Source organism: Hypomesus nipponensis, chromosome 18, assembly GCF_054491055.1.
Source record: "Hypomesus nipponensis isolate SF chromosome 18, ASM5449105v1, whole genome shotgun sequence".
NCBI classification, from domain to species: Eukaryota; Metazoa; Chordata; class Actinopteri; order Osmeriformes; family Osmeridae; genus Hypomesus; species Hypomesus nipponensis.
The window spans coordinates 4,927,966-5,000,054 of NC_140378.1; the positions used below are offsets into that span (position 1 = coordinate 4,927,966).

The window sequence follows — 72,089 nt, forward strand, 5'->3', positions numbered from 1 at the left end:
AAAACCATAGGGGAGTATTTTTTTATGGATTAGCAACTGCCTGCTGATGTGTATTTTTGATAAGATGTGTTATAACTGCTTGCTGATGTGTATTTTTGATAAGATGTGTTATAACTGCTTGCTGATGTGTATTTTTGTTAAGATGTGTTATAACTGCTTGCTAAAGGTAAGATGTGTTAAGATGTGTTATAACTGCTTGCTAAAGGTAAGATGTGTTATAACTGCTTGCTAAAGGTAAGATGTGTTATAACTGCTTGCTAAAGGTTGAGACGGCGAGATCATCCCCTCACACACTCACTCAGTCTCAGGTTGTTGTATTGCAGCATAGGCTCTCATACTCTCTAGATTTAGTTTGCCCCATTCCAGGAGGAATTTTGTGTTGTTTTTTAGTTTTATACTAAACTTTTTGAAACACAGTAGTCGCCTGTCCTTGTGGCCCGCCTCCAGATCCAAGTGACACACCAGAGCCACGACGACACAGAGGGGAGTCCCCGGGGACTGCCACCAGCAATTTTGACATGAAGAAATGTCATCTAACTGGTGTTAACGTGTGAAGGGTTAAGATTCACAGTTCAGACTACTCTGGTATAGGTGCAGTATTGTTCTACAACAGGGGAATAAGGGTGAACAAGCTCTTGAAGTTACAAGGAAATACTAGTATTGTCCGGGAACAAAGGAATAAGGGATCAATAAACCTTGATGTTATAAACATTGATGTTATAAACCTTGATGTTATAAACCTTGATGTCATACTAGTAAATACTTCCTGCAATGCTGTCGTTGGTTTGGTGTAGTCTGATGCTCACGAAGAGTCACTATAGCAAACGAAGACGTGTGATCTCCGTACATAAACCTATGCATCAGGAGACCCCAAGCATGACTGGGTCATAGACGAGACACTTCAAGGTTGATTCAAACGCTAATCATTGCTATAGACAAACTCGTATGAGCCCAAGATCGTTCAACAACTGTCAATATGCTCTGCTACCATGCCTTCCTGTTAAATAAACATTACATTTCATATGGGTCTACATTTTGCATAAGAACAATAGTTTAAGATAACAAGGTAATTAAGGATTGTGGTGATGCCTGGGACTTGCAACCAAGTAGTTTTTTTAACTCAAAGCTTTCCTCTGGACTTTTTTGGTCTCAGTGGGTTTAGTAAATCAAGTGCTTCCTGCATCATTCCTGTATTATGCTCTGCTAACAAGCCTTCCTGATAACATTACATTTCATATGGGTCTACATTTTGCATGAGAACACTCGATTAAGAAAACAGGATTATTAATGCATTATGGGCAAACTTTTCTATCCAACTACTATGTAAGGATTGTTTTCCCATAAATCATAAAATGTATGCATGTACTGACATTTACACATGTATTAAATGAGAGTCAATTCCAATGGGTTAGTTAGGAATACAGCACCATCTCCTGGTGAAATGAATAGTTTGAACCAAAATCAAGTCTCCCAATAAAAGTTTTATGTTTGTGCACACAGCGAACCTCAAAAAAAAGATTTATTTTTGAAGGTGCAACCCTCTGGCCCCATGTGCCTGCTCTGCTCTCATTGTCTGGCTGAATGCTGGTCCAATACGTCCCTGATGAAACACTGATAAGAAGAAACTTGGCTCTCTTCCCGGTAGATTCGCTTTTTGTCGTTTGTTTTTATGTTCGGTCGGCGACTGCTATCAATCCTGAGGTTATTTGGACAGGAAACCCTTATAGAGGAGAACACAGCTCTAGCCCCTGTTCATGTCTTAATGAGGGTCAATAACAGGTCCCACTCTTCCTTTCACCCCAGCACCACCCATCAGGAAACCACAGAGATTAGGTTACCGGGCAACGGAGCCTGGGTAGCCTAGCAACAGGTTTCTCAGACAGGAAGGTGAGAGGGAGGGTGAGACATGAGGTTGGCACTTGGTGGGGGTGTGTTCTGCCCATTTGAATGTGTTGCCATGCCAGTTTTGTGCTCCTTAATCAGATGTTAAGTAATTTGAAAGATATATAAAAAGTTTGAGAAAATAAATAATCTTTTTTTAAACTGACGGTTCTGTTCTATTCTACTGTCCGCCCAACGTGCAAATCAACCTTCGTCCGAACATTATTAATTCAAATTCCAAAATGTGCTCAGCCAATAGAATCGTCAGAATGTAAGGTTAGACAACCCCCCAAAACCTGCATATTAACATCTTTGTTGTTGAACATGGTTTGTTGTTATTCATTGTGTAGGATCGAAATAGCTGCCCTCTGGTGGAAGGGAGATGAACTGAGATGACTCAACAGGCAGATAAGAGTTTGGGGGTTAGTCAGGGGTCAGGGAGGCTGAGAAGAGGCTGTGTTTACAGACAGACAAGCATGCAGGCAGACCTGGCTATTTACTGCCAAGACTCTCCCTCCTTGTCCAGACTCTCCCTCCTTGTCCCTACCCTTCCCATTCCCCCACTGATCTGGCCCAAACGTTGACACAAACGCGACCAGGTATGTGAATTGATGTCCAATCATAGTAATTTACAACTTGTTTTGGGGCCAATTAGACCTTCCATGTATTCCATGTATTATTTACGTAACAGTGTGACTCTAAGGCATCAGAAACACATGTATGTTTGCTTCCTTGCTTCCTCCACCACATGAGGGCAGTGTTTCTATATTTCTGACATGGCTGAACCAACCACCTCTGGCTGAGAAGTCGATTGACATATCTAGGGCTAGCGTCCACAGCGAAGGGACAGCACTTAATCACCGCTCTGTCAGCATATGTGTGACTTCTCGGTGATGGATCACCCCTTGGCGCCTTATCTTTCCCAGCGCTGGCCGACGTCTCTGCCTGGTTCTGTGTTGAGGTGACCTGGTCCTGTGGCTTGCCAAACCAGCGTAAACACTGGCTGATGGAGGACGGCTGGCATGGGAGGAGGAAATGCCGGCCTGCTCACAGAATGCACCGATGCGTCGAGTCTCAGGCCCCATTTTTGAAACGATTTTTGAAAAGGCTGAACAGTTTTCAAAATGTAAACAAAAAAGTTACAGTGAAGATAAAAACGTAAAGAATAGCGGGGGGGGGGGGGGGGGGTTCTCTGTCTGTTTTCTTGAGACTCGGTTCATACCTCTGCCAGCTCCAGTCCTGTCTCGTCAGTCCAGCATTCCCCCGGATTCTCTGCTACCGGTACCCTCAGCCCTGTCCTTTCTACGATTTACAATAAATCGTTAGTTTACTCCCGTGGTCTGAGTTTTGTATTTGGGTCTAATTGCCAGCCAGCCATCCTGACAGGCAGTTGCAAGATTAGCATCAAGTGGAACTTTTAAAAGCACAAGATGACCGTAGGGTTTCCTATGATTTGATTAACATTCCAGCTCATCATGATGGCTCATTAAGACTGTTAAAATCTATAGAATATCGTGATGGTTTAAGCAACAATTCATTCAACTTATTTTTCCTTCTGAATATTCTTTTTTTTTATCATGGCCAGCCTCATTTAGTTGTTCAGAGTTGAAGAGTTGCTAGTCTTCATGTAAATGGAGGAAAGTGTTGAGCTGCCTCTGGTGCATTTGTTTGTTCATGGCTGGAGGAGAGAGGTCCCGCTACAGACTGACTTTTGACTTTTGAGTATTTAGAGCACACAGCCTTTGTATGGCATTCATGAGGAAATACATTTACGTGCTATCAGAACAGAAAGCGCTGAATAAATGCACTGCATCCAAGCTGGTTAGTTAGTCAGGATACAGTACCCTGAGGAAGGGTCACATGTTTTTGTGAGGTTCAAGATTAAACTTGTCTATCAGTTGTCTGTTGGCTGTATGAAGTGTTGTTTTCCTAGACGTGATGATGTTTTTCCCGAGCAACCACATGGTCAGAGCAGGACAACAGCTCTTGCATGTACTGAGGTGTTTAATAAATAACAGCATCAACAACAAGAACAATACCAACAAGAACAATAACAACACAACAACAACACAAGCTTGAAATCATAATGTATATACACATTTATATATATATATATATTTTATATTTGACTATATAAATATGACATGCAGTCCTCATAACTTAAAACAACCAGGATCTTTCAGACTGAGGTAGGGTGGGTGGGGTCAAGAATTGGGTGTGAATGAGATTGGAGGGGCGGGGGTGAGGGGGTGGATTGAAGCACACAAGTGAAGGCTGTGGTCACTGTGTGTGTGTGTGTGTGTGTGTGTTTGAGAGTGGCTTGAGTGTGTGTGTTTGGGGAAGGAGGAGATGGTATCGTATTGGCAATCAAGCTGCAGTGGCTCGTTGAAGGGAATGTGTGCTGGTTAGGGTGGGTGTGAGACACCACACGGGTTAGGGTGGGTGTGGTGGTTGGGGCGGAGGGGGGCACTACCGCGCTCCAGTCAGTGCCTCCAGTACTTGCGGCTGAGCACGCAGACGCACGCGGCGTTGATACGGATCAGACGCCACGCCGTCCGGTTGCGGAAGGTGGTGAGCGCACGAACGTACGTGTGTGTGTTGGTGCAGTAGGAGTTCCAATGGCGGCTGTCGATGCCACGGCAACCCGACTTGGAGCCTCCCCCTGCCTTGGCCCCCCGTCCCCCGCCCTGGCCCCTCCCCCCCCCGGCGGCGGCGGCGGGCCCGCCGAGTGTGGACGCGGTCCGGCAGGTGGTCTCAAAGAAGAACTGTTTCATGACCTCGTTGCCGATCTTGATGCTGGGCAGGACTATCACCTCTTGGTCTTGGATGTCTGTGGCACGCGTCAGGTTGCCCAGCCACACGTTGATGCTGTCGCAGACGGAGAACTCTCCCCGGCTTTCATTGTACTTTCTCTGTTTCCCCGCCTGCCGCCTCACCCGGGTCCCCCTTGGCCCCCCCGTGCCGGGCCCCGCCTCCTCCCCCTCCCAGACGCTGTGCGAGGGGGCCGTGTCGCTGAAGACCACGCGCGGTGAGGAGCGGTAGCGCCGCTTGCTGAAGAGTTTCGGGTCCACCTCAGGGATGGAGGAGTCTATTGGGGTGTCGAGGTCAGGGTTGCCCAGTGATGAGCTCCTATCCTGGGCCGGCGAGGCAGACGTCTTGTGGGCCTTCCTGCCCCTCTGGTGGCTGCTTTTCCTATCCTGTAGGGCGTGGCGCTCGGAGAGGCGGTCCCCAGCTGCCGTCGGCTGCTGTCCTGATCTGTGATTGGCCGCCCCGGGACCTAGGGCCCCTCCTCCTTCCATGTTCAGTACAGCCTGGACGCCAATCAGGAGGAGCAGGACCAGTGGCGACGACCTCATGGGCACACGTCCTGCCACGCACACACACACACATTTAAAAGTTAGTCCATTTAGTGTCCACAGCACACGATACTCAGCAAAATGGACCCAATCCCGATAGAGCTATGTGTTTACCTGTGGAATGTGTCCAGTTGAAGTGTGAGGCTCGCTGACCTCTAGAGACAGATTCCACTGCAGGCCGAACCTCTCGTGTCTGCCATGTGGACCCCCTGAACCACAGCTCTGAAACAGACACACACACAAGCAATGTGAACTACTTCTCTTTCTCTCATTCACACACACTCACCACTCACACACCCTACGTTTACCGACCTGCACACACACACACACACACACACACTTGGCACTTAAGCGTCTCCTAAGCCAGACAGTTAAGGCCACTTAGTCTGTGCCTGTACAGTGAAGATGGCGCAGGCCTGCACTGTGGAATCTTTCCAGGCCCTGCTTTGTGAAGGCTGTGGAGAGGAATGTCTGGGTGAATGCGAGGGGACAAACCTGGACAAGAATGCAGCTGGGAATAGCTCCTCTGTCTGCCCCCCGATCCAGGACTATATAGACTCTCTAGAACAATCTTTTTGTATGGAGTAGAGCAGAGCAGGGTAAACCAAATAGGTGGACTGTTTTTTTTCCAATGTCAAATGCAGGTGCTTGCATCCCATAAGGGTAGCTACTTTTATTACCATGAAACATTGATATAAGATATATATTTGTTTGTGGGGGTTTAAGATTTTTTGGAAGTGCCCTTCACCTTCCAGCCTTTCTGAAGTCTGTCTCCTAGACTCTCGGTGCTGTCACATCATTTCAAGATCAGATTAGATGGTTTACACATTCTTGCCCTACCTGTCATTCAAACTGCTCCAGACCCTGCCTGATGGACAAACAGTTTACCATCACCCCCCCCCCCCCCCACACACACACACACACACACACCCCCCCCACACACACACACACACACACACACACACTCACTCACTGTGTTTAACTCTCTGCCACCCGTCAAAATGTGTGGTATTTCACACCTCATCATACGTCATACGTATTCTGAACACACACCTTACATAAGTAGCACATACAGCTAAGTTTAAAAGCCGTGTGTCAGCTGTTATAGAGGTTATATAGACGTAAATCTATGTTTTTACCATTTCTTATTGTTTGCAGTTATGAATGTCAAAACCAAACGTGCCTTGTGCTGTACATGCCCACAGGTTGCTGTGTAAAACAGGGGGACGTCTGTTTTTTGTAAATGACAAAGTCAGAGTACCTGTCTGTGCTGGTTCAACAGGGATACAAGTTCCATTCTCCTCAGGTATATACAGTACATTACGATTTACACCCTGACCAGTAGATGGCAGTCTCGCCTGCATCTGGTGTCCAACAGACAACAGTTACGAAAAAGACGAGTAGCCTGGGAACCAGACCAGTCTGCAATCTCATGGTTTACTTGGTCTGGCAGGTAAGTCTGGCCAACCTCCGATGCAAACAGATTTCCTTCCAGCATAAAAAGTGCTGGGCCAATCACAACCGTTATCTGACATGGGGCAGGTTTACAGTAATATGATGGCTGTATGATCGCCATTGAAGCATTATCATAAACAATCAAGGTGATGTTATGTTGCTGTGAGTCAAATTGCACATATACAACCAATCACAGCCTGTGATTGGTTGTATATATGCAATCTGATTTCAGTTGCATCCAGAGGCATTTAACAAGGGCAGTCATGCTGTTCGTCAATGTCGCTTCCTCCTGATCTTTCCCTGCTCCTCAACCTAGGGTCCTCTGACTCTCAAATGTGACCACCACCTTTACGAACAGCGTTTTAGCCAGCCAGGTCACCGAGAGCTAGCTCTTTAAGGGCAAGCGTGGGTGGTCATTCTCCTGAGGGGAAAGTTGAACCAGTTCAACTCGGTTTACACTGAGAAGTTCCAGATCCATTTGGGAATTGGTTTGGCGATGCCTGGCTACAAGAAGAGAGCCCCTTGCTTTAGGGATATTTCCAGGTGTCGAGACACAACACAGCTGGCTAAGACAACTCGTCAGGCTGCTTTTTGCCACAGGAGCACGCAGACTTGGTTAGATTACGGACCTGTTTCAACACTCTAATCATGCCCCTACCACACTATCTGCATGTCAAGATCAAAACCTCAATGTGTTTGTAGTTTGAATTTTTTATAGTTTGTCTTTTCATGTTTAGTTTTTTTTCATGGCTTGAATCTCTTTTCTCCAGAATGTTTCACTCAAGACATATAATTAAAAACAAAACTAATTATGGGCGTTTCAACAAATTATGGGAATTATGGGAGTCAAAATAAAATACAGACTAACATGGGAATGAAACCAGGTGATCTTTTTTTTTTTTTTTTTTTACCATTTTGAAAAGCCCTTGGTAAGCATAAGATTCATTCCATTATTGTTGTTGTCAAAGTGTCTATCTAAACACATCTCAACCCTGACTGCAGTGTCTTACGGATCCAAACATCCTCAGGGTCAGTTTCCAAATAAGTATGCACATGGAACCCACTGATACTCCAGAACACAAACATGAGCTGATCCAAACACAGTTAGTAGATTGAAAAGGGAGGGGGGCGTGCTAGCATGGCCCAGGGTGAGCCCCGAGGGTCATAATGCTGAAAATATGGGTCTTGTTGTAAATGCCCAAGGGGATAACGTGGCGCCATGGGAGCTCCAGGGTCAGCTAGCTTTGGAGAGAATCACCGACTCCCAGCTAGCTTTGGAGAGAATCACCGACTCCCAGCTAGCTTTGGAGAGAATCACCGACTCCCAGCTAGCTTTGAAGAGAATCACTGACTCCCAGCTAGCTTTGAAGAGAATCACCGACTCCCAGCTAGCTTTGGAGAGAATCACTGACTCCCAGCTAGCTTTGGAGAGAATCACTGACTCCCAGCTAGCTTTGGAGAGAATCACTGACTCCCAGCTAGCTTTGGAGAGAATCACAGACTCCCAGGATTAGACTGACTTTTTGGATTGCTAAAAACACTTGTACACGCATAACAACACACCAAGAATTTTAAACATCCGCACACAAACACACACGAGTGAAGTTGTTTTGTGAGGTTTGGCCGTGGTCCCTTCTCTGCGTGTTTTCAACTGATTCCGAGGAAGCATCCTGCCTAGCAGCTCTGGCTTCAAGTGTACACTAGCTGTCCTGGAAATCTGAATATTTCATACATTTACTGGCTGCTGAGAAGTCTTAAACAGGAAGGGCAACATTAAAGGATCAAGGATATCACACAGGGACACACTCTCTGAATGGATGGAACATCGTCTCAAGAGATGTTGCAATACTGCAACATCCAGTGTTTGACACAATGGCATTTTATGGTACAGACAAGCTAGTTTGTCTCACTCACTCTCCCTTTATATACAGTCCACACACACATGCATGTCCCTCACGCACAAACTGCTCCACTTCTCTCACACACTCACTCACTAACTCACACCCTCACTCATTTATGCACTCCCTCACCAACTCACACAACTAATTAACTAACTAACTAACTAACTAACTAACTAACTCATTCACACACACACACACACACACACACACACACACACACACACACACACACACACACACACATACACACACACACACTCATTAACCTACAGACACTCACAAACAAACACACACATACACAAATACATGCACACATTCAGTACAGCAAATGTAGTTTTGGTCTTTTGCACAATGTACAAAAACTGCAATTCAAAGATGTGTTTATTGTTTGAAGCTTTCCTCCCAAAGGTCTTTAAAAATACCCCTAAACGTTTTTGATAAATATCTGCTCTTTAAGTGATTCCAACAGGAATCTATGTTTGCATGTAGTTTCAAAAAAAGTCTGTCAAGAAATGACTGTCAGTAACATGTCTTTGATGTCGAGTTGCCTCACACTATCCACAAACGCTAAATTTCAACAAGCATGATCCACAAATCACTCGTGACATGATGCCACACACCGCAGGCAAAACGTTTTGGTCAAGGATTGTATCCAAAATCAGATGTTGTGAGCAGTCCAAGGTGCTGCCTCAGGTCACCACCTCAGGTGAAATAAGGCTGCCAACAGCCATTGCTGGTAAATACTTGGAGACAGTACCGGTCCTAGCACATTTCGCAGACCTGCAGTTGGTCATGACTGCAGCAACTCAATGTAAAGACACAATCGCGAAAAACGGATTGACTAAACTGACTAGAATTAGGCTAAATGGCTATACATAGAGACAAGCCATACTGTACACTGACAGTTTATTGTACTTGTCAGAATTGAGTGAATTGGTATGACTGATTTTCAATCAAATCAATTGTTGTTAAGGTTACTGTATTTAAATACTGTATCAAGCACCAAATGTCTAGCATGCGGCCTATGTTAAAACATACAGTATCAAGTCATTCTTTACAGTGAACATGTATGTACCAGTAACCATATAAAATGTAGTTGAGTCTAACACTGGCAGTTGGTCAATTCCAAATAATCCTGTCTGTGTGTCTGTCTGCCTATCTCTCTGAAGTGGGATATACATTGGTCATGAATAACGAGGCCTTGTTAAAAGACCTGTCTGAGCAGGCCAGCACGTCTCTCAGCCAAGCACACACACCCTCTCAAGGTGCTGACAGGGTGGGAGCAGATTATGAAGGGGCGCCAAAGAGTGATGGTGTCCTTATCAGCACAGAGAGGGATGTGGGGATGAAGCCCAAGGTAAACAGATTATCCGTGTCCCTCGTCAGCTCAGCAAGCGAGCGATCCCTCCTCTTTGATCTGGAGGATATAATGATATTCCAGGGATGCACATACAACAGCAAACTGGTTCTCGTGTTTGCGGTCTCGCTCTCTTACTCTCGCTGGCTGGCTGGCTCTCGATCACTCGCTTTCTCCTGCTCAGATACACAACGGACAAGCACGCTCTGGTGCGGATGCCCTATACGCTTATTTATTTGGCACTCAGCTCGTCATGTAGTCCCAATAAATCAGCTCCAGAGGCAGAAGATCTTGCTCAAACGGAGTGCTTTTGGAAAGTAAAATGATTTAGCGATTCACTGCAGAAGTCTTCCAAATGGTACAGCTGTGCTTATTTGTAGGGTCACCTATGCATTATCCTTTTCAAATGAAGCCCCGCTTCTTCATGTAACCTGTTTGTTTGGTTTCCACCATAGCCAGCCTCCCTGAACACTGTCAACAGAGGAAACGTGACAGAAGCAGCAGAGGGTTGTTTTACTGGAGGAGTAAGCATCTTTGTTCATCTGACCTTCAGACATGAGGCATAGCTTTTACTGGTATCATCCATCCATCAGGACAATAACCCCGAACACACTTCAAAAAGCACCCAGGAACGGTTCAAGAAAAAATCCTGGTGTCTGATGTGGGGCTGACATCTGTAATATTAACAGTAGAATGTAGAATTGTGGAGACCAAGAACTAACATCATTTTCAGTGAAAACAGCTTTGGGGGAATAAGTGCGGCAGTGCCAATAAAATATTTGCTACAAGATAACACAATCTGTTCTTTTTATATTACCTCAGCAAAATGTTCTCATGTAAATGATGTTACGCCACCCTGATCGAGGGAGAAAAGAAGCGCACCGCTTGGGATATACGAGCCTAGCAGATCGAAGTCTACAGCAAGTAGCTGGAGGTTTTCCGTTCTTTACCCATAAACTGTAACGTGAGAAGCAGAGATGGAAGACGTTCTTGTTGGCATGGGCTTTTGCCATCCTCCTCCTATTTGAAAATCATTCGCTGGGAAAGAGAACATGCACCTGTTGTACATCAGGGACACCAGAGAAAGAGAAACACAGACACGAAGAGTCAGACCGAGGCACTCGGAGCATGTAAAAGCACTTGACTTTTACTGACGATGATAAACGACGCCACGGTGGGACAAAAGCACCTTGTTACTAATGAACCGAGTCTAGTTGAAGCATGTCAATGTTGCTCGTTCAGTTGATGTTCAGGACCACATTTTAGCAAGTTTATTTAGAATGTTAATTTGATGAATAATTCGATTTTAAATCACAAAACCGTGCTATCTTTGGCAGCCGTTCTTTTGAGCAAACAATGTCAGAGCCATTTATTGTATTTGAGCAGGAACAGAGCAGGGAAAGGATGTGCACACAATTGGATGTACAGGTACAAACACACACGCAGACACACACACACACACACACACATACACTCACTTCTGCTCAAACCTGCAGGTATTAGACTCTGGTTGCCATTGGCAGTGTGTCTCACACAACTAGTTCTATGAATGTATACAGTAGGTGACAGATCGCTATTTTTGGACTAATTCCAGCTCACTTGTTAACAGCTCCCATCGCCAGTTTCCAGGGAATATTATTGGAACGGGGAGGTTGAGGTGGGGTGAAGTGAAGGGACTGAGGCCTGGAGAAAACCTACTGATATACTTTGCTGGGTTGTTTATCTCATCCACTTTTTCAATCTTACTCTCCTTTTTTACATCCACGTCTCCCTTTCGGTCTCTTTCTGTTCCTCATAGTGAGTGTCAGTTTGTCTGTAATCATCACTGCTCCAGTAGAACTTCTAACCCTCTCTCTCCCCCTCTTTGTCTCTCTGGCTCTTCCTCTCCCCTTCCTCTGAGAGTCCCCAGACTTCACTTTGACCACCGAAGCTGATTCATGGGTCTCCTGCTGGATGAAGGTACCATTCTTGATAGACACAGTCCACTGAGAGGGTGTGTGTGTGTGTCTAACATGGATAGCGCATTGCGGGCCAAGTCTGTGTGTGTTTGAGCGTCCAGGCCAGGTGCAGAGATGCGACCCCCAGGGGGTGACCCCTCCCTGACAGAGTCCGTCATTTCTTGCTCGGAGGTGTAAACACACGAGACCCCCATCTTCACAGACCACATTCTGATTTGCAGTGACTTGGCAGCGGTCAATGCGTGCGTGTGTGCCCGTGTGTGTGCCTGTGTGTGTGTCCATGTCTGTGTCCGTGTGTGTGTCTGTGTGTGTCCGTGTGTGTGTCTGTGTGTGTGTCCATGTCTGTGTCCGTGTGTGTGTCTGTGTGTGTCCATGTCTGTGTCCGTGTGTGTGTCTGTCTGTGTCTGTGTGTGTGTCTGTGTGTGTGTCCATGTCTGTGTCTGTGTCTGTGTGTGTGTGTCTGTGTGTGTTTCCATGTCTGTGTCTGTGTCTGTGTGTGTGTGTCTGTGTGTGTTTCCATGTCCGTGTCTGTGTCTGTGTCTGTGTCTGTGTGTGTGTCTGTGTGTGTGTCCATGTCTGTGTCTGTGTCTGTGTGTGTGTCTGTGTGTGTGTCCATGTCCGTGTCTGTGTGTGTGTCTGTGCGTGTCCGTGTGTGTGTCTGTGTGTGTGTCCATGTCTGTGTCTGTGTGTGTCCGTGTGTGTGTGCATGAAAAAGCGACAGCAGGAGACCAGGTGTAAGAGTTGGGGATTGTTCTTCTTGCCAATATCGATGCAATGGTCTGGAAACGATCCTCCACAGTGGCTTCACAGCTTCTAACTTCAAAAAGAAAACATTCTCCCTGATCAACGCTTCAGCTAAATAGTTCATATTGAAGTAATGACCTGGGAGGAGATGGGGGCTGAGTGCAGCAACGTGGCGAGTCTTAATTAAATACACACACACACACTTCCTACCACATGAATTATCCTTCAAGGACATGAAAGCATCTTGCAGCCACTCAACAATGGTTTAGGCATTGTATTACATTTAATAAATGAAAATTATCCTGAATATGTTGACAACATGGGGACTTAGAATCTTGATCTGGTCTATGGGCATTTTCCATGTTATCTTCAAAGAAAACATGACAACCACAGAAAACCCTCAGTGTTCCAGAGACTTTCTAAAATGTTCTGCTGCATCTTAGCAAAAATGCTTGCTTTACTGACTACAAAGCAATGGTTGAGGAAATCCGTTGTGTTGCAATGAGGATGAACAAGCATTCACCATATTAGATCTACTCCTTATGCTGATGAACAGAGTCCAAAGCAAACAATATTTTAGCTGGGAACAAGTTTCAAAGCTAATCACTGTTCAAAGTAAGGATGTCTGGGAAACTGGGAATACAAACAGAAACAGAAACTTCTGTGTTTTCTTCTTGTGGTTTACATTTACATTAACATTACATTTACTTGACGCTCTTATCTAGAGCGATTTACAGTAAGTACATGGACATTCCCCCGAGGCAAGTAGGGTGAAGTGCCTTGCCCAAGGACACAACGTCATTTGGCATGGCCCGGGAATCAAACTGGCAACCTTCAGATTACTAGCCCGATTCCCTAACCGCTCAGCCACCTGACTCCTGGTTTCATACTGTTTTTACCACTTAAATTTTTTCAACATTCATTCAAATCTTTGGCCTAAATGTGGGCATTTAAGATTTCTGTGGAACAGAAAACCCTGATGGAATAGCAGAGGGTTAGAAAGGAGTAAAAGACAAGAGATCTGGAGAAATACAAATACATTTATAAATAAATAAACAAATAAATAAATACAAATATCAATCTACTGGATTTACTACGTTTGGTGTGTTGGTCCTTCCTGTGGAGCAATGGGGCTTGTCACTACCAGATCTGTCCTCCTTGTGTGAGCAGGTTTGTGTGTAATTGACAAGCTTGTTCTTCAAGCATGTTGAAACAACTGTCATCCAAATGTTCAAAAGCCTTCAAAGAAATGTCTATTCATCTCAATCAAGTGTTGTATTTCGGTTTATCACTTTGATGGTAAAAAAAAAGAAGCTCCCAATCCCAGATTGTAAAAGGAGATTAATATGAAAATGGCTCAAAATAACATGTACATGCACTTCATAAGGCCCTTAAACTTGTTAAACTTGGTAACTCGTAAACAAAACCCTAAAAATGTTTTATGTGTGGATTTTCCAGGCCAAAATAGGGTGAAAAGTGATATCCATAAATTGTAACATGATAAATTATTTAAGACGGGTTTATGTAAAGCCCTTTGTTTCCTTTCCTGTATTGTTTCTTTGCAGTTGGACTGTGTGCACTTAACTGTTCTCTGCAGCCCTACCCCTACCCTAGCCCTACCCCAGCCTCAGCCCTACCCTAGCCTCAGCCTCAGCCCTACCCTAGCCTCAGCCCTACCCCAGCCTCAGCCTCAGCCCTACCCCAGCCTCAGCCTCAGCCCTACCCCAGCCTCAGCCCTACCCCAGCCTCAGCCTCAGCCCTACCCCAGCCTCACCCCTACCCTAGCCTCAGCCCTACCCCAGCCTCAGCCTCAGCCCTACCCCAGCCTCAGCCCTACCCCAGCCTCACCCCTACCCCAGCCTCAGCCCTACCCCAGCCTCAGCCCTACCAAAGCCCCAGTCTCAGCCCTACCTCAGTCCCACCACATAAGAGCTACCCCACCCTTGCCCTCCTCTAGTCTGCAGGACAATCTCCCGTGGGAGTCCAGGGCCTTGAATACAGGATGAACACATCTAACATGTTTTCCAGAGACCCAGACTCTTTGTGGCCTTGACATTCAACAATCTTCTCATGACAAGCACTTACGGTTTCTGGCATGGCTTTGGCAATAACTCCCTTCGTCTGGTGAGAATCTACCGTCCCACTGTGGGACAGATAACAGCGGATAGGACAGGGCTGCCGGATGGAATGTTTGGGGGATGAGTAAGGGACGAAGGGAGGCAGAAGGACTCCTAAGAGGAATGGATCGCAGAACGTAGAAATGTAGAGGAGAGGAAGAAGTGAGTGATGACTGAAACGGGAGGCAAAGGAAGACAAGCAGAGGGGAACAGTGACAGAAAAGACCGAGCTGCTGACTCGACTGCTGGCCCGTCTGGAGATGGAGGTAGCGATGAAAGGGAAGTCAAGGGGGATAACCAGAAAGCCACCGTAGCTAGCTTCCATCCCGGTGTGAAGCCTCTCGATGTGTTTACCAGTGTCTCGTCCCTGTGCTCTGCTGTGCAGCTCGCCACAACAAGTAGCCCCACAGCTGCACTAGCTCATGTTGCAAGGGGGAAATCCTCTTGGCACACTGTGTACTCTCACCTCTAATGATATTCCACAAATCCTTCAGGCTTTTTGAACTGGCCCGTCTCAAAGCCAGAAGTACTTGTCAGACTGACATTCTGTACATACGCAAGCAACACATTGAACTTTATGCAAACCGGGAAGGGCACATGCTAGATTTTGTGCTTGATTAATATCTGTAGTACCATTGTCAAATGGGCTGAAATATGATAGGTTATTTACTTACAGTAAAAAATAACTGTACAGTATAGTTCTAAACATGGAGGTAATTATATGAGGATATAAGACAACTATATCAAAAAGGTTCTACGACAACTCCTGATAGAAACGACCAAACAAATTGAACCCAGGTGCTTCATTCAATACTTTAGGCTTTAGTCTAAATATACCTAATAATCTCTACTAATCTCATTTTCTCACTTTAGGGATTTGGGCCTTGATACAATATTGGCTCAAAGTATTGTTCCAAAAAAGTAGAGATGACTACAATCTTAAGATCACTGGAACAGGAAGCGACATGTGAATGATCAGATGATTACTATCTCTGAGTTGCATGATTTTGGTCATAATGCTTCATACAGTTGTGTGCCACACATCAAATGCATGCAGCCTTGGATAAATAACCACTAAGAACTAAGACGGGGACCAACATTGTTTTTCTAGGATGAAAGATGCACCATGAATCATCATATTCAAATCTATATTCTTTAGATATTATCAAAGGAATTTAAGTGAGAAAGAATTGCAAACGTATTACACTGCAATGTCTAAAGCCTTAGATAACCCATAACCATATATTAAACGTATAACCCCTCAACCAGTACCGTACAATGTTACCCTGGGACATAGAATGCAAACTTGTCAACACATTGTCGGCTTCTGTGTGGTCTCTCAACACTACAACAGTTGTGGGGATTTGGAGAGGAGCTTGTATCTTTGGCCAGTATTTTTGGCATAATGATTCAACTCATCTCTGGTTTTTCTCCCTGTCTGTCATCCTCTCTTGCCATCTCTCATTTGTTCTCTCTGGAATGTTTTGTTTTTCTTTCTTTCTTTTTGTCCCCCTTTTTGTGTCATTTTCTAAATCTTTTCTGTTGACCCGCCCCTGTCCCCCTCACCCTTCCTCCTTCTGCCCCCGTTTACGTCATCCCTTTGCCTGCCCTCCCTCGCTCCATTTCATGGATGTCAAACACCTGTCTACTGTGCACGAAGACCTCCCAGACCCTCAGTGTGTTTGCTGGCCATTAACGTAGTTAAGACTGTGGGTGTGTGTGTGTGTGTGTGTGTGTGTGTGTGTGTGTGTGCATGTGCAGCCTGCAGTGTGTGCCAGACCCAAACCATAAAACATTACCACAGACTAGATGTATGAGTATTTACCATCGTTTAGATGCACGGACTTTACACAGAGTGCAGCTGTTGAAAAATGGCTTCTTGCAGGTTTTCTCCTCCGATGACACACCATCCATTCTCACCGGGGTTTTTTCTTCGTTTCTTTTTGGTTCTATGAAGAAGGGGAGGTCTATGGTCTGGCTTTCAAACCTAGTTAACCATCCTGACCTCACAAGCAGTCTTCGCTACTCCACAGATGAGCCTGATCTCTCCTGTATCTCGATATCTCTCAACATTTTTCAACCTTCAGTTCTACAAACTGGCCAATCGGCATTCTCTGTGGTGCGATTAGGTTTGGCCACAATTTACCACTGTAGCCAGCAGACATGTGGTTAACACTGTGTTATCTATTGTTTCGATTTGGGTGTAGATAACATTTTGGCATTGCCTATTTGAAAGCGTGGCCCTATAGTTTTCATGGTACAGTTTAATATAGCACAGTACAGGTGCACCATGTGTCACACTGAGAAGTCAAATGACGTGGGAGATCCTTTGAAGCTTAGAGGAAAGCCATACAGTACAGTTCCTAATCAGGTTCATGGCTGTATTGGAGCAGCTTGGCTCAAAAAGGTATGAGGAATTGCATGAAAGCTTCTTTTTTGTCATTTTACAGGGTGAACTTTGTCAAAACATCCGCCAGGGGTACTCTCAGAGCAGATATTGTGTAAGCCTAGCTTCCCCGCACTGGTTCTTCGGAGTCCCAGTTCAAAGTCAGACCATAAACAAGGAGAACTGATTCCATTGGCTATGATTACTTAATTATGCATAATTTGATAGTTTTTTTACCCCGGCTTGTGTTCCCAATGCTGTTCAATTTATTACTTTTGGTGAAAATCGTGTCTGAAAAACATGTTGTTAGTCTGTTTATTGTTGGAATTCATAATACAGTAAAGAAAGTGTAGCAAACGCCAAATGCCAAAATAACATTCTAAAGTTCTGCTTTTCGCTTCAACAAACTATTTAACGTCAATTGAAATCTGCATCTACTGTATTGTGTTCCATAAAGTAATTACCTTGGCGTGGTGTGCAGAGCAACTTGAGCCTGATAGAACACATTTTATGTGTTTGTTTTGTTGAGCCCTGCCATGATCCAAGTTTTGTAAATATGCTGTCTTTATCACATTAAATAAAACTAGTGCAGGGTATATACTAATATGGTATATATTTCAGGCTCTGGTTGATAGTTATTCTAGTTAAAGCCAGGGTAGGTCATTTTGTTGAGAAACATTTGTTGTCATTTTTTGTCATCGGACCGAATGCAATGATTGGACTGTGTACATAATAGTCTATGATAGCTAATGAACATAATTATCTAGCTAGCCAGCAGCCTGTAACTTCCAATGTTGTCAACTACCACACAGAGATTCAATTTCACGCTCGCAGAGCATGCCTTTGTATATGCGAATGCCCTATCAGAGGAAAGCTGGAATTAATTACTTAGTACTCCATGTAACATCAGACCATGTACATTTAATATATAATATATGTAATGGGAGATTTTCTTGCAATTTCCACCACAATATCTAAATGTAATTAAACTAATGTCTCGTGTAAAAAAAAAAAACTAAAATATCTAATTAATTTACAGATTTTATTCAGAAGCGCAACTATCAACTTGAGAACCATTTGGGTTAGGATGGAATTATCTGTTTATTACAGTTTATTACTTGGTCGATGCTACACTAAATCCAAGCCACCAAGTCAGCCATGTTTTAACCATAATGACTGTTGTCCCGATGTCTACACAAACGCAAATAAATGTGTAGCCGCTGGATGTAGCTGTAAGCAGTGTACACCAATAGCAAAATAATAGCTCAGTTCACATCACGGCCCAGTTTACGGTCTGGAGACTAACATTCACATTCTGACAGTCTACCTCTCCCTGTACGCTGACGTTTGTAGCTACACCCGTCACGCATCGCATCCTTTGTCAAAGTGAGAATCCTCAAATGAAGTGAGTAAAGTCTGTAATGCAGAATGTATTTCCCCTTCATCTCCATTGTATGGCCATGTGGTGAGGTGTGAGGAGGTGTGGTGTGGTGAGGTGTGAGGAGGTGTGGTGAGGTGTGGTGTGGTGTGGTGTGGTGAGGTGTGATGAAGTTTGTTGAGGTGTGGTGAGGTGTGGTGAGGTGTGAGGAGGTGTGAGGAGGTGTGGTGAGTTGAGGTGTGAGGAGGTGTGGTGAGGTGAGGTGTGGTGTGGTGTGGTGAGGTGTGATGAAGTTTGTTGAGGTGTGGTGAGGTGAGGTGTGAGGAGGTGTGGTGAGGTGTGGTGTGGTGTGGTGTGAGGAGGTGTGAGGAGGTGTGGTGAGGTGTGAGGAGGCATGGTGAGGTGTGAGGAGGTGTGGTGAGTTGAGGTGTGAGGAGGCATGGTGAGGTGTGAGGAGGTGTGGTGAGGTGTGAGGAGGCATGGTGAGGTGTGAGGAGGTGTGGTGAGTTGAGGTGTGAGGAGGCATGGTGAGGTGTGAGGAGGTGTGGTGAGTTGAGGTGTGGTGTGAGGAGGTGTGGTGAGGTGTGAGGAGGTGTGGTGAGGTGTGGTGAGGTGAGGTGTGGTGTGAGGAGGTGTGGTGAGGTGTGGTGAGTTGAGGTGTGAGGAGGCATGGTGAGGTGTGAGGAGGTGTGGTGAGGTGTGGTGAGGTGAGGTGTGGTGTGAGGAGGTGTGGTGAGGTGTGGTGAGTTGAGGTGTGAGGAGGCATGGTGAGGTGTGAGGAGGTGTGGTGAGGTGAGGTGTGGTGAGGTGTGGTGAGGTGTGGTGAGTTGAGGTGTGGTGAGGTGTGGTGAGGTGAGGTGTGGTGTGAGGAGGTGAGGTGTGGTGAGGTGTGAGGAGGTGTGGTGAGTTGAGGTGTGGTGTGAGGAGGTGTGGTGAGGTGTGGTGTGGTGAGGTGTGAGGAGGTGTGAGGAGGTGTGGTGAGGTGTGGTGTGGTGTGGTGTGGTGTGGTGAGGTGTGATGAAGTTTGTTGAGGTGTGGTGAGGTGTGGTGAGGTGTGAGGAGGTGTGAGGAGGTGTGGTGAGTTGAGGTGTGAGGAGGTGTGGTGAGGTGAGGTGTGGTGTGGTGTGGTGAGGTGTGATGAAGTTTGTTGAGGTGTGGTGAGGTGAGGTGTGAGGAGGTGTGGTGAGGTGTGAGGAGGTGTGGTGAGGTGTGGTGAGGTGAGGTGTGGTGTGAGGAGGTGTGGTGAGGTGTGGTGAGGTGTGGTGAGTTGAGGTGTGAGGAGGCATGGTGAGGTGTGAGGAGGTGTGAGGAGGTGTGGTGAGGTGTGGTGAGGTGAGGTGTGGTGTGAGGAGGTGTGGTGAGGTGTGGTGAGTTGAGGTGTGAGGAGGCATGGTGAGGTGTGAGGAGGTGTGGTGAGGTGAGGTGTGGTGAGGTGTGGTGAGGTGTGGTGAGTTGAGGTGTGGTGTGAGGAGGTGAGGTGTGGTGAGGTGTGAGGAGGTGTGGTGTGAGGAGGTGTGGTGAGGTGTGAGGAGGTGTGAGGAGGTGTGGTGAGGTGAGGTGTGGTGAGGTGTGGTGAGGTGTGGTGAGTTGAGGTGTGGTGAGGTGTGGTGAGGTGAGGTGTGGTGTGAGGAGGTGAGGTGTGGTGAGGTGTGAGGAGGTGTGGTGAGTTGAGGTGTGGTGAGGTGTGGTGAGTTGAGGTGTGGTGAGGTGTGGTGAGGTGAGGTGTGGTGTGAGGAGGTGAGGTGTGGTGAGGTGTGAGGAGGTGTGGTGTGAGGAGGTGTGGTGAGGTGTGAGGAGGTGAGTTGAGGTGTGGTGAGGTGTGAGGAGGTGTGGTGTGAGGAGGTGTGAGGAGGTGTGGTGAGGTCTGAGGAGCACACTGGGACTGGATGGTGTCAAGAATGACCGGGGGTTCACTTCTGATGTGGTTGAAGGAGATTATGCTACACAAACGTCACAAACATACATTCACACATATTTATATATATATACAACAGGATGGGCAGTATAAACAGTATATCCTCTAGAGCAACACTCTTGTTAAGGACTTATGTTTTCCTTATGTGTCGGTGATTTGACTGTGTGTGGGCGGACACCTGAAATGTAAGTGTTGTTTAATGGTATGGGACATGGTCGCAATTTGTGTTTTTGAGATCACTTTCACTGCGTGTGTGCGGTTGAAAGTCGGGAGCTGCATGTCTGGACAAGCTGCAATCAAGCTGTCAACCGAGACAGGAGGGGAGGACGAGCGAGAGTGAGGCGGCATCAACACACTCACTCTCATGCATGCACGCACACACACGGTGATACACGTAGACAAATCCAACAACATGAAACATCCACTGAGTCAACACATTACTGACACCCCTCTGTTATTGTAGTAGTGAAAGCAGACCACTTAATCAGATGTGGTCATAAATCAGAGGCTGCTGTGTGTTTGTGTGCATAAAAGAGAGAGAGCGAGAGAGATAGAGAGCAAGAGAGAGAGCGAGAGAGAGAGAGAGAGAGAGAGAGAGAGAGAGAGAGAGAGAGAGAGAGAGAGAGAGAGAGAGAGAGTCAGTTACTCCTTGTGGGTCCCATCAGTAACTGAGTGCATGTGAATGAAAAGTGTGCATGCACGAGCTTGCAGGGCAGAAGGGCTTGCATGCAGGTGTGACTCTGAAAGAAGTGCACGAGGATGTGTTTGTGGCAACTCAAATACAGAAACACAAGCGTGTGAGTAAGGGACCAGGAGAGGTGGTTGTATGTGTGACTCATTGAGCAGGAGAAAGGGTGTCATAGCTGGAAGTCACAGAGGCTTTTAGCGTGGGACAAACTGACCCGTGTGCATCCAAAGGAGTCTCCACATTCACACACGGGGACCACAGACACCCAGGCACACGATCCCACCTCTTGGATGGGATGTGACCACCAGCCATGAATCCTCTGCAGTCAGAGAGACAGACTTGCGCAAACATTTCTGTCTTGTGAGATCCAGAACGCGGAACCGGAGCGCAATCGTCTTTTTTCCTGTAAAAGGACTCAAGTGGGAAGGCTTGATACTCAGGGAGCGATGTGAGGACAATGGAATTCTATCCATCTTAAACCGACCAATCCACGTCCACTAAATTAGGAATGTCAAACACCGTGCTGGTTGATTTGCTGGGCATGAATTCCACTGCAAAGTGCTGTTAAGACAGGATTTCTCACAAAACAGATTTTTCTCCTCTCCTCGCACTTATCCATGCGTGTTCTCTTGTATAGTGTGACTATTCTTCCCTGCATCTGCATGCATGCAGTCTGTCTGCATGTATGTGTTAAGGAGATGGTGCAGAAAGTTCATGAACCCAAGCAGCACCAACCCAGCCTTTATTGCAATTGCCTCCACAAAAACAGGCTTGACCCTGAGTATTGACCTATGGTCATAAGACCTACACACACACACACCACACACACACACACACACACACACACACACACACACACACACACACACACACAGCCTGACTCCAGACTCAACAAGGTGAGACACCCAGGTGGAGTTCACACTGATCCACATCAAACATGAGGCTTTGACCCCAATGACAGCTAGCGAGCCAGTGCCCCACAGGGAACCCAAACCCTCTGACCCAGTCTCAGGTTGCGCCCCACTCCCTATCAAAGCTTTAGAGTCAGCTTATAGGAAAAATGTTTGTAGAGCAGTCAAAATATAAAATGTCATGGTCTAGACGCCAAAATACAAACATTCCTTACAGCTTTCAAATACATGTTTACAAAAATACTTTATACAGCGACATATTATTGGTCAAGTTCCATCAAAGCTCCATCGAGCCCCATTCACCCCAAATACAGAACTCCCAGCAATGATGTAGGAAAGTAATTACTCTTGAAAGTATTATTTCATTTACTAATAATTACTCTGACTTCGATATACAACAATTTAAAGATCTGTGGGAAATGGTCACAGTATGTTAGGAACAGCTGTCAGAATGGTGTATAGACCTGCCAAGTTTAGTCAGAACTAGGCCTAAACCAACAAGTTTTAGCCCTACCCCAGGCCTAAATTAACAAGTTATATCATAGCCCAGGCCTAATCCAACCACTTCTAGCCCTGGCCTAGGCTTACAGTAAGATAAGAAGTTGTAGTCCTGCCTAGGTCTAAGAAGTATGTGTTTCCAAATTCTTTGGTGAGCATAAATAGGTATGTTGTTGCCCTAAAACAAAAAAATGTGGATAAACAACTGGAAGGAAGGCATTGACAGACACAAGTTTATGCATCATTTCAAAGAATAAACCTCAAGAAAAGATGCTGAATACACACAAACACATTGGGCTACACACAAATGAACACTTACACAGACATGCACGTATGCACGTACACACCACCACGACAGCATGTGTGTACACAGAAAAACACACAAACACAATCAGGCAAAGCATAGGGAAAGCTGTAGTTCAGCTTCAAAGGGAAACATGAGAAGGGTCATGAATAATCACAGACATCTTTGTCTGTGAGGAAAACAGCACTGTCCATCTGCCCACCACACACACACACACACACACACACACGCAAACATAACAGAAAGGGTGGTGCGTGTGCAGGTGTTTATTATCAACGTGGTTAATTAGTGCCTGCGTAAGGCTTGCGTTGATTTTGGGCTTGTGTTCACGGTGCCTGTGCGTTTCGGAGTGTTATTTAATTGAGAATGATTGTTCAGGAGAAGATGTTCATGGTAATAGGATGTGATGCCCAAACGACAAATAGAATGAACAATGACCTGAAACTCTAAACTAAAATAGGTCTCTTTCTGTTAATAAATGAGTGGTTTTCCTCCCCAGAGAGACTCACTGGCTTGCTCCTCTCATTGTTTGGTATCTGTTTGTTTATACAGCACAGATGTGTGTATGGTCTAGACAACGCACAGATGTGTGATTTCTTTTCATGCCTTTGCGTTTGAGTGCTGCGCTGCTTCACGTGTGCGTGACAGAGTATCCCATACATCCTCATGGTCCCTCCATGCTCCGCTGCACTTCATCCAATTTTGAATTTGAGAAATCTCTCTGTCTCACGAAAGTCTGGCCACACAAACGGATAGAACGACGAGAGCCTATAGAAGCCAGCGCGCGAGGCTTTTTCCAGTTCCGTTTGAGTGTCCGATGTTGACGTCAGTGACTATTTGTGTACAGTATGTGTGCCTGTGTGCACGCGTGTTTTTGTCTTTGTACATAAACGTCGCTAGCAGGGACATTCCTCTCCTGTCAGAAGCTTGTTAGGAATTCCCTGGTAGGAGTGGCAGGCATGAGGTCTGTCTTTAGCACACCCCTGCAAGACACGCACACACGCACTCACGCATTGTGTGTCGTGTAGACATGACACACACGCAAACACGCGCTTGCGTGCATTCACACTCGCACGCGTGCAAACACACGCACTCGTGCAAACACGCGCACCCTCATCGCAAGCCCCACCCTCCTGGCGTGACGGCAAACCCAGCGACACACTCCATGTTGTAGGTCGGAGCCCATCAATGTTCTCAGGCTGAGGGTTGTGTAACATGAGCAGTGAGAGAGAGGTGGAGAGATAGGGAGAGAGAGAGAGAGAGAGAGAGAGAGAGAGAGAGAGAGAGAGAGAGAGAGAGAGAGAGGTGGAGAGAGAGAGAGGTGGAGAGAGGGAACCACAGAGGGAGGGTTTGACTTGAGAGAGAGAGATAACGAGGAGAAGTGGAGAGACGGAGAAGAAGGTATCGGGGATAGGGACCCCGAGGAGAAACTCGCCGTTGTTAGTACAGATAGAGAGAGAGGAAGGGAAAGAGCGGTGCCGGGAGGGAGGGAGAGAGAGACAGAGAATGAGGGAGAAAGAAGGAGATGGTGGGTTGGAGAGAGAGAGAGAGAGAGAGAGACAGAAGGACAGAATGAGAGAGAGATGGATAGGGAACACTGTAACCTGATGTCTGAACAGTGAACTCATTCCCATTGATGTATGGACCTCCCCACCCCCCACCCCCCCCCCGCCTACCCCCAATCCCCCTTTTTTTTTTCCTCTGCCCTCCCTTGTCTCCCCTCCCCCCTTTTTTACCCTCCACCTTCTCTATAAGAAAAGATTTTTTAAATGACCAACCATTGCTTTCTAGACGGGTATACCACTTCAGCTTTTCTTCAGTAAATTCCACAAACCTATTTCTAAACTGTCTCTGTCAGAGTTCATAATGGCATGTGGCATACCGTGCTATACTTGGAGACCCATATGTATACAGCAGGTCCCATAGGGCAGAGACCATCATTAGTGTTTACGAAAGGGATGTTTGGTACATAGACTTCAGATGCTTCCTGTCACTCAGTCACAGGTAACCGGACTGATAAAGCACACAGATATTCCATTTCTCTGTCGTATGCTTACACACAACGGAGAACAGTTGACACACACACGCACAACACTCCACAGGCAGACACTTTATGTCTGATTCTCTTGTTCTCCCTGACACACATGCAAAACACACTCTGTGCAACAAGACAGCAACAGTGCTTTACTCACCTCCAGACACACAGCCTCTGTAAACGCCCCGTGAGGGAAAAGGTCCCCGAGAAAAGAGTTCAAATATTTCCACTCTCCACTCCACACGCAGAAGTTATCCCCAACTCCCAAATCCTGCTCTGGTTTGGAAAGCTTTGGAAGCTAGGGTCCCATCTACTTTCTGTTCGTCTGCCTCTCACACTCGTTGTAAAATGGATTGTTCTGAAAGTTAGTCAGAGGAGTCCCAAAGCTGCTCCCACCCGACTGCAAGGTATACCGCAGGTCCTAGTGCCTATCCTCTCCCCGCCCTCTTCTCCTTTGACACCCTCGTTCTCCTTATATATACCTCTGTCATTACTCATTCGAAATCCCTCTCTCTTGGTTCCTCCCCACCCTCTCTCTAACCGGAAACAGGCAGTGGAGGTGGTCCTCTTTAGGACATCCTCTCTAAGATGTGACTACGCTTGTGCACACGCATCCCAAAGATGAATCGCCTGGGTGTGTGTTTTATAATGATGTATTCATTTGACCCATTTGGCTGGTCAACTCAGCCCTCAGTCCTGTCTTAGTGAAAGGCCCTTGGTCTTTTCTGGGAAGAATAACTATTAGTCACAATGGATTCTAACAAGCCTGAGTCAGAGCTAGTCTGGTTTACCTGTTCTCACAACAAAACAGAGGACTATCTAGCGGACTACTATTGGTACGTGAGCACACAACATCCTTTCAACCGACATCCATTCAGCCAATGTCCATTCAGCCGACATCTGTACAACCAACATCCGTTTGACAAACATCCGTTCGACCAACTTCCATTTCGCCAGTGTCCTTTCAGCCAACATCTGTTCAACTGACATCTGTTGCAAAGATGTTGGCTTGACAATCTAGATCAATACTTTTGACATCTTGACCAAAGAACATTTTCTCCGGTGACACACGTGTTCAGAGGAATGGAAGTCATTTATTTCTCATTAGAGAAAGAGAAAGTTCAAAATAGAGAGATAGCGAGCAAGAGAGAGCTACAAACAGTTGGAGAGAAAGAGACTGCGCTTAAAAATGAGGTGTCGAGAAAGAGAGAGGGATGAAAACAGAGATAGGGAGGAAGAGACTGAACTGAAAACAGAGAGAGTGACGAAAACAGATGTAGAGAGGAAGAGAGAGAGAGAGACGAAAACAGAGAGAAAGAGGGTGGAGAAGGCAGTGTGACGTTTGATATCCCTTCACTGCACAGAGGCACCGGCCACACCCTGCATTCAGCACGGCCTCTTCTGTATCCCCACACTCTCTCTCTCTCTGTGACATCCCTCTCTCCCTTTCTTCCTCAACCCTCTTCTACCCAGTCTCCCTCTCTCCTCCTCCATGGTGTGTTCTCTTCCTCCCCCCCCCCCTCCCCCTCTCTTTTCCCCCTCCTGTCTTCCGTTGCCCGCCAGGGCCCCACTTGGTCTTCTTTCTCTGTTTATGTCTCGCTCCCTTGTCCCCTCTGACATCCATTTTCTTTCCCCCTCCTGGCCTTCTCTCCCCGCTTCTCTCCCCCTCTTTCCTGACTCCTTTACCTGAACCGTATCACTGTCACAGCCGCTGGCGCTATGCTGCCAGACAAACCAACCCTTCGTCAATGAGAGAATGGAGGGATTGTATGTCGGTGTCACCCCCCCCCCCCCCCCCCTTCTCAGACTCTGGAAGAAAAAAAAAGTTGAAAAAAGGTGGAATGACTCTACTTTGTGTCAGTGGGAGATATTGATGTGATGTAAATGGTCCCTGAAAGACATAACATGGGAGACAGTCCATCTCCCAAAGCTTGAATGAGTGGAAGCAGCCTTTGTGATCCTGTTGACCCAGTCTACTGAACCAGCCAACCAACTGTGTGGGATTGTCTCTCAGTCCAAGTGTGCCATTGGGTTTTCTGACTCTGTGTGTGTGTATGACTGTGCGTGTGGGTGTGTTCGTGGAGGGAATGAGCGTGTGTGTCGAGAAAAAACGAAGATGGAAAGCGTGTCCCTGTGTTAGGATGGCTGCTGTCAGAGTGGTGGCCCTTGTTATCGGGGCTTAGCGTGAAATGGGAAACTCCAGCTGGTAAACTCTGACCCTGCACCCTATCTGGGTCACCCAGGGGTGAGAAAGGGGGAGGTGAGGTCAGGAGTGCATCCAAATCCTCATGTTTCAGGGATCGTGTGTATGTGTCTGTGTGGCTTTGAACCAGTGGGACCCCTTTCCACAACTCAAACCAAAGACCCCAAAAGTGTAACTGAAAGTTTGCTGCCCCTGTAAAAGAAACACACGTAGAAAAAGGCACGTTGTACATTCTCCTTACATCAAGTCCCCCGTGGTTTTATGAGACTCTGCTTTTGCACTTTTGTCCCACCAGAACACATTCCAGGCACACAGCCTTTCAATAGTTCTCTGTGTGTTTCCACACGTACGTTATCTAAATAGTTTAGATTAGTCACAATCTGTCATCTTCTTTTTACAGACCTCACTAAAAACAGACAGCGCCTATATAAAAGCTGAGAACCTTGTCCTCAGACAGGACATGGCGGAGCCGTCCAACTACAGCGCCATCCACTGAACACAAACACAAGTCCTCCACTAAAGTGTTCCTCTCGTGTTTTCTGGAGCTGAGATGATATACCCGAGAACGATTCCATATGCGCAACATATTGGTTCCTCTCATGTGTAAGAACCCAGATCAGGGGGTTCATGTATGTATTTAAATGGAAGGACAGTCACATTGACATCCATCTTAGACCATTCTCCAAGCGCAGGCTGCAGTTACAAACAAAATGATTCTCAAACCATCTAAATGAACACATACAATTGTACTATCTCATACGTCTTGAAGATACAACTCACGTCAAAACCATAAACATTTGACTAGAAAGTCATAACAAACTGACTGAGAGGTTCGGTTCACAGGGGTAGGAGAATGCACGACAGTATAATTGACGTACAAGTGCATGTTGCAATTATTTACAGTCAGACCAATTGTTTATGTGCTGTAGAATGACTCATCATTGAAGCCACCGTTCTTGATAAGAAGGAAACTAAACAGTTCCTGCTAAACCAGCTTCCAATTAACTGTGTCAAATGCATTTAAAACATAGACATAAAAAATGGCAGCGCAGTGTTACCATGTGTCTGTGTGATGGCCTGGGTTACAGCCGGGTCGATGAATATTAAATGTACAACATATGTCAGATCTTAGCTGAGAGGTAAACAATAGAAATGTGTCTGTAACTTTCTACACCTAATGACTTTTGAACACAAATGTCGAGCACGTCCACATTAGAAGTTATCTTTCCTCGAACCCTCCAGAACCTCTAGTTGAACGACAGTTGGAGGAGCACCCATATGACTTGCATGAAACATAGAGATTTTATTCAGAAGTGTTTAACAGTATTCGTAATGAGCTTGTGTATACCATCATAAAGATTGGGTCAGTTACCAAATATGTCAATAAACCAAACGTCCCTCTTCCGACTGTACTCTGTGGTCTCTGAGCAGATTTCAATCACAGTGTCCCATCTGCAATACCCTGATGTCCCTACTAAAGTCTGTCAGCTCCAAACCTTGGCAGCATGCTACAACTACTCAACTCGACACACCCTCACATCCTTTCATGTCAACAGTCAACCACTAATCTATGTTCACACTCCAAGTATCGCATTCATGTTTACTTTCATACTCCACGCGCCGATATCTATTCATGCTCCATGCATTTCAGCAATGTCTCAGTAAAGTGGTAGGGTAGGATTCTTCCCTAGAGACTAGTGAAAGCCAACAGTTATGGAGGTTCATTACCATACGAACAGGCTGTGTACCTGTTGACTCGTTCATTTCCATATAGGTTTCACTCCTGAAAGCAGCTTTGGACCACAAGAATCCACGATCAGACTGCTGCCTGATTTCCTTCATTCCTTCTTTTGTTCCTTCTCTTTCTTTCTTTCTTTCTTTCTTTCTTTCTTTCTTTCTTTCTTTCTTTCTTTCCTTCCTTCCTTCCTTCCTTCCTTCCTTCCTTTCTTCCTCACTTCCTTACTTTCTTCCCTCATTCAGTCATAAATCCTTCCTTCCTTTTTGCCTCTGTGTTGTTCCTGCATTGGTGAGCGGTCAGAAAATACAAATTCTGAATGCCAGAATTTCATAATGTCAAGAAACCAGATAATTGTCAGTCAATTGTGAAAGACACACACATATGAAAACACACGGTTGTTGACGACATGCTTCACTGCATTGGCTCTTTGCGTGCCCTGACAGACTTGTTGCGCTTGATCGGGAATACAAAATGATTTTGATCAAAGATGGAGAACCGTCACAGACAGTTAACTGATTTTGCTGAGTGTGTACTCACAGTGTGTGTGTCCTGTTTGGGTTGCGTGTGGTTCCTGCATCTATCTTACATTGTGGTTTGCTTCAAATATGTCAGTCCCACCCTGATCCACCATATCTTCTTGTATTGCCTATGTCTGTCATGCCAGAGTACTGCCTAGAACAAGAAAGATCTGGCCCTAACACATGCTGTCTGTGAGGGGAAAAACCTGTTGTGTCCTAAAATGCACGTATACCTACAGCAACGACTTGAAAGTCACAGTGTGTTGTGGACAGCTTGAAATCCTAAAGAAACACAATGAAATGAAATGTCTTAATACCCTACCAGGATCAACGGATCCCAGACTCCCTATCCATAATGGGAGGATTCTCCCATTATGGATAGCCTTTCTCATCTCATTCATCTTTCTCACTGTCAGTGACTGAAAGCCACTACTCACTTAGCATTCGTTTGTGCGCACCTTTCCATAGCCTTTACCGTCCTGGTTCTCCTCATGGCACTAATGCCTGTTTGAATGGCTGGATCTCACCTGCTCCAGCTCTTTTGTGGGCTTTGTGCATGTGTGTGTGTGTGTGTGTGTGCGCACTACTTTGTGACGTTGTGAAAGTCTGTGTGTATTTGTTTGCTTCTGTGTGTCTGTGCCTCTCTGTGTGTTTGTGTACGTTTTGTGTGTCTGTGACCTTCTGTGTGTGTGTGTGTGTGTGTGTGTGTGTGTGTCATGCTGAATGGCTGCTCCCGGGCACGATGAGGAGCAGGAGGCCTTGTTCCTCCTACACACTCATCGCAGCCTGGCTGACGCATCCCAGAAGCCTCTTCACTCATTAAGTCTTCTGTCCTCTCCTCCCACACTTCCCCGGGATGCAGAATCCTCCATTGTCCCCCACCAAGGACATGCTGAGAGGACACAGGCTAGCAAACAGGCGACATCGCACACACACACACACACACACACACACACACAGCCATGCACATACACACCTGTGACATACGCAAATATGTGTATGGTATGGACATGCTAAAGTACACATGCACACCTGGTTACAGAAACATCCGTTTGTCACTGGGGTTGCGCGTGCATTTGTGTGTGTCTGTGTGTGAATGTATGTGCACCTAATGTGTGCTCATTCGTTTCCAACCCACTCTTCTATCATCAAAGTACACAAATTAGCACCCTGCTGTTTAAAAGGGTGGGTTCCCACAGTTTTAGGGTGAGATTATGTGTTAATATCCCATCTTGACCAGATTTTCAAGCCGTGTCCAAGCCTAGTTTAAGGAGCAATCTCCTTAGAACTTCTTAATAAGATTTGACTCCTGTGGACCACCATGTTCTTATTAGGAGGGAAACTTGACAATACAGACACATACAAGCAGACACGCACACACACACACCATCACGAGGCAGTTAAAAATGCCTGTATTGGTTTTCATAGTCAACAAGACCAGGGCTCTGTCACTGAACAACGTCAGGTCTGCTAATGACTGCCAAACAGACTGCAGAATATGGTCGCCTGTCTAAAAGTGTTGGAAGCAAAAAGGATTAGAAGCAAAAAGAGAAACTTGACTGTTGTATATTGAGCTTCAAACTGAACAAAGGGCAAGCGATCCATGACTGCAGCTGGTAGCGATTACATTTTCAAGCGTATTATCTATGAATACGTTTGGACTTTGAGTGATTTGGCTTTAGGTGAAGCAGCAGGTGACCACCTCCAATATAAGATTTCAGGATTCAAGGAGTATTCCATAAACATATTTGTATGATTTTATTCTTAAACTGTAGCCTGGAAACCAGATCAATCTTCAAGCTCTTGTTTTATTTGCTCTGGCAGAGGAGTCTGGCCACCCTCCTGCTCAAAAAGACTTCCTGCATGATAAGTGCCGAGCCAATCACAACCATGGAGTAGGCTTAGACTGTGTAGAGGAGAGACGTTTAGGCTTGGTTATTTTTGTAAACAACCAAGATGGTCGTTTGATTGATCTCGTGACCCTCCAATTACATCCAGAGTTTTTTTTGGTCAACGCCCATCGACAAAGTCCCTTGGAAATCGAAACTGGTTCTAGACTAAAGCAGACAACCACAGATGGACAGTGAAGTTTCTCCCTCATTGGTTCAAAGTTCAAATAGTTCTTGGAAACGGGGCTTTTCCAAGTGTACCGACAATCGAGAATGCAAACGCGGTCAAAACATTTCCATTTGTCACTCATTTTTAAATTTGAACGTTATTAATTGTGAAACAAGAACTTGATCTGCAATTAGCTATCTGCACTGCTTAAGGTCGTTGTTCTAAGTGCTCATCGCCCATCCATGGCCAGTGATGTGACCTTCTCTTCCGCACACAGAAGCCTTTGTATGTCTTGTAATGAAACACTGGCCTCAAGGCCCCTGGCTCCGGAGCCCCCTACCCAATTACATGCAGATATCCTCTTGCTCCCCAGTGTGCATAGCTGTGGTCGGGTCTCTTACCAATGTGCCTACATTTCCCATACGACGCTAACCATCTCAACCATGCGATTAAAATGCCCTTGTGAATCGACCGTGCAACCTAGGAATGTGGGGTGGAAGGCGCAAATCTATTGTAAACACGAAGGCTCTTCTGATGAATAACCCCTGCGTCATTAGATCCCCTGTTAGCCACGCTTGCTCTTCTGGGGCAGGATGGTTGAGGCTCTGGGACATGAGGGACATCTGAAGACGACGCTTATCAAAATCCAGTTGATGACGTAGGAAACTGAAATTCCACGACGAGAGTTACCCCAACGCGCTCCAGAACAAGCCCACACTCATAAACAGAGCCAGACATTATGATCTGGCAATAAACGATTCATGGAAATAAATGTTTCTCTTTGCAAAACTTCACAACGGAAAAGGCATTACGCTTCAATTGCTTTGGTTATCCGGCAAATAAATGAAGGCTACATTGAAAATGATCTGTCTTTTTTTTACAACACGATACAACATGAAAGGCCTCTTGGACCTCTTATGTATCATAAATCATCAGTGTTTCGCTCAAGAGGCCGTCATGGAAGCTCTAATGTAGACGGACCCAAACAGGGCCCGTGCTGAATTCATGTGTTCTTGAACTGGGGCCCGTGCTGAATTCATGTGTTCTGGAACTGGGAACACTTCCGCTCCATGTCCACCGTAAACAGCTGTTCTGTCACTGAAAGGTGTCACGGGGCATTTCCTCCCAACGCACACTTCCTCCGGAGAGGATGGGCCGTGACATCAACCCTTGTACAAAGAGACAGTGGAGGGGTGGGGGTGGGAGCAGAAAGTTGGGGGGTGGGGGACACACCTGGGATGGAGGTGGGCTCAAACAAAGCTGCAGCTGGCTTGGCTTTCCTCCATGGACAAGCCCTCAGGGAGAGAGAGAGAGAGAGAGAGAGAGAGAGAGAGAGAGAGAGAGAGAGAGAGAGAGAGAGAGAGAGAGAGAGAGAGAGAGAGAGAGAGAGAGAGAGAGAGAGAGAGAGAGAGAGAGAGAGAGAGAGAGAGAGAGAGAGAGAGAGAGAGAGAGAGAGAGAGAGAGAGAGAGAGAGAGAGAGAGAGAGAGAGAGGGAGAGAGAGAGAGAGAGAGAGAGAGAGAGAGAGAGAGAGAGAGAGAGAGGGAGGGAGAGAGAGAGAGCAGTGGGTTACACAGGGTCAATCCACACATGCACGCGCACACATTGACATTCTAGCTTCTTTTCACTTGTGTCTCTCTCTCTTGCTCACACACACACAGGCACACACACACACACACGCTGTCTGGCTGAAGGGGGGGGGAATGGCTTTTCCTCGTCTGTCTCTTTGGCTTCATGTTCACACTGCGATGCTTCATCTCCAGTGTAAAGTACCATGGTGGTTCTCTCGGAGCATCTGATATCCTCCAATAGCCTTCCTGGCTGCCTAGCAACAAGCAATACACTGATTGCAGTTTGCCATCCTGCTACAAATTGCCATATGTAGAATGATCACCACCCTGGAAGAAATTGGACTCAGACTTGAATCAGACTTGTACAGCATGTTTGACGTCGATTGTTTTCCCCAGCCCAGAAGCCCCAGGCAGGGAGTCGTGTGTGGGTGTATGCACGTGCGTGTGCACACGGCTCAGGTGACCCCAGCGCCTCCGCGGCTCACACGTTCCCTGGCCAGGAATGAGCTGACTGACCGGAGGCAGTGGGTGTGACTCACTCGCCCACACACAGCTCATCACTTCCACCCAGTTGTGGCCACCGCTCCTATCCTGCCACGCCCACTTTTCCACAACTGTTGTTGAGGGGAAACCTGGAGGCCACTGTAACCAGGGGTAACCAGCACCCCACAGGACACAAGCAAAAGCGTTGGTCTGAACTTCTTGTTTTTGGATTTGGATTTGAGTTGTACTTGTTTCTAGTATAAATGGCTTATCTAGTGACACTTTTTTTTTTTTAAACAACACTTGATCTTAAGAAATCAAGAGAAATGTTGTTTTAAGCGGAAGCAAGTAAAAACTAATACGTTTGCAGTTTTGCAATGCAGGGCCAAACAGCAGCCCAGAGGAATGGGACTGGCATCCACATTAATAGTGTTTCAATCTTTTCACATGGAATTTTGGAATTTTCCAGCGCTCCCCACAGATATATTTACTGCAGTTGTAATCCGCACATACATCTAAAACAGTGAAGATCGTTTCATTCATGCATTTTTGTGGTCTGAAAGTCAAACTACACAGGAGCCTGAGGAACAGGCGTGCCAACTCACACCAGCCGGCTGTCCCAAATGATTAGTACATTCTCGTTATCATGAAAAGAACACCTTGATATGTAATTAGCAATACATAACAACCATCATATACATTTCCATGTATCATAGAAAAATACGATTGCAGAAATAGATTGTTTCGACAGCCAACATTTAGTCCAGTGAAACAAACCTGAAGAAAACCTCCCTTTCCAGCAAGCAAGGTACAGTCGGCCTGTTGAATGAAGACGTGTTCCCCTTCTATTCCAAAGTGGTTGGTGCTCCGCACCTTCACTGTCACTCCAGACAGTGCGCGTGTTCACTTACCATTCAACATCCCATATTTCTACCAGCATAAACAAAGGACTGTCTGTAATCAAACAACTTTGTGGATCCATCGTGTCAGCTGTACGTTTCTTGCTGTTCATTCATCAAACTCATCTATACACACCTTAACCGTTTTACCAGCAAACCAATTTGGCATTCTTCCAAACCTTGACTTTACTTGATTAAGACGACATGTAAAACCTATTATTCACACTCATTTTGGATCACTGCAATCAAAATGCTGAATTCCCAACGTTTACCATTTCTCTCGGATCTCCATTTTGACGTCAGGATTTTGTGATGCCATTGGCCTTTTCTACTTTGGAAAAATAGTTGGGTTGTGAGCTATGTCTCATAACTCATGGTAATGTTTCATAACTCATGGTAATGTCTCATAACTCATGGTAATGTCTCATAACTCATGGTAATGTCTCATAACTCATGGTAATGTATATAACTCATGGTAATGTATATAACTCATGGTAATGTATATAACTCATGGTAATGTATATAACTCATGGTAATGTCTCATAACTCATGGTAATGTCTCATAACTCATGGTAATGTATATAACTCATGGTAATGTATATAACTCATGGTAATGTATATAACTCATGGTAATGTCTCATAACTCATGGTAATGTCTCATAACTCATGGTAATGTATATAACTCATGGTAATGTATATAACTCATGGTAATGTATATAACTCATGGTAATGTATATAACTCATGGTAATGTCTCATAACTCATGGTAATGTCTCATAACTCATGGTAATGTATATAACTCATGGTAATGTATATAACTCATGGTAATGTATATAACTCATGGTAATGTATATAACTCATGGTAATGTCAGGCTAACCTGCCTCAGTTCCTCTGACCTTTGCTTCTTTACCTATTGAGAAGGGTTATTGCGTGTTCAGTCTCCTCTGCTGTCCTTAAGTGTCCTACAGAGTTTTCGACATTTTGGAAATGGAAAAGAGTGATGTTATTGTTTGGCTAGAGGGGGCGATAAATGATCACTATGGACACACACTCATTAATGTACATGAAAAGATACAAGTACACACACACACACACACACACACACACACACACAAAGAGACACCAGCATACCCTCACTCCGATGTGCGAGCACACACACACAAACACACACACACACACAGACACATGCTGCTTATTCTCACAGAGTGCAGGCCTGATGGATAGTCAATAGGACTCACTCTCTGGATTACCAAGGCCTCTCCCAATGAGACCAGAGCCCAGGCCTCCATTAGTCTCTGAGATCTTTTTAGTCACTGTTTAGACCACAACCATAACAGCCATTTCATTGGAATAGTTGAGGTAACTATATTCTAGTGCTAAAGCACATTCTAACCTGTTAGTAGATGTTCCTGGTAACTATATTCTAGTGCTAAAGCACATTCTAAACTGTTAGTAGATGTTCCTGGTGTAAACAGTGGTGTAAACAGTGTTTGGATGGAGAATGATTTCGCTGGAAACAGCAGCTTACAACTAAACTGCTTGCGTCGATTCAATGTTTTTATTGCTATAGGTTTGTAAACAGAAGTGCTGCAAAGTGCACTTGAATGCCCCCCAAGTAACCTGGGGTTGAAAAAAAAAAGACATCTTTGTCAGGCTTTGCTTGACACGGTACATGACTCTCAACACTGCGACTCTCTGAGCTCTTCATCAACAAAGCGATATCATTGGGAACCATCGGTGTCTCTGGCTTTGAATGTATTCCCTGTCGTATCTGATTCGAGTCTGTACATTCACGATTGGTTTCAGTTGAGTCATTCCCCGACGAGCAGAATCTCAGACGGGCTCCTTGATGTAGACACGCACACGCACACGCACGCACACGCACGCACGCTTCGTCTCTGGCAGACACCGTTGCCAGGTTTGAGGTTCCTGAGCTTAATGGTTAAGGACGGTGATAAAAGCCTCTGAACCGGAGGCCCATCTGTTGGCTACCTGAACACAGCCTCTCCACGCTCCCTGACAGCAGCATCTGCTAAAGACATCCAGACTGCTGACCGAGGGGGCAGAGAACAAGAGGGAGAGGAAGAGGGAGGGATAGGCCAACGAGAGCGAGAAATGAGAGTCGAGAAAGGAAAAGGGGAGGGGGGAGGGGGGGTGGCTTGCTGAGATTTTGCTTGGGGCTTTGTCATGGACCCGCACTGAGATATAGGGGAATCTCTTTCTCTCAGCAAGCCATAAACCATGAATAGGAATGTGTGTCTGCATGTATGTGTGTGTGTGTGTCTGTGAGTGTGTGTGTGTGTGTGTGTGTAGGCAAGGCTCCAGGGCAGATGTCTTTTGTTTGGCCTCTGTGAAGCGTCATGGAAAAGGTTCAGGGAGGTTCCCACTATGATTCCTTTCACTGACGGCAGACAATCTGAGCTGGCTGGTTCCTTGCTGTCCTCTGGGGGCAGAAGTCATGGAAGGAGGAGGTTGCTGAGGACATTGTGCAGCATGCATTCGGTGAACGCACCTTGTGCTGTACACGGTGGAAGATGAAACTGAATGTCGCAAATTTACACGTGGGTTGAATAAGAAGCCAATTCACACCCTTTTGCAAACTATCTTTTATAATGGAGATGGATCAGGTCAGAAGTTTGCATGTGACGCATCAGGCAGTACAGCATTTCCCAGACTGTGCTGACAATGAACACAACCCTTTGGCAGCATCATGTTTGTGTCATGGGTTGAGTTAATCAATGGCAGACAATTTCCTTCTATTGTATGGAAACGGTTACCACAGCGACAAAAGGAAAAGTGATTCTTGGAAAACGTATTCAACATAATGGTGTGGTTTTCCCCGAAACTCGTCTTTTTTGGGGAATTGGTCACAATTATGTCATCGGGCACATGTCCAACTGTTATAGATAATAGACATGTGAATGGATAGTATCTTTCTAACATGTTCTGAAGTTACATCCCTAAGCTTTGTAAAATGTTCTCGAATCCTTAACGTCAAAACAGTGATGTACCAATACAAAAAGTCAAGAACTGCCATCAATATCAATGGAGTCTCACCAAAGAGTCAAAGACCACACATCATCATCCTGCGTCACAATTGGTCCCAGAGCAGGATATTGGAACAGCTTGGTGTAATTGCTTGCTGATAAGGTTGATAGCACACCAATCAGTTTGACTACGTTCTCATGAGGTGTCCCCAGAATACATGGAGCCAGAAAAGGTTTTCTCCTACCAGGGTGACTTCCTCTGTCTGCTGTTGAAAGCCGTCCTTTTAGGAGAGGAGAGCCTGGGTCAACCTGATGAGTCACGCACAAACTTCTGACCTGATACGAGACGATTGGACAGTTGCGTTTGTTCCAAAAAGACGTAGAGTCACCTTCACGATACATACCACTTGTATACACACGCACGCATTTACGAGAACACACACTACTCATGAAGTTGGCTTTGAATTACACAGTTTTCCTGTTGTTTTTCAGGAGCTATTCTAGACCATTTGGTAACAAACTACATAGGGACTTTTCAATTTAAAGGATCAACATTCTGATCTGGTTCTGAGTTCTCAGATCGCCATCACAGGAAATGAGATTGGATACTATCCAGTCCTCCAAAAAACCTCGGCCTGACTGCTAAAATGAAAAAAGGTCTATTCCAAACTTTACGAGTGGTGTGTGTTCATTTTCAGCGTGTACTCAAATGGTTTGTATCATGTAGGTATACCTCACAGTCTGTGCCAATCCATACGTGCTATCTGAGTGTTTATGTGTGTGAATGCGCAAAGTGTGTGCGGGACTGAGGCCAGGTCCTTGGCATGGTTAGCATTTGGCAGGCACACCCTCCTTTCAGCGCCAGACCCTTCGGTAATCAGCCCAAGTTATCCGAGGGAGAATGCAGCCTCCAAAGCCCTTCTTAACTGGGAAAAGATGTGCTGAGGTCCCCTCTCCCCTCTCCTTCTCACCCCAGCCAACCATTGCTTGGCTCCCTAAGACCAGGACCTCTTCATAATCATTCCATGATGCACACCCTCCCAAAAATGTCAATATCCTGTCTCGCCATGAACAAAGGCTGATTTGCCTACTGTGTTACACATAGTAATGGGGTGACGCATTTTCAGTCATCTTTTATGACCAAGCTGGACGTGGTTGGTCATTTTGGGTCGTTTTTTCCCATCCTGTCGGAAAAAGTCAGGTTTTATCCACGGTGGTACAAAAACAGCAGGCAGGCTCTAGGGACAGAGTCCCTGCCTGTACACAGTGAAGAGTTGAAAAACCAAAGACCGAATCCAAAAACGACAGGCAAGATCAGGGTCAAAAAACAGGCAAGAGTTCCGAGCAAGAGTTGAATAAAATCTGGAAAGGCTCTGAGAAAATACTGGCACAATCTGGAAGGGAACAAAGGAACCGACAGGGTAGATTTACAGTGTCCATTTAGACAGAAAACAGGTGAAGTTTGTGAGGCTAATTGTTCTCAAGTGAGAGGCGTAATCGAAGGCAAATATCAAACAGGTATTGACGGTCATCCTCTGCCACAGAAAACATTCCAGTCAAACACACAAAGACCAGAAACATGTGATATGTTGTTTTAGCTCAATGTCGTCTGATTGAATACAAGCCAACTTGGAGAAGTTAAATGTAGCTGGACTGGCTCCAGTGCCTCTCTGGAACATTTTTCTCCTATGGGTGTGTTGCTTGAGGAGGCTGTGGGAGAGGTCATACAATGCACACCCGCATATACCCCACTGTGGAAACAAACCCTGTCAAACTTGATGGTGTCAATGTCAAATCTCGCCCTGGTCTTCAATGGAGTTAGAGAGACAGGGTGAGAGAGATGAAGAAAGCAAGCAAGAGAGAGAGAGAAAGAGAGAGAGAGAGAGAGAGACTGACCCACACAAGCCTGCACCTTGGATGCTCAAGACACTCCTCAACACAACACCCAAATGGAATTCATTGCTTTTTGATAACCGCCCCTGCATTAAAACTGACTGAAGCATTTTATCGCATTGTTAAGTCTAACTACCCGTCTATGATAACATTGAAGTGGATACAGCAGCAGGGAATGCTCAGTGTCGACCGCCCAAAGGCTACGGGTCACCAGCTAGCTACTGAGCCTTGAATGAAGAGTCCCGGCTTGCGGTGAAAACTAATATCTGTGAAACCACTTATTGCGCCTCTGCTCTGGTTGGTCAGCCCTTGTGGCTCGAGGACTAAGATTTGAGGACGGCTCTGGGCTTCCTGTGCTTTCATCCCACCGAATCGAAAGAAGGATTTAGTGTCACATTCTGAGACAGTGACATCATCATAACCTACGGCTGTATTGCGTCTGAGTGTGTTTGGGTGTACTGAACGTGCGTTCCGACGGTTTATGTGATTGGGTTTGCGCCCGCGTGTGTTTAATGTGATTCTGTGCGTGCTGATTGAATGAGACAATAACAGTGACAAAACAAACAGAACCTTCTACAGTCTTTTCTAAACACTCAGAGATGCTTCACAGAGTGGACACGTTTGAATAAAAGACAAGTAGCCAGATAAAAAACGGAGGAATTGTGAAATTGAGGGAAGGAGCGAGAAGGGACGGAGGTTCCCTGGTGACGCAAGCTTGAAGTGATTGAGTTTGGAGGGAATGATGAAAGGGTGTTTGCCTGTTGAATGCGGTTGGGGAGGGTGTTCCATAGGGAGGGTGCAGCAACTGAAAAGGCCTTGTCAGATTTGTGTCTTGGTGGGTTTTTTGTGTGGTTGCATCTGCAGACCTGAGGCATCGAACATGGGTGTGGCGGAAGCCAGGTTTTTCATGACTGTAGATGGTGTGTAGTATTTAAAAATAAATGCTATATTTAACCTGGTGCCCACGGAGGTAAGATTAACTGGAGAGCGACGCATTGAAACACAGACCATAATAGAGAAGAACAGATCTCCTCAGAACCCTCTAGAATAGATCACACAAAGAGCAGACTCCCTCTGCACAACCAAACATACATGACACTGCGGAACCCGTTAATAACGTGAGCATCCACTATTTATGACAAGTTGGATTTAGTGAATGGGGTGTGACCTTCTCTCTCTGTCTCTTCAATCCTGTGTGACAAAACACTATCCTTGTGAAAAACAGTGTTTGCAGTAGACATCTGCCATCTTGCCGTGGCAGTGACGTCTCGTGCTCTTGTTGCCTAAGCTACGGCCTTGGTGGGAGTGTTGTACGTGGATGTGTGTGCACGCACAGGTCTTTTGTTGGGAATGGTTTGGGTTTGTGAGGAACGACTCTGTAGAAACAAATTCGGTCGAAGGAGCATTACCGTAGAGTGGTGCGCTAGATCTGGTTAGCGTCAGGAGACAGAGAGTGGAAAATGGAGGAAGGGGATGGAGGAAAAGAGAAAGAGGTGGAGTGTTGAACAGCGTGACAATGAGAAAAAAAGAGAAGAAGAAATGGGAGAGAGAGAGTTTAGAGAGAGAGAGTTTAGAGAGAGACAGAGAGTCCCGCACACACTTTGCGCATTCACACACAGAAACACACAGATAGCACGTATGGATTGACACAGACTGAGACTCTACCTACATGATACAAACCATTTGAGTACACGTTGAAAATGAACACACACCACTCATACAGTTTGGAAGACCACCATTAGAAGCAACAGTTCAAGTTCAAGTCTTTTATTGTCAGATGCACAGAGCAGCACAGGGTCACTGGGCATTGAATTTCTTAGGACAAGACAAAGCAAAGCAACCTGGGATAATATATAAGTACACAGAACATAGATTACATCTATAATAATAAAAAAATATAGTAAACCTCCTAATATACAAATAATATACAATATTTAATACGGTATACCAAACCTCTAATACACATAATAACCTATACTAACCTTATAATCCTATACTAACCTAACACAAGTGAAGTACAATAGTGCAGTATTGCTGATATTGTAATCAGTAGCTCTAAGTGACTTTGTGTAAAGTGACTAGAGAGAAGTGTATCAGTGTCCATATCAATGTCCATTCAGAAGCCTGATGGCCCTTAGAAAGAAACTGTTGTCCAGTCTGCGCTTGCGAGACCGAATGCTTTGGTATCGCCTGCCAGAATGCAACGGGCTATAAAGACTGAAGGATGGGTGTTAAGTCTCTTAGGATCCTGCCAGCTTTCCTGAGGCATCGTGTGTGGTAGGTGTCCTTTAGGGCTGGGAGCTTCTTGCTGATGATCTCAGCAGACCTGAACACACTACATAGGGCCTTGCAGTCCCTGTCTGTGCAGCTCCCATACTACCTTGTGATGCAACCAGTCAGTATGCTCTCTATAGTGCCTCTGTAAAAGTTAGCGAGGATGACTGAGTCCATGCCGACTTCTTCAGTCTCCTAGAGAAGAAGAGGTGTTTCCGTGGCACTTTGACCACTTTATCCGTGTGAGCAGACCAGGTGAGGTCATTGCTGATGTTCACCCCGAGGAACCTGAAGCAGTTGACCTTCTCCACTTCTGATCCGTTGATGTGTAAGGGTGTATGCTTCTTCTCCTGCTGCCTCCTATAGTCCACAATCATCTCCTTAGTCTTGCTGACGCTGAGAGAGAGGTTATTGTCCTGACACCATGATGTCAGTGTATCCACCTACTCTCTGTAGGCTGACTCGTCACTGTCAGAGATGAGGCCCACGATGGTTGTGTTGTCAGCAAACTTAACAAGGAGGTTGGAGCTGTGCTTTGCCGCACAGTTGTGAGTGAACAAGGAGAACAGGAGAGGGCTGAGCACACAGCCCTGGGGGATGCCTGTGTTGGTGATCAGTGTGGAAGAGGTGCGGTCACGATTCTCACCACCTGTGGCCTCCCCGTCAGGAAGTGGAAGATCCACTTGCATAAGGAGGTACTTACTTCCAGGTCCACAAGCTTGGACACAAGTCTGGAGGGGATGATGGTGTCTCTCCAGGTGGGAGAGAGTGGTGTGCATGGTCAGGGCGATGGCATCGTCTGTAGACCTGTTGGACCGGTATGCAAACTGCATAAGGTCCAGGGTGGGGCGCAGCAAGGAGCAGACAAATGATTTGGCTAGCTGCTCAAAACCCTTCATGACAGAGGTCAGTGCTATCGGGCGATAGTCGTTCATACATGTGATCTTGGTGTGCTTGGCCACAGGGATAATGGTGGTCGTCTTGAAGCAGGTGGGGGGTACAGACAGGTTGAGGGAGAGGTTGAAGATGTCACTGAAGACCCCTGCCAGCTGGTCAGCGCAGCCCTTGAGGGCCCTACCTGATATGCCGTCTGGGCCAGGTGCCTTGCGAGGGTTGATCTTTTTGAAACACTGCCTCACTTCGGCTGCAGTTAGTTAGAGAGAGGGGTTTGTAGCTGCCCTCGAATGCTCTATAAGAATAATCAATAGACCAGCCCTCTGATTCTCTTCTCCCACCCCTTTGGAGACGCTTCCTCAGTCCACTTCAAGAAACCCCTGGAAGTGTCAAATGGAACACAGAGGCCTACGCCCGGTCTGTTAAAAAACGCGACGGCAATCATCTCCCAACGACTGAATTGGTCTAATACATGCACACACATGCACATGCCAAAACCCAAACACACACAAGGACACAAAGGCAGTGAATCAGGATTGCTTCACCATGCAGACACAGATGGATGGTGAGAGGCAGGTTCTGTCAAGAACATTCCATGCTCGTTGGAAGAATGTCTGGGCATGGTTTCCACTGTGTCATGCGTCCGCAGGATTCGTTCATGGGATAGAAAACACAGCTCAGCTCCTTCAATGTGAGCCTTGTTTTCATTGGTCATCGTGAATGCGGCCCAAAGCGTTAGCCATCATCCTTGTTTGACAGATGGGGGTTGGAGGCTACGTCTTGGAGGCTAGCGACAGGGGGTTGGAAGTTGTTGGTTTAGTTTGGAACGACCCCCCCCAGTTCCCCTCTTTTGTTCTGTTGTCCAGACTCATCATTGTCAAACTCCCCCTTTCGTTTTAGTTTTTATTCCGAATTGAGGAAATATGTTGCTCAATGTCAAACATGTGTGTGCGCGCAAGGATTCGTGTGTGTGTGTGTGTGTGTCTGTTTCTCAGTGTGGACAGCTGTGGCAGGTTAAAGCGAGCGTTGCAAGGCCTTGTAGCAGGAGACCATCACCCATGCTGTGACATTAGCCTTACTTCCTTATTTCCTTATTTTGGAGATCTGCCATGAGAGGTCAGAGGTTTTCCATGTTTCTATGTCAGATGCAGGCTGCCATGGATCCCATCTGGCACTTTTTTAATTGTAACTCAGCCCGTTTGACGTTTCCTTAAAAAACACTGTGGTATCAAGTGGAACGCCACTGTCTGCCTGGCAGTAGAAGTACTTAGTAACTAAAGCCATGTCAGTGATAGAACTTCAGAAGCCTGTATTCTCTCAAGTTGTTGTCTCCTTGTTAATGTGACTGACTGTCAAATATCATAGTTGGACTTGCTGTCATCTATAGTACCTAAACAAAACTCATTATTTCATAGTAGCATCGATCGCCTCAAGATAACACGATGCTACAGTGAACAGAGGGCATGGATAGAAGCATATCGACATTCCATCATCACGGGTAATGCGAGATCTCTGGCAGACAAGATGGATGAGCTTCTGGCATATGTGAGGAGGCAGGGGGAATGGTGGGCATGACATATTAACTGTCATACAGAGGCGTCTCTGCAGATCCTTACCCCTCAAATACTACAATTGATGGGAGTCCAGACTGTGCGGGCAGACACAAAGGGGAAAGGAGGGGACTTGCTGTACTCGTGAACAGCAGCTGAGGAGTCCTGGACACGTCACTGTTGGGGAACAAAGGAACAAATCTGCAGGTCTCGCGCGGCATCATTGTTGTTGTGTGCATATCCCCCCTCAGCCGACATGGGGGTGAGGCGTGAGGTCATCCGTTCAGTAGAGACATGGCTCCAAACAAAAGAACCCAGCGCTGGACAAACGGTAGAAAGAAAAGAATTCCAAGAGGGGGACCTTTAGGAACGAGGACAGGGAGGACACTGAAGCACGCGTCCTGAAGAGGGATGGTGAAAAACGGGGAGAGGAAGAACATCCCCACAAGCGGAAGACTGCAGACGGATCTGGAAACGAAACAGAGTGAGAGAGAGCGGTGTGGACCGGGGTGAGACCCATGACTGGCCACCATCAAAGCGCAGGGGTCAGGAGACAGCCAACAGGAGGAGCTGAGGACAGACTGCGTACAAGAAACCAGACGGACCCCCCCCCCCCCCCGTGTGGTCAGAACGTGCGCTGGGTGAAGAAGAACTCTGAAACGTCTTCAGCTTGAGGTCGAGCCAGGAAAGCGTCTTGTCACTGTAAACCATCTTTCCTAATCTCCTTGGCAAAGAAACGGCAACCCAGTCTTCTAAATGATAACAAGCCTGTTGCTCAGGCATCCCACATCATTACGTTTTTGGAAAGGGTTGGTTCTTGCTCACTTCAGAACCCCGGTGAGGGTAAATCCACTGCAGTTTGCATAGCAGCACTCACACGAGTGGGTGACATCATCATCTACCTGCTACACAGAACGCACTCCCAACATTCCCGACCAGACAGAGAATGGAGATCTTCAGGATCATATTCTTTGAGTTGTTGTGGGCATTCAACACAGCCACACATTCAAGGCCATCTCGGGACTGACTTACGCAAGAGATCTGCAACAACTAGATTGATCCCCTCAGTGCTGTAGTGAAGGATATACAACAGCAATGTAGGATCCACAAATGTCTTGTGAATTAACATATACCTATGTGGTGGATTAACATACACCTGGAAGTGTCGCCTTTTTCCTCTGAGCGCTCATGTTATCAAATTGGACCGGCCACATAGGTTGCGAAGCACTACGAAGTGCCGCGATTGGCTCGCGCTCTGCAGCGATTGTTTCGGCAGCTGGTCGAACGTTTCCGCGAGACGCTTGCGAATTCGGCTGCAGGATGAAAAAATTCACAAAATTAATTTGGATAAACAAACATGTTATTGCAATTTCTGCGTTAGTTGTGTTCTATTAGCTATCACTTAACACCCAACTTCACTACGCTGGTAACAAACTGCCAACCATGTGTTTACCCCAATAAAAACGATATCCAAACAATTCTCATAATGTAACATTTAAAAATAAAAAATCCTGATTGTTGATTGCCAAGCCAACATATTTGTCCGTTGTTTCTAAACTGTGTTTAAGAGCGAGATAGACGATCTGTCATAGGCCCCAATCAAGCAGATTGACGTCTGTTAATCATAGAAGTTGAGAAGTAGCCTAGGCCCATATGGAGTTATATGCCCCACAGCACGTATTTTACAAAGATCCCGTCATCAAAAAGCCAAATGTTGCCAGGTTGGGATCCTTTTTTTGACGTTTGTTGGGGCAACAAGTTGCCTAGATATACGGCATGTTTATGTACCATGTCAGCTTTACATGTGAAAAAGGAAAGCTCAAAGAAGGTGAAAGGCTTGGTGTCCGACGCGGAAAAATGTGCGTTTAGTGTGATCAGCATCGCGCCATTGCCGATTGTGGCGCTTCGCAGTGCTTCAGGGCGCTTTGCGGCCAGTGTGTCCCAGGCGTTATATGACTCACAATGGAATATTTTTAATGGGATCTATAAATAGATCCCATTTATGTTTGTTTGCGTTTGGTGTCTTTGTGTCTAGACTAATCTGAGATGTTTGATTTTAAGCGTGATAAGTGTTTGATCTTGTGTTAAGATGGAGCACATTCCTGTATCATGCCGACAGCAATGGCATGACAAGTGAACGGAATAAAAATGATCAACCCCTTTCACACCCTACTTTCCCCTGTAGCAAGAACTGTTCATTCTAGGAATGTAATGTTGTTGATTTTAGTGGGTATTTAACTTTCTTTGAACTTATTCCATGTTTAGTTTTTTTTTTTCTGGAGGGGGCATTGAGACATTGAAAGTGGACAGTAAATGTAAGAGAGAGCTGGCCGGATTCAAACCCAGGGCCCTGCAGGAGCTGCACTCATATTTGGCTGGTGTGCCACCAGGGGTGACACATCATGGAAAACTGAACCATCAACCAAGTATTTATTCCCTCTTTTGTGCTTTTAATGCTTACCCTTCTCTGCATCTTTTAAGTTGCTTTTATTCATTCGAATGATCATCTTTGTGAGGTTCTGCAAAAGGATTCCAGCACAAACACACACACACACACACACACACACACACATATAGGCTTTGTGTCACATTATAATCCTTCCCTAGGGTGAAAAAGGAAAGGGTTTGAAGAAGACTAGGGCAGGTTCATTCAAGCGGGGTATCGCTCCCTCCTCTGACCACCTCTGAAATCCCAAAGGCTCTCCTCCCCTACCTCCTCTTACTCTCCCTTCCTTCCCTCCCTCTCCTCTCCCTCTCCCTCTACCTCCTGTCACCCTCCCTCCCTCCCTTCCCTCCCTCTCTTCTCCCTCTGCGTCTTCTCACCCTCCCTCCCTCCCTTCCCTCCCTCTCTTCTCCCTCTGTGTCCTCTCACCCTCTCACCCTCCCTTCCCGCCCTCTCTCCTTCTCTCCCTGTGGCTGTTCCAGTGCTCTAAAAACCCAATGACTTGAACCTCCTGGACCTGACGGATGGTGTCCAGGTGGTGTCCATTGAGTCTACAGCGTGAGGGAGAAAGTGTGCTGGCGTATGTGCGCACTGTACATCCACGAACGGGTTTGTGTCTGCATGTGTCCATAGGTGAACACATTTGTGCATTTCTTGTGCGTGTGTGGGTGCTCGTAAGAAAAGTCTGCGCACACCAGGGAGATGACTCACAAGATCAACACATGGAATGCCCCTTTAAGCCAACACCTCCAGCCCCACACACACACGAGTTCCCTCCGTGAGGCCCAAGTCGTGGGAGGCGTTTGTGTGTCTGTGTGCGAGAGAGGACGAGAATGGGGCCCCCGTGGTGAAGTATTCACAGGTGTCCATAGCCATTAGCATGTGTTTATAGCACTGACACACACACACACACACACTGTGAAGAGTTACTGGGTCCTTGTCTGGGGAGAGATGTTGGTGGAAACAGTTCCAAAGTGTAATCTAACTAGAAAGGCAGGAATTTGTGTTTCTGTGTGTGTCTGTGACTCGATTCTCTTGAAAACCGGGCATTGGATTTTCATAGAGAAATCCATTAAACAAAGAGGAATTTCTCAGTCATTATAGAATAGAATATGCATGATCTGGGGAATATATTCAGTCTAGATGATCTGACCAGTATCTCACATATTTGTGACCTGCTCCAATTAAATCATACCATTGGAACATATGCTACAAGTAGGAGTCAGGTGGCTGAGTGGTTACAGAATCGGGCTAGTAATCTAAAGGTTGCCAGTTTGATTCCCGGCAGTGCCATATGACATTGTGTCCTTGGGCAAGGCATTTCACCCTACTTTCCTCAGGGGATTCTCACTGTACTTAGTGTAAGTCGCTCTGGATGAAAGTGTCTCGTAAATGTAAGTACCTAATCAAGTGTACCTCAAGTCTTAGAAGGTATGACTAGAATTAGACCAATGTCCACAGTGAACCACAATAAATGTGCTTGTTTTATAATCTCAACATGCCTCAACTGAAATTGAATCAATGGGTTTTGAAGATGGCCGTGACAGTGGGCGTTGTTAAGTGGAAGTCCTGGGGGTGATAGAGACATAACGAAGAAGAGTCCCCCTAGGCCCCCCCCCCCTCCGGCGGTGCAGTCATAAAGGAAGTATTCTGACTCAAGTTAGGACTGGAATGCCAATGATGTCTCTGACCTAAAGATGTGGGATTTGGAGTCTTAACCCAGACAGGGGTCTTATCTTCTCCCATAGCACACAACAAAGAGCAGATTCACAGTGTCCAGAGAGTTTAACAATGAATACAATATATTCTATGTAACTTTGAAGTACATTTGAAGAGGTTGTCCTACCAGTGTAAACCCTGTCCGCCAGACAGTTAGGATCCTTGTTTTCTGTCTCTACCCAGCTCTCTCAGAGATGCCTCTGAGAGAGTAGGTCGTCTAATATGCCTACGTATTCATTGCCTCAATCAAGACAATCAAGCCCACACACTGTGGCATTCAGCCCAAGGAGCCCTATGGTCGCTTACATTCTGATTATATTACTGAAGTAGATTTATTTATCCATGTTTGGTACAAGCATAACATTTAAAAACAATAAATTGTGTATTCATCTAGTCTATAACTGGCTAGATAGGTAACAACGTTTTTGTCTTAGTTTTAGCTTGAATGTGGCATGTTCTTAATGTTTTCCAGTCAGTTCAAAATGTGAAAGCCTGTTTTATTCAGCTATTTATGACCTGGCTGTAGAAGGAATGAAAAGTGGGGCTAAGGGGAGTGAGACAGAGAGAAAGAGAGAGCCATTGAAACCCATATGCACACAGAGAGGTAAATATAGACCAACCAAAACATCAATTCCAGTCAGAACGAGAAGATTCAAAGCTAAACACAGATCTGAGATAATGTCACCCTGAATTCCTATGCTTCATTCTGCCTTGTTTTTGGCCAGAGAGAAAATGATTTCCTCTGTTCTCCCCTTGACAGTTGTGAGGATGAATTCAGCCATGATTACACAATTCCGCATGTTTAGGAATGCATCTGTAAACCATGTTCATAGCTTGGTTTACAACTCAGATCAATTGTATTTATGTTGTTGGGAGGAGGGTAAACTGATTTTAAAGCTTGCAGGTGATCACCAAACCTGTTGTTCATCCTGTTCTTCTGTTAGTGGTAAGGTGGAGTTGTGTTGCTGTTGAGTAAACCAATATGTAGCAAGAGTATTCAAGTTCATCTGGATCAGGAAACAGCCTCCATACTACAGTCAATAAATGGGCTGGCTTTTATACCCCAAAAGTACGTTTGTGCGTTTACACAGGTGAAGAATGCCTGTGGTGCCGGTCAGCCCGTGTGCCGGTGCAGTGGGACCGGTCACGGTTGGAATAAGATTCTAATAGGTGGTAATTGTCATGTATCCTGTGTATATTTAATGATGTCGGGGTTATTACAAGAGAGCGAAGCAAGCAGAGGGGTTTAGGTTACTTCCCTATGTCTCTGCATTTAGATGATTGTGACGACGGGCATTGACATGTGGTAAATAAAACATGACAAGCACACGCATGCGCGCGCACACACACACACTCACTGATGGGCGTAGACGCACACACATATGAAACACACACACACACACACACACAGAGAAAGGCCTTGACACACAGACAACACACACACAGTCACTTTGACACGCGCTAAATAAAACATCATACCCCAGTAAACTAATCCTGCCCACAGATGCTGAGCACAGCATCGGTGCGTATGTTGCTTTGTGCTGCTCTATGGCATCCTTAGGTCTTGAATTTCTCAGTAGAAGCCGTATCATAGGATAGAGCTGCTGGAGCTGTTTTTCATTGACAAACACAGGCCTTTCAACCCCTTCCCAAAATATTTTCCAACTGCGTGCCGCTTGTAGCCTATATTTTACACACATTCATAATTGGGTTCCACAAGATTGTGTAAAGGCGGAGACGATTGTGTTTACATGAAGCCAACAGGAGGACTGTTTGATACGATGGGGATAGGCCTACACGTGTTAGTAATATCTCCAACTTTGAACTCTACAGAAGTTATATAAATCCATCCACGTGCACATGCCTAGTGCATGAGAGAAACGATGAGAGAAATATTCAAAACTAAACGGGAAACGGACACAATTTCAAATGTATTCGTCACCTCCTTTTCTTCAGCTGTGACCGAAGACACCTTTATGGACGAGGGAATATGCAGGTCTGCTAAATCCAGAACGGAAAAATCTCAAAAATGGAAACGTAAATCATACAACACTACAATTATTCCCAAACAAAAAAACCTTGTGCTTTAAAAGATATTTACAGAAACAGTGTTTTCGTGGTAAGAGTCTCCACTTTTTCTAACTTTTGTGATCAGAAGGTACGGTCCATGTGTGAAGAGGGACTTTAGTTGCTCAATCTGGCCACACCATGTCAGTGTCAAGGACTCTTGTGGGTCAATGAATGAGATAGTCCTACAGTACCCTCTCAATTCAGGGCAACAGTAAAATCGGACTATACTTGGCATTCACTCTGATTTTGACTCAAACTTCAAACCTAAAGTGAAAAGGGTCAAAATATGGGGACGGCAAACTATTTGTAAAATAAACAAGAGCTGAATCAATTTTGAACCCAGTGTTCCGACCCAGCTTTTCATTGCTGCCCGTCTGTGTTGCTAGACACCTTTAATAGGATAAACTGTTTACGAGACACCGTTACACTGGTGCCGCAAAACCCCCACAAAGGAGAACGCTCCAAATCTGTTTCTCTTCATCGCTACTCTTTATTCTCTCCCTCACTCTCTCCACTGGCTTCAGTGCAAATGTTTTTCATGTGCTGTCTGTCACGCACTCTCCTACTGTCCATCTAAAGTGCACTGCCTGAATCAGAACAATAATGTTTATAAAGCTCCAGCCAGGTACCCTGTAAACCCAATATAACGACATGCAGTTGGGTTAGATATCGACAACGAGCCGCCCTGCTCAGATAGGAAGCAACAAACGGATACCTTGTCGTTGAAGCAGTTAAACCACCAAAATACCGTAAACCACAGGCACAAGTCTATAGGGTGTTTACTCACAATTAGAGAATTTGTTTTGTAAGTTAAATGACTTCATAGCAGTAGTTACCTGCTGCTAATGGTGGAGCAGTAAGTCCATACGGGACAGGAAGGCAGGCTAAAGTTGTCTTACTGAATGATCATTGCTTGTGCGTTTTATAACCTACAGCTTCGATCTAGCAGCACTAGATTGGGACTATCTGTGAATCTGTGGGACAGAAAGAAGTGAGCTGGTTGAACCTTCCTGCTATTGGTAAGTCACACAAGTAATAGTGAATTTCCTAGTTGAGGCGGTTCCAACAATTAAGTTGTAAGAGGCAAGGTGGCATGGAGCCAGGTAGGATGAAACATTTATTTTCAAACAAACTTATAGGAACCGCTCCAGGGAGAGAGCGAGAAATGGTGTGTTTGCTCCTGTGCGAGACATGAAAGAAAGGTCAAAATGGTTGGATAGGGGCCCAGGCGCTAATTGTTGCAGACTAAACACTTTCCAACCTCCAGCAAGCCTGCAGTACTGAGAAAATTGCCCAGTTCCTCAATTACTTGTAAGGTTAACTAAGTAGACCTCATAAAAACAGAAGAAGACAACAGACACCACCATGTGAAGGTTAGCTGGCCTGTGAGTAAGCTTAGGGATAGAGTTACACTTGGTTTTAATGACACAGCTGTTTTAAAGTAAATCTCATGTAAAACACATGCCTTGAAACAAAAGTTGGGGCAGACTTTGAATTAGAGGATTGCTATCTCAAGCCTGTCAAGCTTGTTTCTAATGACTTTAAAACAGTTCTGTTAGTGAACCCGGGCGAGGGTTACTGATGCAGGAAGAGGAATGCCTCGACCACTCAAGCCTTCACAGCTGTCAGTAATGACAGGCGCTGGTCAACACACAGGTGTGTGTTTAGCATCTTGGAATCCTTAACACTGGTGTGACAGCTGCCTTCGTCCTCTAAGACACCTCTGGTTCCAACATGGTTTAACATACAGTGGATACACACATGCACATAAACCCCACACAAACACAGTGACATGGACAGCACACACACACACACACATCATGTCATCCGCCAGGGGTTAGCCACGGGCCAGTATTTTATGGGTGAAGTCCTGTGTGATTTAGGGCGTCAGAGGAATGATAATACCCTGCCTTCTCCGGATACGCTCCAGACAAGGCACTGCAGCGTCGGCAGGCATTACCTGTAGAGCACCGAGTGACTGCACACAGCGTGATATGTGTAAGCTACAAGTCAACCTGATCGATTAAGCCGGTCTGGGCATCATCTCGTTTAGTCTCTGTCTTGTTTAGTGACTTACTTCTTACTCACTTCTAGCTAACGATCTCCTGGAAATGGAGTTGGAAAAGTGTTTACACCTTTCTCTCTACTCTGCCGAGAATTTCCACCACCCGTTTAGTTCCAAGGTATCTAAAGACACTAAGGACCCCCTCGCCCCCCACCCACCCGACGCACAAACACACACTTGTAGAGCCAAAGTGCAAAACGCAGCCACATCCGTTGGCAAGAATTCCACCTGCTACAGAGGCGTGGAGTGCGTCTCTCCGAACTATAAATATTCCTGGAATTTCTGCAGACTGGAGACAGCCCCGAGGGCCGGACGTTTACAACATTCGCACTTCGAGTCCGGGCCAGCTTGGTTTGGACAGGCCTGGTTTGAACATTGAACATTTCACTGTCGGTCCTCTTTGAAGGAAACGAGGCAGTTTGACTCTGCCTCCTCATACACCTGTGTTCTCCCCCACCTGGCCCGCCCTGCCTGTCCACTTTACCTGTCTACTGCACCTGAAACTGGATCCGCCAGCCTCTATTTGGTGGGTGTAGAGACCCCCCCTGCCACACACACACACACACACACACACACACGCGCGCACACACACACACACACACAAACACACACACTGATCAGGTTTCCCATCTTTTGAAATCTGGGGGGAGATCAAACAGACCACAGGCACTGGAGAGGACAGCCTGACTGCCACCAGGACCGCTAATGAGGAGTAGCATGACTGGAACTCAGGCCAAACCGTTGGGAGTGTGTGTGTGTGTGTGTGTGTGTGTGAGAGAGAGAGAGAGAGAGAGAGAGAGAGAGAGAGAGAGAGAGAGAGAGAGAGAGAGAGAGAGAGAGAGAGAGAGAGGGAGAGAGACAGAGAGAGAGAGAGAGAGAGAGAGAGAGAGAGAGAGAGAGAGAGAGAGAGAGAGAGAGAGAGAGAGAGAGAGAGAGAGAGAGAGAGAGAGAGAGAGAGAGAGAAAGAGAGAGAGAGAGACAGAGACAGAGAGAGAGAAATTGAGATGTTCAGAGATGTTAAAATACGGAGAGAGAGAGAGTGGGAGGGAGAGAAAAAGACAGCCATCACAAGCTCAGAGAGAGAGATTGAGAGATTGGAGAGCGAGTGTGAGTAGGGAAGTATGGTGGCAGACTTCTGTGTGTTTATGGTTCCCTGGGTGTATTTCAGAGTTAATAGGCTGTGAGCTAAGCATAACATAGTAGTATAACTGCCTCAGTGGCGTTGTATAAGCAACAGCATGTGCACAAGCACATCTGTCCACTGCTGGCTAATCATGTACAGTATCTCACAGGTTTCAGCAATCCCAGGAATGACTGCCGACCAAGCAGAGGAAGGAATGGGCATTCTGCTGCTTGGAAAAGTTCAAAGTTACTTTCCCCCCAAAAAAAGGATTCGTCAGAAAAGAGCCACTGAGATGTTATTAGTTTGATTTCAGCATGCTGTCCATGATCCTAGATTGACATACTGTCATCAGGATCAGCCTTATAGTGCAGGATGGAACAGGATGATGTGTCCAACAAAAAGAGAAAAAATAATGATGAATATGCTATCTTTAAATGCACCATTTCAATTTTCCTGTGAGCCTGTCTGCGTCATTTCAAGATGCGGTAATTGTTTTCAGACTTGACTTTATTCAGCATCGACTCAGTAATGATTCTGTTTTCCTAACCTATAATATGGGTTATTATTTTGTGGTTTGTAACAGTTGCATGTTATTTCTAAATTGCCTTTGTGGGAGATGGAGAGATTATATTTGATTTTGTTAGGACTATTTGGTGGTTTTGGGTTATTGAAGGTATACGCTGGAAACTCTGGCTAATTGTTTCGGTGTGTGTGTGTGTGTGGGTGTGGGTGTCATGGGGTTGGCTGCATCATAACTTCCTACCCAGAGGTGTGTGTGGGGGTTTACAGTGTCAGCATTCTGCTGATGCTGTAACAGCAGGTAATGAGCTGTTGGCTGTGGCCCACACACAACCAGGTCACACCTCCAGTGTTTCATATCTTCTGTACTTGGTTTTCTCATCCCCCTAAGCTAACACCTCTTGTTACACCGCTGACTTGATCCAAAAGAGTAAGAAAGAAACAATTGTTAGAGTGTGAGGGGGGGAGAGAGGGAGATGGATGGATTGATGGAGTATGTTTAGCATGAGCAGGAGTGAGCAGTCGCACTGCTTCACTTGCAGAGTATGTTTGTGTGGTTGCCACGAGCAACTGTATGTTCCCTGTAGCGACAAGTCACGCCAGCTCTCCCGATATTTTACACACACACACACACGCACACACGCACACACGCACACACGCACACGCGCACACACACACACACACGCCTGCTGTTACATACATTGGACTGCACACAGAGCCGCAGTCCTGGGACAAGTTCTCATGTTTCCCCGTGCTTACATTCCTCTGTCCGTGATCACACACGAGTCAATCCTGGGAGTTTAGACAGCCTCTCAGCAGCTCCACAGACCTAAGTAGTGACTGGGAACAGGCCCTGGATGGGGCACGAGACACCAAAAGGTGACACACACACAGGCACACAGATACAAACAGAATCACATTATCTCTGTCTATATCTCTATCTCTCTCACACACACACACACACACACACACGCACACACACAGAGACAGAAGCTTATGTTCTGCAGACAAGCCCTGGCACAGTCAAGCGGAAGACATTTTACTGTGAAGGCTGTGTCTTGGAGCCCCGATCAAGCACAGTCCTTCAGGACCTGTGTAAATACCATGTCAATTCCCTGCGAATGGAACCGTTCCTTCTCTTCCTCCTTTTACATTCCTCCCTTTCCTTGTCTCCTCCTCTTGTCCCCTTCCCTCTCCTGAAAGCTCTAATCCAACGGGATCCGAGGAAAACATGTTTCTATGCAGGCTGGATCCATTCCCATCAGGGATCTACCAGGAATTTCATTTGAAAGACTACAAAAGCTGCCCTACACTAAGACAGACTAAGAGATTCTCCGCTAAAGGGGCTTCTTTAATGAGTGTAAGACTGCGCTTAGTATATCTTGTAATCTGCAGGAAACCAAACCATCATTACTTCACATACATGAAGAACAGAGATGAAATCTGTCGACCAGGGGGTCATGAAACCGTGGTGTGCCTCCCCCTAATCCTTGAGAAATAACACAGAAAATGACTGCAAATGAATCGTTGGTGCTTCCTGTGAACCCTTGTTGTGCCCTGCTGGCAGGGGACTGTGCAAACAGCCCAGTCTCGTGAAGATGAGCTATCCTGTAAGCCTGCACACAGTATACACAGACGTACACACATCCTTCTTCACCTGCCTATTAAAGTCAAAGTGTGTGAGCGTGTGTGAGCGTGTGTGTGGTTGGGGCAGGGGAGGGGGGTCAGCGGAAGCGGGTCTTACTTACTGTAAATGATGTCAATATTTGAGTTATTTTGTGTGTGTGTGTTCCAGAGGGGAAGGGCTAGCGTGCTTGCCTACATTAAAGTCAATCACCACTTTTCATTTGTTTGTTTTCAAACCTGTGTGTGTGTGTGTGTGTGTGTGTGTTTTACTGATGTACTGCGTCATCCCCAATTGCATCGACAGCTACCATCCCTGTTTTGCATCTATTTTCTACTTTTGTATGCCTCCCAGTTTGGATTACGATTTCTGTCAACACTGATAGGGGAGATGTGGAGGTTAAGGTTAAGGTTAGGGTTTGTGGTTGTGGAGAGGGTCAGAAGCTTCCGGGCTCCTTGGTGTCCAGGCCACCGAAGACCCAGCATAGTCCTGTCACGCTGACAGGGCGGCAAAGACCCTTCTTTCGCAGGAGGACCAGTATGTTGAGCATGGCTCCCCAGATCCCCTCTCGCTTCTACAGGTGGAGAGGAGTCTGTTCCTGCTGCTTCACTGCCGGCCACGACAGTCGCTCCGCCCCGGACTGTGCGGCTCTACCGGGGGTGGAGAAAGCAGCTTTGGTATAGAGCAGGCAGGGAGCTTCCAGCCTTGCAGGAAATCTACTCCAGGGACATCGTCAAAGACCACTGTCAAAGGAGCTGTGTGTGTCAAGCATGACATGGCCAAGTATTCATCTTCTATACTGTGCATTGGATGACCGTTGACTGGTTTCGTGTGTTCGTTTTCACCCCAGGTGCGATTGATTTTTCACCATGATGACTACCTGGTTCAGACCTCGAACATCCGCAGGCACCGATCGACTTTCCCACAGCTGTGTGTGCGCTCGTGGTATTGATCTGGACTTGAGTACGAGACACGTACTGTATGTGTGTTTACATATATATGCACACGTGTGAATGCGTGTATTTGGTTGGGCTGGGAATGCTAGTTCCCTGTTGAAGGGTGGAGGAATGCTTTAGTTTGCTGCCCCCTTGTGGGAAAACACTTTGATCTTTGAACAACAGCATCACACTGTAAACACTCTAAGTCCCTCCAATAACAAACAACCCATTACCTACCCTATTATTACCCTGAATATGTACTGACATTGGCTGTTACGTTAGTGGTTGTAGCTACTTACTGCATAGGTAGGCCAGTGCTAGACACACTATATGGGCCAATTGTGGTAGGCTTACATTATGTATAAACCAAAGTGTCCCGTCTGGAGGACTAAGTCACTTAAGTATAAGTTAGCTTCAAGGTCTACAGCGTATCTCATTACATCCATACTTCAAGCAAGTCCTGCCCCATTAGCCTTCACTCCCTGTGTGGTACTTTGAGCCCACCGCCTCGTCTATCCTATCTGGATGAAGCTCTGGCCTCTTCTTTGAATCCTCCAGCCCTCCGGGCCCCGACCCAGTCCCCAGGAGCCGGCAGCCCCTGGAGCGGTGTACTTCTGTCGGGGAACCCAAGGTAACCAGACCCTTCATTACCTGCCTCATTAGTCCCCTCCTCCACAAAGGGTTCTTGTTCGCCTGCTGGTAGTCCACAGGCCCCCAGGTCTGAGACACACACACACCCTTCACCCCACACACTCACACACGTACACACCTGCGCTACCTCGTTCCCTCCCTCGTTTTTTTTCTTTCTTCTGTCTGGTCTGTCTTTCATTCTCTCTTCCTGTCTGTATCCCTGTCTTTATACGCCCCTCTCTTCCTCTCTCTCTCTAGTTCTCCATCCACCTGTCTCTCCCTCTCCCTCTCCCTCTCCCTCTCTCCCTCTCTCTCTCTCTCTCTCTCTCTCTCTCTCTCTCTCTCTCTCTCTCTCTCTCTCTCTCTCTCTCTCTCTCCCTCTCTCTCTCTCTCCTCTCTCTCTCTCTCTTTCTCTGTCTCTCTCTCTCTCTCTCTCTCTCTCTCTGTCTCTGTCTCTCTCTCTCTCTGTCTCTCTCTCTCTCTCTCTCTCTCTCTCTCTCTCTGTCTCTCTCTCTCCTGTTCAGAGCCCTGGTGATCAGGTGTCTCTGCTCTTTTGTATGAGAAAACAAAAGACAAGACTCTCATGTGACCCCAACCCCTTCTCTCCACCCCTCCCTCCCTCTTTCATTCTTCCTTTCTTCCATTCTTTCTTCCTTCCTTTCTTTGGTGTAATCGGTATTCATACATTCATGTATTGATTTGGATTTGTTTCATAGGGTTGAATGGTGAATCTCAATTGTAGGCCACCAGCAGTTCCTGACATGACCACCATATGGCAGTAGCCATCTTTTTTCAGTACGAAAAATGGCAGTTTAATCACTCTCCCTCAAAAACATATGCAAACAATAAATGAATCTCTTTTGGTTAGCTATTTGCCGTCTACACAGACATCATATCCACACACACATCCTACGTCTAACAGACATGCATCGTGTGTTTGTTGTGAACCAGGAAGTGTGTTTTTTTTGGCAGGAGGTGTTTGGTCCTGGTCGGTTTGTACAATGGTGTCTACTGTCTCCACTGTCTATCGACGGTGTCATATCAGAACATAAAACATCTCACTACTGGATTTCCCCTCACAATACCACTGTCACAACGCTGGGGACCTTCTGAGAGAAAGTATGTGTTCGCACAGGTGTCCAGGCATCTGAGTTATCACACAAAATCAACTGACTCTCGGAATCAAGTATCAACCGTGTTCACTGTTCAAGTCATTCTTGACGTGGATCCTCAACAATAAACAACAAACGAAACGGAACTTGAATCCCCCTCAAAGGTCGCCATGACGACAGCTGGCCGGCCCAGGAGGGTCCAGGTCGAGGCCGGGCCCTCCACCTACCCCTCCCCCCATAAACAGATCCATGAGCACGTGACAACCATACCCTTACCCACGCCACACAAGGTTAGGCACGGGCTAGCTTCCAGTAAAGAAAGGTTTATCAGAGTTAGCCTGGTATTTGGGTCTTAACAGGAGTGTCATGGCCTAGAACTGTAGGACTCTCAGATCTTTCCCTGCTCCAGCACACCTGATTCAAATGAATGGTCATCACCCGGCTTCCACAGAGCTTGATAACGACCCATTCATTTGAATCAGGTGTGCTGGAGCAGGGAAACATCTTAAACATGCAGGACAGGGGGTCTCGAGGACCAGGATTGAACACCTCTGCTGTAGACGGTACAGTATGAGCAACGTAGAAGACACAGACACCACTGTGGTGTCGGTCACCTGTTCATGAGGTCCCCTCTGTGGCTCAAAAGAGTCCACGTGCCATGTGACAGAAGGACAGACTGCAGTGGATAGTTGTCTGAATGCGTTAACACGGTAGACGGATAGCTAGATTGATGGAAGGAATACATATATAGCTGATGGAAGGATGGAGTGTTCATTATAATGGATTGAAGGCTGAGCAGCCGGATGGATGATCGGTTGAATAAAAACTTGGAAGACTCTACAGGCGCTGTTTCACGAGGAACCTGATGTTCTTGCCTGAGTGAAGACAGCCAGGTGAGCTCAACTCTTTCCCAGAAAGCATCAAAGGGAGCTGAGTGCTCCCTTATGACCTCACATCAGATCCAGCCGCCTGAGAATCAGTACCCAGCCACATCTGCATGCCGGTGGGCTGTTTGAAACAACGCCACAAGCTCGGTGAAGCTGAACACACACACAAATAGTCTCTTACACCCACAGTCTCACACACACACATACGCACACACACATACGCACACATACGCGCACACACAGTCTCTCACACACACACAGTTTCAGACACACACATATGCACACACACACGAATAGTCTCTCACACAGTCACACACACACACACGCACGCACACACATACTCACACAAATAGTCGCTCACACACACAGTCTCAGACACACACGCGCACAGACAGGAAAACTGGAAAACTCATAAACCAGACTAAAGGAAAAGGCAGTTAAGGTAGTTAACCGCAGAAACACATACAGCAGGCCTGCTCTGCTTTCCCTGGTCTCCAGGCCTCAAGCAGAGGACCAGGAAGCAACCTGGCAAACACTGAGCGGTACCCAACTGACACACACGCACACACACCACACACACACACACCACACACCCACAGCAGACATTAATACAGCATGCTGTTAGGAGTCCTCCAGATCTAATTTGGCTCTCGTTGGAACGGAACTTCTTCTCATTGCCTGAAGAAAATAATGTGTGTGTGCGTGTGGGAGCAACTGTGTTTGTATGTTCATGTGTGTGCGTGTGTGTGTGTGTGTGTGTGTGTGTGAGAGAGACTGTGTGTGCCTGTGTGAGTGTGAATGAGTGCTTCATGTTTCCCCTGTTGCCATGGGCTCCTCATTACCAGTCTGTTTCCAACCCAGTGATGCCTTAACTGGTCTGAAGTGATCATATAAAGTCTATTTTTGCTTGAGCACAAAGTATACAAGTCACAAATGACTTCCTATTCATTACGACAGAGTCAGGAAGAGTTGCATAGCTAATTGAATGAGCAGGAAGACTGTGTGTGTGTGTGTGTGTGTGTGTGTGGGGGGGGGTGGGGGGCTTTGTTAGACGGAAAGTGTTTCTCATGGAATATGTGATTGAGCCCTATGAAATACTGATTATTTTTGCTAAATTACCTTCCTGCAGACACACACACAATACTTGTTGTCAGCTGCAACTGACATGGCCTGTGTGTGTGCGTGCGTGCGTGTGCGTGTGTGTGTGTGCGTGCGTGTGTGTGCATGACCTTGTTTGTGCGTCTCTTTGCCCTGAGTGTCGGTGCAGCTGCGGATCAACAGGATACCACGACCGGGTTTGTGCATCTACACCTGTGCATGTTATTGTGAATCTGCATGCCTGTGTGTGTGTCTGTATACGCCTGTGTATGTGTGTGAATGTGCACGTGTGTGTGTGTATCACCGGCAAAATCGATCAGCGTAGAGAGCAGGGAAAGGGAATGGACGGATCTGAGACATGGAGCAGAGAGGGATTAGCAGAGAGGGAGGTGATGGTGAGAGCGAGAGGACACTCACCTTGCAACTGTGAAAGAAAACACAGAAATGGACACAACTCATTTTATGATGGAACTACTCTACTGCTAGGATGTAGTAGTAGGCCCCAAACCCCACCACATCCTGGAGCCCCACCCAGCCATACGGTTACACTTGGTTACTGTAAGTCAGGACCAGTGGCGGCTGCTGGTCTTTCAAAGAGGGGGAGCTCATTTTTGGCCGACATCCTAAAAACATTCAATTTATTTGGCTAGTTCACTGGATGGTTCACCCCTTCGACACTAGCCCAAGAATGAACGAACGATCTAACCAAGCAATATTAATCTCGAAGGAGGAAATGTGGAAATTGGGTTCAACTGAAACAAGGAACGTGGTGTATAATTGCATTAATATATGATGAAAATCGGTTAGCAATTTCGCCAAACAAATTCCAAGAAATAGGTTGCTGCAGTTTGTCTTTCAACTACAGTTGCAAAATCCGCGATGGGACTGAGCTTGAATAGCTTCGATGACTTTTTATAGTACAAAATTACTGCCATCAAAAGACTCAGAAGCCCAGCGTCCAGGCCAGCCCACTCCTGCATTCACCCCCAGAGACGCTGAGCGTCCAGGGCAGCCCACTCCTCCATTCACCCCCAGAGACGCTGAGCGTCCAGGGCAGCCCACTCCTCCATTCACCCCCAGAGACGCTGAGCGTCCAGGGGAGGACATAATTGCAGCCCAATGACTGTATAGTTTTGAAGCACTGAAAAAAACTGTTCAAAGCAGCCCCATTGAAGTCCATGGAAGCTGAGCTTCAACAGGGAAATGCACTGTGGCACCACGGGAATGGATGAGAAGGAAATCAGTCAGTCGACCTGCTAATATATTTAGCTGATTCTGAACAAACTCGTCTTCGATATGAACGTGTTCTAACACATTTAAAATTTTAACACAATAGTAAATATTTGACCATGAATTTTTGGAAATGTTAGGGGGAAGCTGAGCTTCCCTTGCAGTCTGAAAGAAATCTCCCGGAAATCCAGCTCGTCATCATGGATGACATCTTAGTTTCCTTTCCAGGTGGAGGGCTCGCACCATGGTGCTATCGGTAGGAATGAAGAGCGGATGAGGGCTAAAGAGCATGAAGGTGGAGAGGATGAAGGTGGGGAAGGCTTGCCTGGGGCCGAGAGTCATCCCTCATGGTGTTGCTCTTCCCTCGCCCCTTGTTTTGCTCATTTTCATCGTTAGTAGGTCAGAGACAGAATCGGGAGCGACGGAGAGCTGTCACAGATGTCCTCAAACTTTAAACAGGTCTGATTTTCTTGGCCCAGAATCTCTAGGGGGAAGAGCGATGACAGCCGGATGAGGTGTGAGGTGTCTTCTCTTGATGGTCCTATATTCTCCATAGACCGTGGAGCGTCAGGGAACAGCCTGCCGTCGCTTGTACGGCCTTTTTAGTTGGACTTTTATTTGCTCTCTCACACACACAGTCACTTCATTTTTCTTTCTTTCTTTCTTTCTTTCTTCAAAAAAAAAAAAACAGGGTAAAGATGATAGTTGAGAGATACCGTAAAAGTGGCGCAAGACAAACAGGTTGGGTGAGCTGAATGGATGAGCAGTTTGAACATCTGACCCAAACACCACCCAAGCCCACACCCCCCCAAGTTCCTACACACACGCCTTCCCCCTGTCTCACCCTTTCTGCTGCTCATCTTTATCTGTTTCCTTCTTACACCTCTCTCTCTCTCTCTCTCTCCCTCTCTTCCCCCACTCTCTCTCATTTTCTTTGCCTCCCACTCGTTGCTTCACCCTTCCTGTAACCCTCGCATACACACACATGTCCTCAACCACACCAACCTCACCACCCACCCCAGGTCCTCCTGGTGTGCCCTAATCAGTGCCCGTTGTAAATTATTCACCTGGGTCTAAAGGACTGATGGCTGGAATGATTGGCAGCTTTATTCTACAGCCAGATACATTATTAAGCACTCACCAGCGGGTATTTGTCGCCATGGTAAAGCCATCACACTGCACCAGGCTGGAGCTGGATTAATGAACGGCCTTCTTTCCCCCAACCTTCCACCTCTCCATTCTCTCTGTCCTCCTTTCCCTCTCTCACTCCTTCCCTCGTTCTCCCTCTGGCCTCTGTCTTTCTTTTGATTCCTCCATCTTGTGCCCTCCGCACACCTTCACTTGTCCCCCCTCTCTCCGTCCGCTGTCTCGCTCTCCCTGGCGCCTTTTTTCTCAGCGTCGTGCCCTCCACCCCCGTCCCCCTCCCACCCCCGTCCCCATTTTCTCCCCCCTCCCTCTCTCTGTATGCCGTTGCCCTCGTGAAGGTCAACCCGTGTGTGTCTGAGGACAACACGTGTGACAGGGTAACCGGTAGCCAAGGGAACAAGTGTGACAAGGAGTGTCTCCATCTCCCCTCCATCACGGACCAACACCACTGGTGTTGGACTGTCAAAGTACAAATCAGACATGATCAAAACCCGTCCTGGATGTAAGGTGCAAAAGAAAGACCGTGAAGCCTAGCCCATGGCCGTTGAATCACATTGCCTGTGATTCTACTCACGTCTGAAGCAAGGCTTGACATCACACTAGACCCACCCCTGTTGCTATACTAAAGGAATGCATCCTGTCTCCCCGCATATAAATAATTGATTTGACTGGATAACAAATCACAGACCAGACTCGTGTCAGAGCTGATATTACAGAAGGAGGCTTAGCATGTTAACAGGGTCACAGGGCCTGAGTGTTGACTCACCAAGCCTCTCTGATCCCGTCTCCATCATCATGCAAATGAGCACACGGGCTGAGAGATTTGGTGACACGATTACAACTCCCCCCCCCCCCCCCTCACCAGAACAATCATAGTTTGGCCCTCCACCCACCCATCCCCCTCCGCTTCACACACCTCCAGCTTTTTGCAGCAGACAGCCTGTCTAATATCCCTCTGATTGAATGTTCCCTGAAGACAGGCAGGCACATCATATCACACACACACGTACATGTCTGCAAGCAGAGATATAGACGCAAACACTGTGAACTCGCACACACTTCTCTCTCTTTCCCTCTCTCCATCTCTCCACACTCCTCTCTCTCTCCCTCTCTCCATCTCTCAACACGCCTCTCTCTCCCTCTCTCCATCTCTCCGCACTTCTCTCTCTCATCCATCTCTCCATCTCTCCACACTTCTCTCTCTTTCCCTCTCTCCATCTCTCCACACTCCTCTCTCTCTCCCTCTCTCCATCTCTCAACACGCCTCTCTCTCCCTCTCTCCATCTCTCCGCACTTCTCTCTCTTTCCCCTCTCTCCATCTCTCCACACTCCTCTCTCTCTCCCTCTCTCCATCTCTCCACACTCCTCTCTCTTTCCCCTCTCTCCATCTCTCCACACTCCTCTCTCTTTCCCCTCTCTCCATCTCTCCACACTCCTCTCTCTCTCCCTCTCTCCATCTCTCCACACTCCTCTCTCTCTCCCTCTCTCCATCTCTAATACAATGTGAGGTGAGGGACAGATGCAGGGCTCTGGCTGTGTGGAGAGGAACCTGTGAAAGAGGGTCCATGCTGGTTCCTAAAGACACAATAGACCCGGGGTGAGTGTCTGGGGTGAGGGGGTGGAGAAGAGAAGGATGGGGGAGGAAAGAGAAAGGAAGAGAAGGAGGGAGGGGGACCACTGGGAGCCATGATAAGGCCTGGTAGAGAGATTGAGGACACTGCTGCAACATAATTGAAATGTAACTGTGCCAATGTCTGTGTGTGTGTGTGTGTGTGTGTGTGTGCGTGTGAGAGAGAGAGTCTGTCTAATCTTAGGTTGTTGCATGTGTCTGAAATTCAATTCACACCTTCTCCTTTACCCGAGGCACATGAGTTCTCTGTCAGTGAGGGTGCTTGGGAAGTTTTTGTTGCTCTGGTTCTTCCTATACCTTCTGTGGATCATCGTCCCAGCGTCATTAGCCTTGTACCTGACCTGGTCTGCAGGGACACACCTCGTCTCCTCTCCTGACTGTGAATGACCTGGGAGAGAGAGAGGAGACCAAGTTTGGAGATAAAAGGTTAAAGAGGGGTTGTACAAGACAGGAAAGGAGATGAGTTATAGAGGATAGGCCCATGTCACTTTCTGAAGAGACAGTTTTGGCCTTGAGAACAAGACATGTTGACAGGCAGAGAGAGACGAAGACATGCCGACACGACCTCAGCTGGACTCAAACCCAGGCCTCTGCATCCGGGCGTCAGCCCATGTGGCCCGTGCTCTACCCTGAGAGGCAACAGCGTGCCAGCGTGCCCAGACCCTCACCCCCTCAGCAGCACGTTCCCAAAGCACTCCTATGTACGAGTAGTGCGCCGACCTACTTAGCGAAACTTCAACAGGCCTTCTCAGCCCCCTTCAGCAGCCTCTTCCACCCTGTCTCCAGGGTTAGGGTTAGGGTTAGGGTTAGGGTTAGCCTCTTCCACCCTGTCTCCAGGGTTAGGGTTAGGGTTAGGGTTAGCCTCTTCCACCCTGTCTCCAGGGTTAGGGTTAGGGTTAGGGTTAGGGTTAGCCTCTTCCACCCTGTCTCCAGGCCCCCTGTGAGGGAGTCTTGTCTGCCCAGAAAGAGCGGAGCTTCCAGCAGGAACACAACCAGTGTGACGTGTTCAGGCGGCACACAAACACGGCATTCAATCCTGTCGTGTTCACCGGCGATAACGCGCTAATTGAATTGTCAGCAGGAAACGGCGGTAATCACTGGGGGGGGGGGGGGGGGAGATGTGGGGGGAAGGGGGGGGGGGCGGTCTGCGTGGAAGCGAGAGAGTGATCATAGAATTGCTAGCCTTTCAGAGGAAGCTGAGAGAAATCCGGTTAGTTCTTTTATCACATTGTCCCCACGCTTGTTGCTCTGAGGAACGGAACTGCCTCGCCTTGGTCGCTAATTAGTCAGAGACAGAGAAAGTTAGCGAATGAGAGGGAGACAAAGAGAGAGAAAGAGAGAGACTTAGTGAAAGAGAGCATTAGAGAGAGTTAGGGAGAGAGTTAGGGAGAAAGACGTATGAGAGAAAGGAGAGAGCAGGTTGGAAAGAGGATAATACAAACAGACATGGGTCTGTACAAACACATAGTGGTAATCCACTGATAAGCTTCTGGCTTAACAAAAAAAGCCAAACAAGGCCTCATTGTTTCAGTTAATTTGTTTATTATGAGCCAGACAACAGAAACAGTATATTTCATGGGGATCGGTGTAGAACTGCCCTCTCAAAAATAATTGTGTACTTGGGAGCTGAAAGTTAACATTTGATGAGAACAATGCTGGTGAAAGGGTTTGGGATAAATGGTAACATTTATTCTGGTGAGATTCCACTTGACATCCCACTAGAATTATATTGGGCTCAAGACGATTATGTCAAACCTATGTTGTTTCCAGATGCATTTCATAAACCAAATGTTTTGGCTAGCTTGTCATCCACCATTTACAGTACCAAATGTAACCTTGTGAAAGCCTTGCAAGTGTAACACAGGGTTGTTGTCGTCGTGGCTGTTGTGTTTGGAATCATCCATCCCACTTCCAGTTGGCCATGACCCAACTTCCCAGCAAAGTGATTTACCTCAGTGTAGCGGAATGTTCTGGTCTACATTCTACCTCTGTGGAACGGCTTCCACTGTAGGCTGATGTCCAGACTTCACTGTTTACAACATGTGACGCTTCAGACTGTAATCTCCAAGCAACCATGCTTCACCAACAGGCGGTAGAATCAAACAGACGTCAGGCATCAGCTCAATGTAACCGAGCAACCCAACCCTAAACCCAACACTACAAATTACTTGATACATCACTTTGCCTCACAATTTCAATGTGTAACCACATTGGTTTTTAAATGTATAAATATGCTGTGTACGGTCTGGATATTTAGAAGAGCAAACCTAAAGTTCTGTTGTAGGATGGGATAGACCCAACCTCCAACGTATTCCTTTGAACAGCCTCTTGACCACTGACCAACTATACATATCTGGAAGGTAAAAAAATAACTCAAGCAAGTATCTCTCTTGGTGATGTGAGCACAGTCAGATCTTCTCCAACAGATTTCATCTACTTGGGAGTTTGTCTGTCCAAGAAACACAGCCAAGCTTCCCAATGGAAGAGTAAGGGTAGTGCTCCTTGGACTGGACCACAAGTCACTTCCAAAACACAATTCTCATTGTGACAAATGATGTGGAAACACAGACAAAGTCACACATATGGGTGCAGAATCTGATAGATAATTGTTGGTTGTACCTATCACTTCATGTCCTGGTTCATCTTTGCTCTTCTGAGTGAATACCTTTACATCATTGCAGTTATTCTTTTTTGTATTGTCATTTAATTACTGCAAGAGTAATATCAAGGTTTCAGTTGTTTTGGAACTGAACAGTAATTACATCACAGTACTGTGGTAACATTGCAATACCTTTTGGGATAAAGGATTGGAGAAAATGTCTGTGTTTAGTGCTGACCACAAACACAGACACACTTTTCTAAGTGAAACCTAAATGCCGCAGCTGAATAATTTATCACAGCATCACCTTTGGGGAGTCTGGAGAGGTTGAAGAAGAATGAAATAGGTAAACAAAGAGAGACAGAGAGACAGAGAGACAGAGAGACAGAGAGAGTGAGAGTGAGAGAAAGAGGAGAATGTTAGAGATTCTGAGAGAATGAATAAAAATTACGAGAAAGATTGATGAATGAACAAGACTGACATGCGAACGAGAATGAGGTGTAAGAGGAATGGGTTGACTGTGTGTGCATGTGTTTGTGTGTGTGTGTGTGTGTGTGTGTGTTGGGGAAAATTGAAGATGTAACACATTTATCCTGTATAAGAATGATTCTGTGTTCAGCATTCCTTGAGTGTAGAGAGAGGCCTACCCCCAAATCTGAACTTTGGGGAACACGAGGCATATGTAAACAAGGTGACCTGGGCTGACCCCTCTCTCTTACTGGAGAGGCCATAAAAGATGTCTGGCCTTATCTGTGTTGGGTGAATCATGTAGTCAAGCTTACAGGAGTCAAAAGGCACACACACTCAAACACGCACGCACACACGCCTGCGCCAGGTCTATGCAAGGAGCCAATGAAGAAGAGCAATGGAACATTTGCATGCCTTTGTCTTAACCAATGACTGTAAAGAGCGGTTCTGCTTAAATAGCTAGCTAGCACAACATGCTGGCGGACAAACTTGTAGCACAATGGCGTGTGATGTTTTTGTCTCCTTGTGGGCCGGCCGCAAGCAATAAACTTTCTTAAACTTGTTCACCGACTGACTGTGCAATGCTTGATAGATTAATATTTCTGACAGTGTGTGTAGGCAGCTCACTAGACGTCTGGTATTTGGAATGACTGGAGGTCAGTAATGAGTAAATCCAAGCATGAATTTCAATCTGTAGCAGACACAGAGCTGAGGAAAATCTCAAACACACTCACACACTCACAGACTCACAGATCTGTGTGGCCTGACGCGCAACCGGGTATAACGCTGCAGATCTCATTTTGACTGCATTCAAACGCTCCAACGTCTACTGACTTTTCCCACCCTGACCGAAAGGTGCAGCACTGCCTTGCACTGTGAACAAGCCTCCCTAACCTTGTCAGCACAGCTGTCAACAGAGAACTATCGGTGAAAAGGTCAAAGTCGACCACCACCGATCAGTACTATATTTAGCTCCTCATTGGCATACGGCATGATTACGATCAGAACCTACGGCAAGTCACTGGCGAGGAAATGTCCTTTGAGTCATGCACATTTGAATAATTACCGTAACTGCAAACATGGGCATGAACAGGTATGCAGACTGTGTGATGGTCTTGAGTGATTAATGGGTAGATCATAAGCTGTTTCTGAGATTGTGTCTTTTACAGTAATGCATGAATTGTTGTTTTCATCAGTGGAGGGAGTAATTGCTTTGAAGTGCTTTCCCCCCATTGAACTGAGACCAGGAGAGTGTGGTGGGACAGTTGAAGACAGTATGTTTGTGTTGAGGAGGAGGAAATAGTGAATGAGCTCAGTGTCTAGCCGTTGCCAAAACTTGCTCATGCTGAAGATTTGACAGCTCATGATTAAAATGTGTAGACAAGTCTATCTACTTTCACAGTCTGAGTATCTCACTTACTTTTACTCTTACTTCAGAAAGAAGTGGACAGACAGATTGATGTCAGAAGATGAGAGAGTGAGAGAGTGAGAGAGAGACAGAGAGAGAGAGAGAGAGAGAGAGAGAGACAGAGACAGAGACAGAGACAGAGACAGAGACAGAGACAGAGACAGAGACAGAGACAGAGACAGAGACAGAGAGATTGAGATTAATCCATTACCAAGAGCAAGGGTGCATTTAGAGCCTATCATATGGTAATGCAAGTAAGTGTGTGTGTGTGTGTGAGAGAGAGAGAGAGAGAGAGAGAGAGAGAGAGAGAGAGAGAGAGAGAGAGAGAGAGAGAGAGAGAGAGAGAGAGAGAGAGAGAGAGAGAGAGAGAGAGAGAGAGAGAGAGAGAGAGAGAGAGAGAAAGTTAAATTTTCTCTCAGAGTTGCTGTTGGCAAAGACATGATGACCCAGTTAGCAAAGACGAATGGTGAGAGTGAGAGCTTGTGGAGGGCAGAGAGGCCACTGAGGAGCAGCAGTGTGTGTGTGTGTGTGTGTGTGTGTGTGTGTGTGTGTTCTTACTTGGCATCGGTTTGACTGGGTGAAGGACTTGGAGTGTAGTACTGGAGCACCAAGAGAGTTAGGTGAAGGGTGAAGACCTTCTTTTGCAGCACAGACACACACACACACACACACACACACATATCCTGAATCTGGTAACCCTTTCATTTCCCTATGAAACACAAACACGATTTTGGTGGAGGCCCTTGCAAACATAAAGAATATGAACATGTTCTTAGCAGGTGGTGTTCATGCATTAGACAACAGTATGGATAAATTATCACCTTATTTAGCCGTTATCCCTACTGAATAATTAAAACAAAATGAGATTGATGACACAGCTTCCAGACGCTTCTCCTCTTTACAAATGCATTTGACCCATTACTGTGCCATTACTGTGATCAACATTGTGATGTTTGCATGTCTGTACAATGTATATCAAAGAAATACAACTTCATGTTATGTATTTCCCAGATTTCCTAGGTGTAGACGAGGAGAGGAGAGGGATTTTTCGAGGAAAAGAGCCCAGCTGGTGAGGGCAGTCTGTCAACCTTGTGCCATCTGGACGGGGGACACAAGACTTTCCCCCAGCTGCATCTGAAGGGGAAACGATCAAGGAGGGAGAGTAAGAAACAGTGACAGAGTGAGGGACAGCGCTTGCATGCGACGCCGAGCTCGGGGTGGTTGCGGAGAGAGATGGAGGTGTGAAAAAGGACTGGTTTGTTGGAAAGAAACCGGGGGGAAGGTGAGGGGTTAAAGGGCTGCGGGGGGGGAAGGTGAGGGGTTAAAGGGCTGCGGGGGGAAGGTGAGGGGTTAAAGGGCTGCGGGGGGGAAGGTGAGGGGTAAAGGGCTGCGGGGGGGGAAGGTGAGGGGTTAAAGGGCTGCGGGGGGGAAGGTGAGGGGTTAAAGGGCTGCGGGGGGGAAGGTGAGGGGTTAAAGGGCTGCGGGGGGGAAGGTGAGGGGTTAAAGGGCTGCGGGGGGGAAGGTGAGGGGTTAAAGGGCTGCGGGGGGGAAGGTGAGGGGTTAAAGGGCTGCGGGGGGGGAAGGTGAGGGGTTAAAGGGCTGCGGGGGGGAAGGTGAGGGGTTAAAGGGCTGCGGGGGGGGAAGGTGAGGGGTTAAAGGGCTGCGGGGGGGAAGGTGAGGGGTTAAAGGGCTGCGGGGGGGAAGGTGAGGGGTTAAAGGGCTGCGGGGGGGGGAAGGTGAGGGGTTAAAGGGCTGCGGGGGGAAGGTGAGGGGTTAAAGGGCTGCGGGGGGGAAGGTGAGGGGTTAAAGGGCTGCGGGGGGGAAGGTGAGGGGTTAAAGGGCTGCGGGGGGGAAGGTGAGGGGTTAAAGGGCTGCGGGGGGGAAGGTGAGGGGTTAAAGGGCTGCGGGGGGAAGGTGAGGGGTTAAAGGGCTGCGGGGGGGAAGGTGAGGGGTTAAAGGGCTGCGGGGGGGAAGGTGAGGGGTTAAAGGGCTGCGGGGGGGGGCAGGTGAGGGGTTAAAGGGCTGCGGGGGGGGAAGGTGAGGGGTTAAAGGGCTGCGGGGGGGGGGGAGGGGATGCAGGAAGACTGTGGTGCCTGCCTCAACTGTTTGATCTGTAGTGTTCCGTATAGCAACGCTCCAGGACTACAGGAGAGCCCACCATTGTGGACTACAGGGGAGGACAATGATTGTGACGTGTGTCGATGGGAACCAACTGTTCTGCATTACAAATGTTTGGCAGGTCACATTTCCAACCTTGCCTCTCTCTCCGATCAAACTTTCCGATGAACTGTGTTTGAAACCAGGACACACACACACACACACACAGACACAAAGTCGCGAAACAATAAACACCTAGACAGGATCTGTTATTCCTACTTTTCTGCTGGTCTCTGTAGTCTCAGTATAGATGAAGCAGGTCCTCAGTCAAACTAGTATTTAGACTGCAGTTCTGGTTTTATTCTGGCACAGTGTGTATCTCAACATTCTCAAACCAGCAAAGAACATGGACATTTTTCCTCAACACATTGGTTTCTTCACTCACAGGCACATCTAATTGATTTTCAATGTTAGCTAGGTACTTGTATAGCCCCTAGTTAGAGAAACTCCCTGTTTTATTGAGTATTTTGCTCAACCCTCTCTGTCTCTTGCGCTTTCTCTCTCTCTTTTGCTCTCTCTCTCTCTCTATCTCTCTCTCTCTCTCTCTCTTTTGCTCTCCCTCTCCCTTTTGCTCTCTCTCATTGGCGCTCTCTCTCTTCCTCTCTGCTCTTACTGTCTCTATCTCTCTCTGTCTGGAACCGTGGTAGACATCCACTTCAAGCCCATTGGGGGAACCGTTTTCATTATGCAAACATGTACATGTTCATATCTAGAACCCTCCACACATGCAAAGATCCCCCTGAACACACTTGCATGTGTTCAAGAGTGTATTTTCTGTGAGTGCGTTTCAGCGAGAGTTTGCCGTGTGTGTGTGTGTAGGGTGTGCATGTGTGTGTAGGGTGTGTATGTGTATAAAAGTATCTATGTGCATGTCTGTGTGTGGGGGGGGGGGGAGTAAAAATGTCTACAGATTGTTTATGTGTGTGTGTTTGCATATGTGCCTCACGTGTGACAACTGTTTCCCCTATTTCCAGTACGCCGTCGTGTTTGTGTTCACACAATGGCCAAGTGTTATGGCCAGCCGTCTCTCTTTCTCGCTCTTTTTCTCCATCCCTCGCTCTGTTGCTGGGTTACGGCAGGGTCCTGATGCGGCTCCTAACCAGCCAGGCTTTGTTCTGCAGATGGTCCCCCCCATCTCTCATCCTCTCCTCCACTCCTTGCTTCCTCCTCCATCCTCTTGTCATGTCCAGGTGCACTCTGGCCTCAGTGTCCCTTGTTCTAAACACATGCCGACTCATTGAATAATGGTTTTGTCACGTACACACACACACAA

General features: G+C 46.6%; 1 protein-coding gene across 1 annotated transcript; it reads right to left on the bottom strand.

Moving 5' to 3' along the window:
• Window positions 1–3,927: 3,927 nt before the first annotated feature.
• LOC146251644 (nerve growth factor-like) lies at window positions 3,928–25,213 on the bottom strand. Its single transcript, XM_084680702.1, has 3 exons — window positions 25,042–25,213; window positions 5,352–5,459; window positions 3,928–5,248 (listed from the first exon to the last, which is right to left on the bottom strand). Exon 3 carries the CDS (start codon window positions 5,235–5,237, stop codon window positions 4,365–4,367), a length of 873 nt encoding a protein of 290 aa, XP_084536828.1. The 5' UTR covers window positions 5,238–5,248; window positions 5,352–5,459; window positions 25,042–25,213; the 3' UTR covers window positions 3,928–4,364.
• Between the last annotated feature and the right edge of the window lie 46,876 nt (window positions 25,214–72,089).

Excerpts from the sequence above, each read along its gene's own strand:
- LOC146251644 (XM_084680702.1), bottom strand. The coding sequence starts at position 5,237 with ATGAGGTCGTCGCCACTGGTCCTGCTCCTCCTGATTGGCGTCCAGGCT.